The sequence below is a fragment of the Acomys minous genome, assembly GCF_964271855.1.
Source record: "Acomys minous genome assembly, chromosome: 13".
Lineage (NCBI taxonomy): Eukaryota > Metazoa > Chordata > Mammalia > Rodentia > Muridae > Acomys > Acomys minous.
The window spans coordinates 11,908,052-11,980,140 of NC_140495.1; the positions used below are offsets into that span (position 1 = coordinate 11,908,052).

The 72,089-nt window shown below is 42.8% G+C and overlaps 2 long non-coding RNA genes across 2 annotated transcripts; one reads left to right on the top strand and one right to left on the bottom strand.

The window, feature by feature from the left end:
- Positions 1 to 4,996: 4,996 nt before the first annotated feature.
- LOC311581374 lies at positions 4,997 to 42,870 on the bottom strand. The gene is made up of 3 exons (XR_014773762.1): positions 42,817 to 42,870; positions 33,316 to 33,434; positions 4,997 to 5,084 (listed from the first exon to the last, which is right to left on the bottom strand). It is a non-coding gene; the product is annotated as an uncharacterized lncRNA (long non-coding RNA).
- Positions 40,072 to 52,959, top strand: LOC311581376. Its single transcript, XR_014773765.1, has 3 exons — positions 40,072 to 40,182; positions 42,179 to 42,289; positions 52,842 to 52,959. It is a non-coding gene; the product is annotated as an uncharacterized lncRNA (long non-coding RNA).
- Positions 52,960 to 72,089: the final 19,130 nt, after the last annotated feature.

Genomic DNA, 72,089 nt, shown 5'->3' on the forward strand with positions numbered 1-72,089 from the left:
TTGTGTCAAGACCATACATCTTTGAGGCAAGGGTACAAGTAGACAGTGAACCAAGAATGGGGACTCTTTTCTGTCCCTCCTGACCTCCAGCAGGGACATCCTCAGGACTGCTACCACCTGCCTTATCTGTCCAGTATCTGCTTCCTGTTCTGATGCTGGTGCTGGGGACTCAAGCCTTCAAAGACTTTTCCACACCATTGGTGACATCTCTGGCATCCAGCAGAAGTCCAGCAGTCATTGCTGCACCCTCTTCCCACCCCCCCCCCTTGCTAGTTAAGCACGTCTAGACGCTTTCTTTGCCCTTCAGAGGTCAGTGGCTTCATTAACGAGCTAAGGATGTGATTCCATCAATTTGCCCACAGTGGATGGAGTTACACAAATGAATCTCTTGGCTGTCTCTCATTTCTTTCATGCTCTGTAGCAGGCTAAATCAGTAATTTATACTGGAAGTTATAGATTACACGTTTGTTTGTTTGTTTAGCTAACTGACTGTCTTAATAAGACTCTACAGAGAGCCAAAGGGGCTTTCCTGGTCTGTCTCCAGAATGCTGAAAATCTGTCCAAATGTAGCAGTCACGCAAGTGTCCCCGGTCACTCTGGGCAGCCAAAATAGAAAAAACGATTCGCTTTCATGACATTGAATTCGGAAAAACCCATCAATGTCCTCTACAAAGGCTTTGTGGATCATTCAGACTTTCTCTGTGGACACACAGGAGGAAACGGGCTGTAATGAATTCAGTAAGCAACACAGGCAGGAGAGATGCAGCCCCCCTCACGACCTGCTTCACCCTCGTGGCGGTGGATAAAGTCAGTGGCGCCTCCCTGCCTGTCTTGGCGGCTGCTGCTGTGAATTCACTCTGGTAATCCCTGGCAGCGTTTATTTCATACAGATAAGGAGGGAAAAGAGAGACTATGTACATGTCACCTGATCCTTCCAGGATCTAGCTCTCTCATCTAGCTCACCACCTCTTTCAACATACCAGAGGGGGAGGGGAAGACAAAGAGGATGGGGACGCTTGTCTCTGTAGAGGAGGGCGGAAATGGAGCGCTTTCGACTAGGCTGCGAGGTTTATAAAATAAGGGGAAGTTGAGCTGAGTGTATCAGTGCTTGCTGCAGAAGCACCAGGATTGAAGTGCTACTAGAGAACCCATAAGAAAAGGCCAGGAGCTGTAATCCCAGAGCCCTGGAGCCAGAGACAGGAGGCTCCTGGGGGCGGGGCCAGCCTGCCCTGGGAAGAGAGAGAGAAGGAAAAAAAAAAAAATGACAGGAGTTGCACCCTGCCTCTACATGCAGGAACACACATCTGCACCTGTGTCCGACTTTAGCATTTGAGAGCAGGTTATCAGTAGGAGAAACCGTTGTACAGGTAAAATTGTACTGTCTGCAGGTATTTATTGAGCCACAACATAAACTATTAGCATATCCAAAAGGTAGATTGAATAATAACAGGGAAGGTGTGGTTCCAGTTTGATCTGTCTCTGTGTTTATCTGTCTCGTGTCTCAGAAGCAGGAGGACTGAATGGCACAGCAGAGTCCGGCCCTGGGTGATGGAGTTATGGGCACCAATTAAGGTCTCCATTAGCGAGCATTGCAGACCAATTCTAGTTCCGTCAAGCAATGTTTGCTTAAGAAAGGCTGCAAAAATACATGAACCCGTACTGACGCTCACTAAGGAGAGAGTGAGCATCAGAGAAGATAAAACGGGAAAGAATATGAGTAAATGATGCACAAAATAGGAGAATTATGTGACAGGCAGAGGGACAGCTTTATGACAAGTTTATAGAACTGGACCCTAATGGTTCTGACGTTACAACTACAGTGGCTGGACTGGGAGAGGACCCCAGGGATGTCTGAGGAAGATCCAGGTGGCTAGCTGGGGGTTTGGAAGGAAGTTCAGAGATGCCAGAAGTAATTGTATGCCAACCAGCTAAAGCCTTTGCATATCTCCACAGCCAGTACAAACAAGAGCCAATCTGGCTTGTCTGTATATCTTCCTCATAGGCGTGCTTTCTGCCTCATATGGTCTCTATTCTATTTGTGGGTTAAAAGCATATTCAATTCTTTTTTTTTTTTTTTTTTTTTTTGGGTGTGTGGGGGGGTCTGGTCTCAAGCTTCTGAAAGCATTGACAAGCCCTCAGGACCTCAGTCACTGCATTGGCTTTAGTCTTAAAAGCACCAACCGTGGAGGTCATGGAGCAAGCCTTGCATTTCCAGCCTCCCACAGCTTTGCTGTAGATAAGACCTCTTGTGTGTGCCTCTTGGTAGCAATCCCTCCTGGCCTTTGATGCTTTTCGGGGATTTGGAGGCAACCTTTGTCAGCATTAAGCTGGTTGGAAGCACTGGGTTTCCTGGGATCTGGGCAAGTGTCTGATGGATGAACTCCTTTGCGTCAAACGCCCGCCTCAGATCATCCAGCTAGGGCCTGTCAGCCTAGTTTTGTTTGCTATGCTGTGGTGAAATACTCTGACAACGACAACAACAACAAAAAAGGTGACATAGGAAAGACAGTGTTTGTTTTAGCTCAGAATTTCCAAGCTACAATCCCTCACAGGGGGAAGTCACAGTGGCTTGTGGTGAGACAGCTGGTCACATCACACTCACAGTCAAGGACAGAGATGAGTGCCCGCAAGCCATCAGCTGACTTTCTCTACTCTGACACAGTATGACCCCAAAACCAGGGAGCGGTGCCACCCACTTTCATGCCAGGTCTCCCCACGTCAAAGGCAATCAGGAGCATCCCTCAAAGACTTGCCCACAGCTCAACCTGATCTAGCCAGTCCTTCACTAAGAGTCTCTTTCCAGATGATTCTAGATTGTATCGACTTGACAATGAAAACGAAGAATTCCACCTCGCCTGCTCTTGCGAGTGTGTGTCTACGGTTATGAAGACGGATTTAGCACTTGCAGACCACAAATCATCCCAGCATTCATCACCTCTGTCCACAAGCAGCCTAAGCCCCGTCTTCAGGGAAACAGACCAAGGCTTGCATTCCCGCCTCTACGCTTGGCTTTCCTCTTGGTAAATCTTGTCTTTTGCAAGCTTCCCAATTCAGAGACTTGCTGTACCGTCCTGGTTCAGCTATAGGCATTCATTCAGTAAGAATTCTTTGAAGCTCGCAAAAGTCACCCCAATAGGCAGATGGATGGACAGGTGGGTGAACGGATGGATTGACGGATGGACAAAGACAACAGGAAGAAAGATAGAGACACAAACATATTAGGCGTTCCTCACTTAGGACTCTCTCTACAATTGCTTTGTTTATTTTTCAAGGTGGAGTCCCCTGTGACCCAGTGGTCTCGAACTCCCTATATAGGTAAAGACAGTTCAGAAGGCCTGATGCTTCTGCCTCCACCTCCCCAGTTCTAGGGTTACAGTTATGGGGACCCCACACTCAGACATTACAATCATTTTGTCTTGGAAAGGGCTGTAGATTTATTTCTCTGTTGACTTCTAATCGGCATTTACAATTGAGGAATCTGATAGGAGTCAGATTGGCTGTTTCTTTTGTGGTTCTGCTCCTTTTTTATCGGATATAGGATCACCCTTACAAATCACAGGTATTATGTGGTACATCCTGATTTCTCATCTCTCCTCTTCAGAGTTATTTTTTCTTTACTCACTGTTCAGGTGTTGCCTCTTCTTAGTCTTTCTTCTTTTGAAATGTGCATGCTAGACCTCTGGGCCACCCAGCACTCTTTTCTTCTCTGTAACTGTCAGCCATTTTTTTTTCCTACTCTTCAGCACTATTGTTTGATTTTAACTTTCAATTAGTTAATTAACTTAGTTTGTCAGTGCCAGGGATCAGATGCAGAGCCGGATGCATGCCGGACAAATGCTGTGCCATGAACTCTTCCCTCAGCTCTCAGTCCATTCTCAATAGCCCCAACAGTGTTAAAAGCATCACTTGCTCCTCATTGAACGTGGATAACTGCGCACCTGCCTGCTACAGAGCACGGCAACCTCTCTGCTACTGAACTTAAAATCTTTGGATAATTTTTAAAGAAACTGGACACTCCTCTGCCCTGTACTTGCAGTCCCAGCTGACATGTAGATCCCCAATCCCACTCTCCAGTACATGATTAGTCATGTCCCCACATGGCTCTGGTCTAAAGAATGCCTTCTGGAATAATCTAAGGGGCAATGCAAAGCTGAAAGCCCTCTTTCCTCACAGATATGAGATGAGGAAGGAATTATTCTCTGATGATGGTGAAAGTTCTGTGAATTTCACGTCAGCGATCTCAAAATTCATTTTCAATCTGCACTATGTGAGTTTTCATAGCAGTGTTTTGGACTTCTTCATGTATTCTTGTCATTAATTTTTGTCAGATATGTGATTTGCAAATCTTTTCTTCCAGTCTATAAACTATCTTTTTCATAACAATAAGTGTTCTTTTTACAGAGGGAAACTGCTTAATCTTAATAAAATACAATATGCTGATTTTTTTAATGGATTATGATTGTGACGTCATCACTAGAAAGTCTCCCAAATTCTAGGTCCCACAGAGTTTTCTCCTATAATTTCTTCTAAAAGTTCTATGGTTTTTAAAATCTTTATTACTCCATGCTATTGTCTTATTTTAATTTTAATCAATGAATTGTTTTCTCCCCATTGCTGAGGATTGAGCCCTACAGTTTAGGCATGCTGGGCAATTGTCTGTCCCTTCTGAGTTCATTCTATGTCAGGTAGGAGACATGTGGAGTGGTCTTTGCATTTCCCACAGGTGTCCAAATCTGATTTTTCAAAAAGATACTTTCTCCATTGAATAGTTCTTAGACTGTTGTCAAAAACTAGGTTGCTATGTTTATGCAGCTCTGGGTTATGTCGAATACTTAATAACTTCAAAGAAAGCAACTTGGCCTGTGGCTTTGAATGTCCATCTAAGGCCAGCCTCCGTAAATGCGCTTCCCTCCCCTTCCCTTTCTAATTCATCTTTTCCCTAGTATCTCTCATGGAATCACCTCTTTACCATGGCATTCGTTCATTCACTCTTCCTTCCTTCCTTCCTTCCTTCCTTCATTCATTCATTCATAGCAGCTCTTTGTAAAGATTCTTCTGCATTTTTCTTTGAGAGATAAAGAAACCTAGAAGATTTTTAGTAAAAAAAAAAAATACAACTCTTCTGTTATTTCAGAAACATTGTTTTAAATGCTTCTCCTTTCAAGTTTTGTCTAGTGTGTTCTTTGGGTGCATTGCGGATGCAAATGTGCCTGCTTCTGCTCTGTGCCATACTTGTTTATTTTCTTCTGTTTAGATCCTTTCATTTTATTTTTCACATTTCTCTAACTTTTTCTCCATGACCACACAGTTTTTAGCACTTTAATGCCTATTTCCTTTCTGCCTTTGGTGCTGCTTCTTTGAAATGGCTTTATCTTTCCTCCCAGCCCCTTGCTGGGTTGCTCACTTCTCCTTTCAGCTCCTTAAACACCATGCTATATTTGGTCTCATATCTGTTTCCTTTAAATACAGTTTGAGAGTTCATACTCTCTCCTTATTTTATTTCAAAGCACGGGAAGGTAGTTTTGTATTCACTTCCCTTTCATTTCCAGAGAAACAGTCCCTCTGATGTGTCTTGGAAATCAGATTGCCTGGGTGCTAATCCCATCTACCACCCCACAGCAATAGCCCATGACTTCTGACTTGCCTGTGTCTGTGCTAGTGACTTTCTACTGTTTCCCTAGAAGTGACATATGTAACTCCTTGCTTAGTCTACATAAGCAGACAACAAAACTCTTAGTCTAGTGTGTACAAGTTAGTGTGCAAAACCAGTGTGCACAACCTTGTTTCATAGAAAACTAAGGTGTTTTGGCTGCTGTTGAGTTCATAAACGTAAATGATCATTCAGAGAGACCCCTGGTGAAGGGGGATTTGACACTTGGGTGGCGCCACCACAGGAATGTCATAAAGCTGCCTGGACCTTCCCTCAGTTAAGCTTGAAAAACAACAACAACAACAACAAAAATGCCCAGGCATAAACACACGAAGGACTAATTTAGAATCTGAAATAAACACTCAAAAGCTCCATGGGTCTTGGGTAAAGCAGAAATTTATAGGCATCAGACAATACACTCTCTGATTAAATCAATTTCCCAGCTAATCTAGCAGGTCCAAAGACCTGAAATTTATTTTGCACTGATTGGCACCTGGCTGACTTCTCATAAGCTCTTTTTATGAGGAGAATAGGGGTTTTCATAGTTTGAAGTGTCATGAAAGCATTTGGAAACCCAGTCTCCCCAACAGAAACAGAACATCTCACCTAGGTCAAGGGAGGCCATAGGTTTGTGTCACTTTCAAAGCATAGAAGGGTGAACACTGCTGCATTCTTGATTAATTTATCTGTTTGATCCATATAAAAGCAAATCACCTCGGTTAATGATTGTTCTGTGAATTATTAATACATTTAACGAGGACAGTGATATCTGTCTTTCTAGATGTAGGGCATTTAAAGTAACAAGAGAAACTCTGTCACCTAGTGGAAACTATCAATATACCAAGGGGCATTTCTGACATTTGACTGAGGACAGTGATGTGGACTTCATCTAACCTCTCAGAAATGTGGCAATATCACCCCAGAGAACAGAACCCCCATGAGTTACCCAGGATAGCCCTGCCCTCACATAAAGAGTAACAGGATAGCCCTGCCCTCGCATAAAGACTGAAGCGGATAGCACATGCTTGTGACCCCGGAGCTGGGGAAGGGGAGACCTGGAGCCTGCTGGCTGGCCAGCTAGTCTAACCAATCTGGCTTCCCCAGGTCCCAGTGAGAGACTTTGTCTCAAAAAATAAAAAATAAAAATAAATAAATAAACAAATAAATAAATAACATGGACAGCATTGAGGAATATCACTCAAGGCTGCATGATTTGCATGTCCCCAAACAGCCACCATCCAGCGAGTAAAACCTTTCTTTTCAGCTTTAAGAGTATTCTTGTGTGTTCTCTGTTAGATTTAACTGCTAAGATTATTCTAAAAGGACCAAGTCATAAGTTCCCCTCTCTCTTCCAACACCTCCTTCAATTTCAATCCTTACTTCATGATGTTTCTGCCTAATTAAAAGATTCATAAATCCCTGCATATCTGCCAACATCTAACATCCATCTCCACAAAACACGCTGCCTTAGCTCCTGTGGACCATCTGCCTACATCACTGCCCGGAGCATCTCCCACATGGACAGCCTTCCATCAGCTTTCTTCCCTGGCTGGAATGACCAGTTTCCCTTTCAAACTGGTTATCCATATTAGCTCCTGAATATGCTATTCTTTCTTCTACCTTAAAAGTTTGTCTTGACATACCTTCCTCTCAAACTCCTCCCAACGTATTCACTCCCCCTTCTTATTACAAATGTTTAGTTAATTATAATAATTATGTCCAATCCATCTCTCTTTAGTGTCATATAAATAAATTAGTCAGAGGTTTCACTGTTGTTCTGCAGCAATCTTTCCTTTGTTTTATTAAAACTTTATTGTAAACATCACACAAATAAAAAGCATCGTGCAGTGAATTTAACCAGAGCCAATGTCTATGCATCTCACAGTTAGAATAGCTATTGTGAAACTGTAGAGATTCACACTGGAATTCTGGTGATCTTAAATGCCACTACATTTGACGTTCAAATCTCTCAGTCCTTGTCTCTAGAGGCAACCTGGGCTGCTGTTTACATGGTGGCCTTTCCTCCATTCCTCCTGGCAACACATGGCAACCTGGGTCCAGTCTCCCCAGATTTGTGTTGCTTTGAAGGTTGATTCTTCTCAATCACTTTATGCTTTTTTTTCCCTTTGTCTTGTCTACAAGAAAAAGGTGTCTCAAGATTTTCCAAAGCTGCACTAAAGCTTCAGGCATTTATATTCCCACAATGATAAGCCTGTGGACTTTTCTTCAATACCACACTAAGATCTCTTTTGCCATCCAGAGACCCGCCCCTGTAAGAGGTTTGGCTCTGTAGGGGTCCTTCCTGGGTTGGTCTTTGCACACATAAAACCAAAGATGCCCCTGTAAGACATGGAGGATGGGAAGGTAACCCAAAGACAACCCCACAGTAGCTGCACAACTGCAAGGCTACAGAGAAACGTCCCCCTGTTAGATCACAGACCCTCTTGTTGCCTCTCTCTCCAAGAAATTAGGCCTGCAGCTCTCTCCAGGAATTGATAACCGGTGTGTGCTGCGACCTTGAGAGTCTTTTCCATCCCCCGGTAGCAGCCTTCTGCCCAGACCCAAGACAACCTTTAGTTATAACTTTTATCCAGTGCCTGTTTCTGTCTTAACTCGTGGGCACATAGGTTCACTCTAGAGATAAGGACTGAGAGGTTTGAACAGTAGATGCAGACTCATCGCACTGCCCATGACACCTCTCTTCAGGGTCTTCACACCTGCCCGTGGTAATGATGCCGTAACTGTCCTGACAGTCCTGACCTGTCTCCTCTCAGCTTCCCTCTGCACTAGGCTGTGTTTCTAATAAGTTACAACATTCCTTTCCCCAGATGCTGAAAGCGCGAGAGAGAAAGAAGGAAGGAAGAGGAAGGAGAGGGAGATGGAGATCCTGACAGACAGATGAGGCTTCACCTGAAAAAAACATAAGAACTAATCGGGATGCTCTTTAAAATGTTCTGAGGCTTAGGTGCCCGTTTCCTACCACTCAAGAAGAAGAACACAGCAACCTTCAGGAACGCTTCCTCCTAGTGAGAGTAAATTAGCCTCCCCCTTGGCGGCTTCCTGGTAGGGATGCCTAATAAACATTTGTTATTTTTTTCCATTTTTCATTTTTGCTTTCATTAGTTCCCTGCAGAGCTTCTTTACGCACTTTTAACTTTATTAAAGCTCATCTCCGGAAACGATATCATCGCACAAAAGAGTCCAGGCTTCTTCGGCAGGCCGTGGAAGGTGGGGGTGCACAGGCAAGGCCCCCGAGCTCATTAAACATTGATGTCACCTAGGCCCTCTCACTCATTGCTCATTTGTTTCCTGATTGCATTAACTGAACGGGTGGTACCCACCACCACCCACCATCTCGCCCCGAGTGGATCTGTGAGTCATCTTCTATGGGTGTTACAGAAGATGGAAGACAAGGTGGGCAGACGCTGAGCCTCACACCCCACAGACATGACCGACACAGCGTTCATCAGGAGGGACGGCAAAGCTTCTGTGTCATTCTTCCCCTCCCTTCTGTACTGTTTTTTAAGTGTGAGTTTTGTGAGTTTAGAGCTGACTGCTAATGGGACTTCTGTGTGAATGTGTGCTCATGCGTGTGTATGACCATACGTGTGCAGATGCGGTACACACTGGGAATGCGTAGGTGTAAGCCAGAAGTCAACTTTATGTGCTGTTCCCTCAAGAGCTGTTCACCTTCTTTCTCGAGGCAGGGTCTCTTGTTGGGACAGGAATTACCAATTAAGGTAGGACCAACTTAAAATTAGAAGTCTAACTCATAGAAGCACAGAGTAGAAGGAAGAGCTGGGTTTTGGGAGAAATGAAGTAATTTTGGTCAGAGTTCAAACTATCCATCACAATCTGAGTCCCGGAGACCAGTTATACAGCATGGTTAAGCTGGAGAGATGGCTCAGTGCTGCTCTGGTCAATGACCCAGATTCAGGTCCCAGCACCCACACAGTGGCTCACAACCATCTGCAGCTCTAGTTCAAGGGCATCTGATGCCCTCTTTACGCCTCCATAGGATCCTATACACATGCACTCACTCGTATGTGCATGTACACATATGCATAAAATTAAAAAGAATATGGGTAATGGTGTGATGTGTACTGGAAATTTGCTAAGATAATATACTTTAAGGGTTTTCAATCCACACACAGGGGCGAGGAAGAGCAGGAGAGGCAGGAGCAGGAAGGGGCAGGGCGAGGAGGGGAGGAACAGGGTGGAGCAGGGTAGGGTGCACTGAGGGCTCAGCTTTAGTTTTGCAAATCAGTCTGGCTCACACAGAGTCACCAAAAGTGCCTCTGGTCCAATCAACTGTTCCTCCAGCACCATGGCTGGGCTCTTAATCTGTACTTACTAAAAAGCACAGGTAGGCTTGACCTGACTCCATGATTAGAAATTAAGTACCCAGTGTTTGAGTGTGAGCAATCTCATGTACATAGTCTCGGCCCCTCCAACCGCTTTATTGCAACCTGTTGGTGGTAGTCAGTGTCAACTCACATCCTCTTTCTCCATAGCCTTCGACTGCGGCTACACTCACTTTCCAGGAAAAGCTGGGTTACAATAAAGGTGAAAGAATTGGGAGCAGCTGCCCAAAATGCTAGCAGAGGTGCCTTGCTTCTTCTTCTTCCCTGGGCTCCCAGCAGCCACTTCCTCCTCGGCAATGGACAATTTGATTAAGGCGAACTGTCTACACTCAGAAGAAAGCTTGACAGGTTATTGGAGGAGAGGATTCAGCTGTGGCCATCAGGGAGGTGACTGATGGTGTCATGGGAGTGCGTGCTCCACCAAGATAACCAGGGTGAGATCGTCCCGATAGAGGCTCCTTTGTTAGCTCCGGATCAAATTCCACTAAACACCTGAGGGAAAGAAATTAGTTGGCAAACCACTCGCTTATCAAGTTTTTCCCTATTTTAGGGCTGTCACCCTTCCGGAGACGATGGTGGGGAAGGGAGGCCACTTCCCCTCCACAGAAGGACGGGGCACAAGCTGTCCTTTCTGCTGACCTGATTGCTTCGTGCTGATAAAGGGGCCCTTCCTTCCCCAACCTCTCCCCTTGTGGAAATAAACAGAAGAGGAGGTCAAGGACAAGAGTCAGCAACTTTCTGCGCTTTGCTGCTGTTCAGGGCCGCTGTGTTTCCAGGGGGAGCCGTGGCAACCCTATACAAGCCATGCAAAATAAATGCTTTTGTTGAGTTAATTATCAAGCAACCACTAATTGGCTTTCCTCTGCACAGGACAATGCTATCTTAGCTACTGGTGCCACAGTAATGAACATGCAAAACCTCTGCCCTGGTAGGACTTATATTGCAGTGAGGAATAAATGAAAGAAATGGAAATGGAAGCTACCTAACAGGACGTGAGGTACGTGCTGAGCACAGCTGGAGACAGGTACAAGAATCATCTAGGGAAAACAGGCAATAGATGCTCATATTTTACACATACAGTCAGAGCAAAAGCCTCCAAGGACCAAGAACACACCTTGGAGCAGAGATGTAAATAAAGCCAGGAAGCAAGCCTTGGAGGATAGGGAGAAAAAGGAGCCAGAGGAAGAAGGGAGGGGCCTCTGGAGAGGAAAGTTTGGTTGCCTGTGGGATTCTCTGAGGAGTGGCAACTCAGCCCCAACAAGGAAGTAGTCCCTTAAATTGCTAGCCTCCCACCCCACTCACCACTTTACAGTCACTTTTCTCTGCTTTCTATGAGTTTCCTCAGCCCCGAAAGGTGAAGACCACTTGGGCACACAGGTTCTTAGTGGATTCAGAAGCCAAGGTCTTTGCTGACCCGGAAATGACTTAGTATTCATGTGCAATGCAATCCTTGACCCGCCCTGTACCCAGACTTCTCAAGTCCTTCTTTCCTTCGCCAACTTTCTATGGTCAATTTCCTCAGGCTCCAATACTTCTTTCCACGGTCACCCAGAGAGGGACGGACCTTCTGTCATAGAGCAGGCTTTTCCCGGCTCGCACACTCATCTCGGCTCTAATTCTGTATTTCATAGCCTCTTTGCACAACTCACATCTACCATTGCTTCACGCTGAAGGTGTCTGTCCTCTTTCCAGTCACAAAGGGCCCTTGTTTTCATATCTCTGATGCTTGTCACCAGACCACACAAGGTGATTATTTTTTAAGACTTAAGAAATGACTGCATAATAAATGAATGAGCTTGCAAGTGCCCGAATGAATGAAATGTTTTCTGAATGAAATTTGGGTTGTTCAGCTTGGGTCAATGGTACACAAGTCATTAAAAAAAAAAATGGACTTTCCTCCCATTCTCATTCAGTCAAAAGGACAATTTTTTGTGCGAATTCTTTTCATTGTTTTTTCTAATAAAAAGTATGAGGGAAGTGAACGTCAAGAACATTCTGTGCACAAAAAAAATGTAATAGCTGCATAATATGCCTGTCAATCAGGTGCTAAAATAAAATGCTACCAAGCCCTTATGACTGAGCTTTTGTGGGAGTCAGTATTATGAAGCAGTTTTTAACTATGCTCAGGAAATGATTACCTACAGGAAACTTTCGGGATTGCTGCGACTCTTAGCACACTCAGTGAGCCAATTCAATATGGCGGCCGTCTATTCCCTGGTTTGCATATCTCCCAGCCTGTGGTCAACTCACATGTGAGTGGGGCTCAGTGTGAACCCAATGGAAAATGTTTCAGAGTAATGCTTTTCATTAAATGTCATTTACGTAGAATATGTGGTCAAATTTAGTCTATTAACCATGCAAAAATAGTTTTTCCCTAGCTATTCATGGGAATAAAAAATGATCTCCAATGTGATTTAATGATAGATTTGTTCCTGTGTGTTCTGAGTAGACTTCTCTTTGTTTTGAAATTAGGGTGTGACAGTATATAGCCCTGAAGAGACTTCTTATAGCCCAGGTTGGCGTGGAAACATGCCTCTGCCTACTGAGTTCTGGGATTACAGGCATGAGACACCACTTCGAACTCTCCTCTGAGTGTTTTGATACTCTTTCCAAGGCATCTCTAACTGTGAGATGATTATTTTTTCAATCTTGTCACATCTAATTATATTTTTATTTTCAATGTCTAAAAGTTCAAACCAGTACTTATATATGTTAATGCTATCAAAACATTCAATCTATCTGCTTGACGATTTTGTGATTTCTTCACAATAAAGTAATTTATGTTAAAAAAAATTCAGCACAATGAGCATTTTACGCTTTTTGTTTCGGGTAGTGTATCATGGGAACAATTAAGAATGGAATATTTTAGTCATATTTTCTGAATTTTTTCTCTTAAATGTAGGCAGAAACTATTTTCTATCTACAGTGTTTTGAATATGTGTGTATACATGTGTGTGTGTGTGTAGATTAACATATATAAATGTGTGGAGGCTGGGGGGTTGACCTTGGCTGCTCTCTGCCTTGTGTACTGAGACAGGTCTCTCATTTGAACACACTGCAGCCATGCCACGATGCCACTTGACTCTCGTATGGGTGCTTGGACTTTGAGCTCTGGTCTCCATGCTTGAATGCTGAGTACTTTAACCATTGACCCACTTCCATGCCCTCTGCTTATTTTTTTTTACATTTATTTACTTGTTTGTTAGTGTGTGTGTGTGTGTGTGTGTGTGTGTGTGTGTGTATGTGTGTGCACGCATGAGTGCATGTGAGCTATGCCACGAAGATGGATGTCAAAGGATAACTTGCCAGAGTCAGTTCTACTGTTTGGGGCCAGGATTGGAACTCAGGGTGTCAAGATCAGTGGTAAACTTTCCCATGAGTGGTGTATATTAAGCTTGTCAGTGGGACAATTTCTTGTTTATTACTTGACTGAGAAGGGTATGGCCCAGGCGTGGGCCTGTGGCCCCACCCATGGGCCTGTGGCCCCACCCTTGGACCTGTAGCTCCACCCCTAGGCCTGTGGCTCCACCCCTGGACCTGTAGCTTCCCCCCTGGGCCTGTGGTCCTGGTCTGTAGAAGACCTCTGCCTGAGTGGAAGCAGGGATCAAATAAGGAAGCAGCATCCTCCCCATGGCTCCTGTTTCAAGTTCCTGCCCCGAGTTCTCTCAATGATACCCTATAACCTGAAAGATAAAATAAACTCTTTTCTCCCCAAGTTACTCTTGGTAATAGTGTATTTCACAGCAACAGACAGAAAATTGGACCAATTACTGGTTTGCCTCAATACTGAAAAATTTGATCATACTTTTATCTTGTTTTTGTCAGTAATGTCATGTTGTACACATACATGTTCATATCTTCTCTCTGATTACAGGGTTGAAACGATTTAGGCATTGGAAGACCTATAGAGTAGAAGAAGTTGTCTGAATCTAGTACTTAATTGGCCAGTTGGCCGACATATATATAGTCTTTATACATGCTCTATAATGATTTAGATGCATTTTTATTTATTTATAGGTAAGCATTGGACATTTCCACTTCTCAGTATATACAGAATAATTCTATCATAACTTTGAATATAAACATCCAAGTGATAGAGTTTCCTTCCATTTTTTAACTTAAGGTTTCACTCCCTAGTATCAAAATCTGGTGGTTATTTTTGTTTTGTATTATCAATATTTGTATGTATGTTTGCATGTACAATGGAACCTTGCTACTCACTCCTTTTATAAGCAATGAACATCAAATGAAAATTTAGTTTTTCTCATCCGTGAGAGCATCATTTCATATACTTAAGGATCATTTAAATTACTTTTCTGTGGCTTGTCTATCCATATCCACATCTTATCTACTTTTCTCCTAGTATTTCTCTTGCTAATTTTAATTTTTGTATGTATAATTGTTTAAATATCTTTTTTCATGTGCTTCTACAGAAGAGTTCCCATTTCCTTTCTATTTTTTGCCAACATTTTTAAATCTATAAATGCTATGCAATGTGATTTGAAATTACAGCTGCTTTCTTCTAAGTATTTCTGAATGTTTGAGCCATAGAGAAAATTTCATTCTTGCTTTATAAGGAAAAGCAACCACTGCCCTTGTATTACCTAGATATATTCTTTTTAAACATATGGATGAATTTGGAACACTTGGTAGATGGCAAAATGTTTGTGTGTGTATATGTGTGTGTGTGTGTGTGTGTATGTGTGTGTGTGTATGGGGGACTATATATGGGATATATGTGGATTACGTGGAAGATATATATGGGAATACACACACACATATTCACATATATGGGATAGATATCCCACATATATATGGGATATAGCTGAGATATATTCCCATTTATATTCCATATATGTGTATGTATGTATGTATGTATGTATGTATGTATATTCCCAAATGGCTGTCTAGTATCACACTTCAAAAGCTAATCCAGTCCCTTCTCATTACATCTCTGTGCTGTGTGCTGAGGGCCCATGCTCCTGTGTGCATTTTAGAATCTTGCCTTGTGTTTATTCCTGAGCCAGTAAGGCAGGGAGTTAACTATCAAGACATTATAATGCAATGGGCTCATTCTTCAAGTTCTGTTCTCAGGCTTTTCCTAAATGTTCAAATGATAGATAGATAGATAGATAGATAGATAGACAGACAGACAGACAAATGTGTGTGAGGGGTTCACAAATGCCCTTGGACGACAAAAGAGGGCCTCAGATGCCTTGGAACTTGAGTTGAGGTGCTGGTGTCATGCCTACCATGGGTGCCAGGAACCAAACTCAGGTCCTCTGCAGAACCAGTAAGTGCTGTTAGCCAGTGAGCCTTCTCTTCTGCCCTTTTTTTTTTTCCTGCATTCTTATCTTCAAAAGCAGCATTGTTTTCCCGTTCTCTCAGCATAAGAATAGAATGCACAGGGAGACTGCTCTTCTCCTCTTCCTCCATGAGCTCCTTACCCATGAGCACATGACCTTATTTGTTCAAATCCCAATATTACACAGTGATTTTTTTTTCTGGTTATAAGCATCAAGTATTCTGGCTCTTATGTCTAAGTGTGTTCTTACTTTTGACCTGGGGACATTCAGACAACTCTAGCCTCAGAAAAAATCATGCACAATAGTGACTTTCTCCTGTTCCTCTCCACTGACTAGTTCCTCTTTTAACCTCTTCTCAAGCCCTACTGAAACTCAGACCAGAATCATGCCCCCTGTGCGTCCAAGGTCTCTTTCACACTCCCTAATGATAAGCTGTGCTGTGGCTGGCTCACAACAGAGGTGAGAACACACAGGAATTTTTTCCTGGGCATACCCACTGGTTAAAATGCCAAGACGCAAAGCAATAAGCTAAAGATGTAAGGCAGGAAGCTATCCTGGGGCAGAGATTGTTTGAGAAGGTCAGCGACCCTGCTCTCCCTCCACCTTTCTGCAGCTGTCCTTTCCCACCTGACAGGCCACATCCTGCTGGGTGAACATCTGGTCCACTGGACTTCCTGGTGTCAGCAACAGGAGGATGTCACTTAGAATCTGGCAACGGGATGTGGTGGGTGAGGAGCAGTTGCAAGCCGAAGTGGGGGCGTCGGATGCTGTGAAGGGCACTTTTAGCTTATTAGTGATGTTCCTGTAAGAGCTGCTTGATAATTCACTTCAAATAAAACAGTCATCCTGTGCAGTTTGTGACACAGGCGGACAGAACATGATGCTCCTTTTGTCACAAACATCTGAACAAGTGAAGTCAGGCTTAATCAGGCGGCCTTAAAAAGAAGCGTTAAGTATTTGCGTTGAAGGGTTGAAAAGACTATTTCTGAAGATACAAAATTCTCAGGTACTGTGGAAACATCCCTTCTTCTTCACCTATACTTCCTTCTCCCTATAGCAATGAGCCTCTAGAACAGTTAAATACCTCTCTTAATAAGCCATATTCCTAATTCACAGAGTCCCCAGGAATTAGCAGGAAGGAAGGAAGAAGAGCCCCGCCCTCAGTGAACTGAAAACACTCCTCCATTTTTGCTTTAACTGACAATCAAGGAATTTATAGGGTGTTTTGTTGTTTAAGTTTTATTTTTTTTTGTCAGTAGGTATGCATGTATATGTGGGTGTGGTATATATGTACATGTGTGTGGTATACATGTGTACATATATGAGTGTGTGTGTGTGTGCATGTAGACTAGAGGAAGAGATGAGATGCCAGGCTCTATCATTCTTTGTGTTATGTCTTTGAGATTCTGTCTCTCACTTACCCTGGAATTAGGATGGTAGCCAGCAAGCCCCAGTGATCTTCCTCCCTCTGCCCACCCCTAACCACTAGGGCTACAGGCAAGCGCAGACACGCATGCTAGATTTTTATGTAGATGCTGGAGATTTGAACTTGCGTCTCTATGTGTGCACAGCAAGCGTTCTTACCCACTGAGCTATCTCTCCAAACTTACATTATCTTCATACAGATCCTATCTGGGCTCTGTTAATACAGTATGGATTTGGAAACCAGATCTCGGTTTGAATTCCAGGTTTCATCCATTGTGAACGTGACATAAAGAATCTGTTTGGCCTTCCCGGGAAGTAGGGAGGAGGATGGGCAGTTTGTCGCTATCTTCAAGACACCCTGTTTAGTCTCCTCCTCATCTAATCTGACCCCTTTTGAAAAGTGCAGGCATGTCTAATTCCATGGATACTTGAATCCACAGAGGGTGACTGGTGTGCTGTCCTGCCTAACTTATGTTAAAGGATCCCTTGAAACCATTTCTCACCAACTATTTTGCACAAAGATGAAAAACTCTGATCCTATATTTAAATCATGCTCATGGAACACGCAATCTCACCATGCTATTGGAGCACTACAAATCTCTTGGAGCAAAGCACTCCAAGGGTCTGTAGCTTCAAATCGAAAACAATGCCTCATTTTCTCTTGCAGACAGTGATCGACTCTATGAGATTCTTTTATAAACAATAAAGCTGTAAAATAAAAGGCAGCAACAGATTCTAGAATGCTTAATTTGTGCACCAAGGATATAAGAGGTAAGAAAGTAACACTCCTATTTCCCAAGCCTGTCTTCTTACAGTCCCTAGAAGGCAAAGGTGTCACTGCCAGGATAAAGTCACTGGTGCAAAGGTAAGTGCAAATGGGAACACTATTGAGGGCTCAGTGCTTAGGCCATGCCAACATCACACACTCTCTCTCCTCTCTGTCTCTGTCTCTCTCCTCTCTGTCTGCCTCTCTCAGTCCCTCTGTCTCTTTGTCTCTTTTGGTCTGTCTGTCTCTCTCGGTCTCTCAGTCTCTCTGTCTCTGTCTCCCTCTGTCTCTGCGTCTCTCTCTTTGTCTCTGTTTTTCTCTCTCTGTCTGTCTCTGTTTCTCTCTGTCACTCTGTGTCTCTCTTCTTCTCTCTTTGTCTCTGTCTCTGTCTCTCTGTCTCTCTGTCTCTCTCACACACACACATACACACACATACACACACACACACACAGAGAGAGAGAGACAGAGAGAGAGAGAGAGAGAGAGAGAGAGAGAGAGAGAGAGAGAGAGAGAGAGAGCTGAATAGCTCAATGGTAATTTGGCCAATCTGCCAACTCTGTGACGTTCCCATTGTAGACCCGAGAATAACTGAAGTGCAGACTAGGAGGGTCCCTTTCTCTTCTCTTCCCTTTTAGCATTAATTATTATTGTTTTAATCACACGCACTTTGGGGCAGAGAGTGACAATCTGGTGTATAACACAAAGGACAACAACCCAACCAGGAAGTTAGCAAGTCCATCTCCCCACGTGCTTCAGAAGACACTTTTCTGTCATGGTAACTGCACACCGGTGAGGGAGACAATAAGCCACTCTCCACGTGAAAGGGGAATATTAGAATGCCTGCTCTGACGGCCCTGATGATCTCTGAAGATTGATTTTATGAAAACACGATTGTATTTCGTGCTTTTCCTCCTCCTCTGCTTCCTCCTTGCTATTGGAAGGACTCTGACTAATGCATCATCAAGATTTAGAAAATAGTTTTAAAAGGTTTGATTATGAAAGCAGTACAAAGTTACAAAAAGACCAGTTCAGTGCTCATTCTTGTGACTTGTCACCTTTGCCCTTGCTAGGGCTCCAACTGGTTCTGTCCACTGCAGCTTTTTTTTACCTTTATACAGAATGTGGCCCTCACTTCTGGGACTTCAGGTTTGTTTTTAAATTATAGTTGCAGATGCTTGCTGGTGTGGTTAGCAGGATGAAGTATATAACTCTCGGGACGTTTGTTGCTCTGGATTTATGACTGTCTCTCAAGTTTCAACATTGTACTGGCATGTAGCTTTAAAAGGACTAGATCAGAGATGGAAGACACACAGAGAGACAGACAGACAGAGACAGAGCCACAGAGAGTGACAGAGAGGAGAGAGAGAATAATGTTGGCATGGCCTAAGCACTGAGCCCTCAGTAGTGTTCCCGTTTGCACTTATCTTTGCACTAGTGACTTTATCCTGACAGTGACATCCACGCTTTCCAGGGGCTGCAGGAAGACAGGCTTAGGAAATAGGAGTGTTACTTTCCTACCTCTTATATCCTCAGTGCACAAATTAAGCATTCTAGAATCTGTCGCTGCCTTTTATTTTATGAGTTTATAATTTATTTATAAAAGAATCTCATGGAATCTGTTTCACTGTTATACAACTGTGAAGAAACACCACAGCCAAGGCCACTCCTATAAAAGAAAGCATATTTTAGGGGCTTACAGTTTTAGAGGATTAGTCCATGGCCATCGTGACAGGCACAGAGATAAACTGAGCCTAGTGTGGGCTTTTGGAACCTCAATGCCAGGCCCCAGTGAGGCACCTGCTCCAGTAAGACCACACCTCCTAATCCTTCACAAACAGTTCCACTAACTGGGGACCAAGCGCGCAAGCCTATGGGCCTATGGAGCCCTTTCTCATTCAAACCACCATAAAGCCCAGACCAACCTAAAACTCTGTACAGCAGACAGTGACCTTAAGTATCTAATTCTCCTGCCTCCTCCTCCTGAGTTCTGGGCATCGGCTGTTATTATGCCAAGTGTTAGTGGACACTGGGGGAAAAACTCGTACCATGAGCGTCCATACTCATTAAGCACTTTGTCAGACGAGCTGCCTCCCTGTCCTGCTATTGTTCTAAAATATTCATTAGAAAGTATGGTCACGCCCCATTAGTATGAATAACTAATTGAACTTATTAAAATTACTCAAAATAATCATGACTTATTAAAATAATAATGAAGTTAAATGCCCCCATAGCTGAGTATTGTCCCTTAAAAAAAAAAAAAAAAAAAAAAGGACATCAGGAAAATGAGTTCACTAAAAAAAAAAAAACAAATCTGTTTGTTTTATTTAGGAAAGTAACAACAACCTTCCTAAAGACTCAATAAATGCTGAAGTGAGTGATGGCGTTGCATGTGGGGTCAAGCATGAGGACCCGATTTCAGATCCCAGAACCTATGTAAAGAAATTTAAAAGAGGGTGTGACAAGTGGGTTGTTCCTATAGCCCCAGAACTGAGGCAGGAGGATTGCTGAAGCCTGCTGGCTGCCATACAGCTCCATGTTCAGTGAGAGACCTTGTATGTGCATATGCACCCCTTTAACACACACACACACACACACACACACACACACACACACACACATACATATACTAATAACAACAGTAACAATTATAATAACGATAATGATGATTATAATGATGATGATGAGGATGATAAATGTTTAAAAAAAAAAACAGGACTAGAGAGATACCTCAACATTGAAAATACATGTTGCTCTTGAGTGAGACTCAAGTTCAGTTCCCAGCACCCACATCTGGCAGCTCACAAGCACTTGTAAGTCAAGTTCTAGGGAATCCAGTGCTCTCTTCCAGCTTCCCTGGGCACCCACATGTATGTATACATACATGCAAAGATGTAGACATACACTATAATAATAAAAAAAAATAAAGAACAACACAAAGAGAAATTGTGGACAGCCAACTCACAATTTTCAGCACAGGATGTTTTACTTAACTCATTCAGTATGTGAATTATTTTAAAAGGCTGAGAAGTCAACACATGGACTTCATCTGTGAGGCTGTGTAGGTTTTCTGTACGTCAGGTAACCACTAATACAGGTTGGAAGCACGTTCCCTTCTTCCCCTCTGACAGAGCAAGCAAATGTTGCTCTTACACAGGAGTCAGAACCAGGAAGTGATGACGTGTGCCCTCCCTGTGACCTCAGATCTGCCATTGTTCTGCCTGGGATGTGTTCACCTGTCACCGTGAAGAAATAAAATCTGCTGGGTGGAAGCGACATCAATGAATCATGCCGTCCCCACAAAGTTTGCTGTGTGAAGCAGGTCTCACTCTTGGCTTTATTATCTCTAGTGAAAGGACCATAATTTCACTACCCATGATTCATCCTGTTTTAGACAGTCATTAATATACGTATTTGAGAAGGAAACTGACAGGTAGAGCGTGCCAACTCATTCCTGGGGAGAATGAAAAGGTTTCACAATTCAATCTGTCTGGGTGGTGATCTCTCTGCTGCTGTTCACTCTGCTACTTCCAGCATCCAAACCTAAGTGTCCCTTTAAATCTGTTGAGTAATATCCTTGTTATTCTCAAACTTTGGGGAGATGTTCTAAAACTTGAAACTTTGCTCTTGCCTTTGAACGTAGGTGGCTTAACTAAATATAAATGCTGGCTCATAGGAAAATTGTATTTCCAAATGCTGAGTAATTTATATGAATTTCTAATAAAGATATTATAATAGTTTGCTTGCTTCTTAAGATGTACTTTATTTATTTATTTATTTATTTATTTATTTATTTTTGGTTTTTTAAGACAGGATTTCTCTGTGTAGCCCTGGCTGTCTTGGAACTCGCTCTGTAGACCAGGCTGGCCTCGAACTCACAGAGATCTGCCTGCTTCTGCCTCCCAAGTGCTGGGATTAAAGGTATGTACCACCACACCTAGCCTATTTTTAATTCTGTGTATGGGTGGGAGAGACATGCACATGAATATAGCACCTGCAGAGGCCAGACGAAGAGGATGCATCTTTAGGGACTGAAGTTGGCAGAGGGGCTGAGAACTAAACTTAGGTGTTCTATAAAACCAGGGCATGTTCCTAACCACTGAGCCATCTCTCCAGCCCTATGTTCATTTAAGATGGATCTCACCATGCTGCCCAGGCTGGCTCATACTCCTGGCCACAGGACATTCTCCTGTCCAGACTCTCAAGTAGCTTTGTCTACAGATACATGACAACGTGACTTGAACAAGCACCTACTGTAATAGTCTTGAATCATTGTGTTGATGACCCTGCGCCAGAACTAACTCTCAACTCTTTGTTGTTGCTGTTGTTGTTGTTGTTTAGATTCATTTATCATGTATAACATGTTCTGCCTGCATGCATACCTGCATGCTAGAAAAGGGCATCAGATCTAGTTCTAGATGATTTTGAACTACCATGCGGTTGGAGGGAATTGAACTCAGGACCTCTGGAAGAGCAGCCAGGGCCCTTGACCTCTGAACCATCTTTCCAGCTGCAATTCTCAGTTCTTAACTGAGGTAGGACATGAAGAACACACAACTGTGGTCTTCAACGTTCTCTGATATTTTTTTCACCGAAAGTAACTTTGAAAAACAATGTGCTTCCCAAACTTGTATGACTATTTATTGTTGATATTTGAAAAAATATTTTATTAAGACTTTAAGTAGCTAAGAGAGGTACAATATGCAGTATTCAGTAAATACTGATATTAAATTTTTTAAGAGGTGTGTGTGTGTGTAAGTGTGTGTTTGTGTGTGTGTGTGTGTGTGTGTGTGTGTGTGTGTGTGCAGGGGCCTGTGTACCACCGTGCATGTATAGGGCCTGGAGGATAACTTTTAGAAGTCACTTCTTGCCTTCTACCTTATCTTGAGGCAGTGTTTCTCTTGTTGTACAGACATACTTCCGACTAGGTGGCCCTGGAAATTTCCAGCCGATTCTCTGTCTCTGCCTTCCATCTCCCAGTAGGATTGCTAAAATAACAAAAGCCAGATTTGGGGCACCACATCTAGATTTTTATGTAGATTCCTGGCATCAGATTAAGGTTGTCCCTTGTAGCCCCTGAGCCATCTCCCTGACCCCAATACCGACATTTAAAAGAAAACTGATTTGTCTTTATAATATATCCACTTCTCCCTAAATACACAATCCGTTGAAAATCATATTAATTTTAAAAGAGTCCTATGCTTTTAATGGCCAAATATTTTACATCATTCCTTCATCTCTTTAAAGTCTCGTCTCTACTTCACACAACCACAGAAAGGTGAGTGACGTAGCGACGGTTGCACAGCATGTGGGGACTAAACCCACACTCCTCATTTCACTGCTGTTATTTCCATTAAAACCCATTATTTCCATTAAAACTTAAAACGTGCCTATGCTAGCTGTTGTTAACAGTGCCACTGCCACACTGCTTCCCTTAGCAGAGAACAGAGGTCACACGTTGTCCTTAGAAGAGCATAATCCTTGAGGGCAGGGTGGGGCTGGTGCCCAGGGGTTCCACATACGTCTCCCAAAAGAAAAGAATCATGTCCTCTAATCCTGACGTCCAACAAAAATGTTGTGTGAAGCCGTGTTATTGCTTTGCACTGTTTCTGTGGACAAAGAAGTTCTCCAGTGACCCCAAATAAGAAAGAAAGTGTGGGTCGGGCTTGGTGGCGCACGCCTTTAATCCCAGCACTCGGGAGGCAGAGGCAGGCGGATCGTTGTGAGTTTGAGGCCAGCCTTGCCTACAAAGTGAGTCCAGGACGGCCAAGGCTACACAGAGAAACCCTGTTTCGTAAAACCAAAAAAAAAAAAAAAAAAAAAAAAAAAAAAAAAAAAGAAAGAAAGAAAGTGTTGCAGATGCGATCTCTGCCTGGGCCTTTTATGTCCAAATAAGATTCGCTGACTACTGTAGAAATGAGAACCAGCATGAAGGTCATGCTGGTGGAGGTTGAACTTGGATGAGCCCCTTTGTCCCAGGTCCTTTCCACCTCAGGTACCCCCGTAGACGTTCAGATTTTGCTCATACCTTCTACAGCCTTAAAGATGGTTTCCTTTAATGAGAAAGAGCTAAAAAAAAAAAAAAAAACCAAAAAAAAAACCACCTTTTTTTTTTTAACTGAGAAAAAGAAAGGACCTTTAGAAGATTGCTCAATATTAGTCTGAGTACACAGGGCTAAAGAGATGGTTGGGAATGCTTTTCTGGACTTGGTATTGCTGAACCTCTTATACTTTGCATGGAAGACCAGCTTATTCAATGGAACCCGAAGGAAAACAATTAAGTCTTCCAAGAACTCTAATTAAACCTGCTGTGGTTTGGATTTGCATGTCCCCGAAGACTCGCCCCCACCCCCGCACCCGTGCTAGAGATCTGTTCTTCATGCAGCATGTTCAGAGGCGGCTTGAGAAGCCATCCTGAGGCTCCCGACCTTCATGCAGGAGTTGATGCACTGCTAAGTTCATATAGCTGAGTGGGCTATTCATTTGCGGGAGTTGGTTGGAGGAAGCAGGCCACTGGGGCATGCCCTTAAGTGTGTATGTCATTTAAAAAACTTTTATCTTTGAGATTTTAATACAATTAAAACATTTCTCCCTTCCTTTTCCTCTTTCCAAGCTCTCCCATATATCCTTCCCTTCCGGCCTTCAAACTCATGGGCTCTTTTTTTTTTCACTAATTGTTACTGCATACATATATGTATATGTTTATACATATATTTCTAAATATAACCTGTTCAGTTCATAGAATGCTAATCGGATGTATTTTTATCAGGGCTAATCATTTGGCACTGAACAAGCAACAGGTTTGTCAGGGGCATTTCCCCATCCACTTTGGCATGGGCATTGGTGCTGTCCTAGTTCCAATGACATTTGAGCAGTCATGTTGGTGAGGCTTTATGGGAAAAGCTTCTGGTAATTCTAGGAAAAACATTTCTTTAAAAAGAAAATTTTTTCCATTCTTTGAAAGTTTCATACAATATATGCTGAATATATTTATCAATTCGGCCCGCAACTCGTCCCCATAGCCACCCTCTCTACCACCTCACCCCCTCCCATCTTCCTTAGGGAGTTATTATTCCTTCTTTTTCCCCCTTCCCCCATAGAGACCAGTTTGGAGGCTGCCCTGCTGTGGAACCAGCCTACCATGGGACACATTACTGAAGAGAACGGACTCTCCTTCTCCCAACAAGTAATAAATGCTAATAGCTAAGCAGCTAGTGGCGGGGGTTTGTGCCTGCGTTTTCCTCTCTGTGCTACGATTTTGCCTGACTAGCGCTTGCGCAGACCTTGCACATGCTGTTGCCGCGGCTGTGAGGTCATACGTGCACCTGCCCTGTTGTGTCTGGAAAGCATTGTTTCCTTGATGCTATCTCCCACCTTGGAGCTTAGTCTAAGATCCAGGTGCCTCATGGGGGAGGACTCTTACAGTCTCTGACTCTCTTCATGTGGACCAAATAGGGTCTCTGTGTTAATTCCTATCCACTGCAAGGAGAAGCTTCTATGAAAAGGCTGAGAGGCCCTGATCTGTGGGTATAGCAATAAGTCATTAGGAGTCATTTTAAAACTATGTCCCTTTTGCAGAATAATACTATTAGAATCTCCTCTAGAGCCAATGACCTACCTAGCCAGAGGTTCTTGGCCCTTTCAAAACAGAGGGGTAAGTGTATATCCCACTACTAATCCTCGCCCTCTCCCTCTCCTTCTCCCTCTCCCCCTCCCTCCTCCCTTCTCTCCCCACCCCCTTGGCTGCCATGAGCAAAGCACCTTTCCTCTACTGCGATGACCTTCTTCCATAATATTTCTGCCTTGCCACAGACCTAAGAGCAACGTCACCATCTAACCTTTGACCAAATTGTTGATACCATGAATCAACGGCCTTCTTTCTTCCTGGGGTTGTTTCTCTTGGGTGCTCTCTCACTGTGATGGAAACGTCTTTAGTCAATGCCCACTCCTACAGCTCAGGTAGGCAAACAGATGCTGCTTAAAGGGTCATGGATCTCTGTGTGCATTCTGCTGTGTCTCAGAACTCGAGTCTCTGTTTCCGGTAAAGCACTCCCCTCTCCCCCTGCTTTGGTTCTGTGCATCTTGCTTCATCTCATCTCCTCTCCGTCTTTTTAACCACTTCCTGCACCATCTCTCACACTTTTCTCGTTTGTAGAACTACTATGGCTACTCATTGCTCCTCCACCTAAGCCTCCCAACTGGCTGATTAAGTCTTGTGATGTCTTTAGAGTGATCGGAATTAAACAGAGGGCTGAGCTTGCTCTGGAAGGAGTGCCAACACAGCTGTCATATTTCCCTGTCACCCACACAACTTATCGTCCCATGGCTAGAGGTGAGGGTGTCTAGGCAGAGGCATTGAAATTCAGAATGTACTGTGTACCTAACACCACATCATGCATTTCAGATACATCATCGTGTCAGATTTATGTTACATAATCCCCACATGAGGCTGAGGGAAAAACCAGAGGTTTCAAATGCCTGCCGAGGTCGGAGCTGAGACGGCCAAAGCCTTTCTGGCTCCATGGCTCTGCAGCACTATTTTCCACACCCTCTTCTCATTTCTGGGTTCACGGCCACTCCTAACAATCTCTTGGTTGCATTGGATAAAATGTCTCAAGTTGATTTTTCTGGAAGCAAATAGCTGTAGAAAGCTGCCCAAGCTGCGCTTTGGCAGGTCTGAGTGATGGCAGACCCCCGTTGTGAACCAAGCAGTCAGAAGGAAGCTGTGGACCAGCCGAGCCCACTTGGCTCACACCTGAGCCACCCTGCCCTGCCACGGCTCCACCTGGCCAGCTTCCTACAGATGCTTTCTTCTCTATGTATTTTACCAGCAGGTTGTATTCCCACTGACCATGCTACCATGAGACACCCAAACAGAATACAGATCCTGAGCCCTGCAGAAAGGGTATCATCAGAGCTAGAAGTTTTCATCTTAGCTGTTCTGAAAAGGTTTAACTAACTCTCTTTTCTCTCACATGTACTGATGTGTCTTTCACTGTGATGTCTAAGAACCATTAGAGTCAGATTGCATTTTCGTTTATTCTTTCTGCTCTGGCCATGAGCATCTAGAGGCAATAGAGACGTGCTAGAGTGATTGGCAAGGCACTTCCTATCTGAAACACAAATCATATTATCTCCAAAGGCATTCAAATCTCTTACACCTCAAACACAGACAATAAATTAAATGTCAGAAAGAGTCTTCAGTTTAAACATTTGTTCTGCAGATTAAAGACATGACCTGGCTTAACTCTTAGTGAGTCATGCAGATGTAGTCTATGATTTGCAGCAGGGACAGATAGGCCTATATAAAGCAGCCTGTGAGAGTTGTGTGTGTGTGTGTGTGTGTGTGTGTGTGTGTGTGTGTGTGTGTGTGTGTGCATGTCCCTGTGTGTAGGAACATGTGTGTGTGTGAGTTCATGTGCATACATGCATGCAGATCAGAGATCAACCTCAAGTGTCATTTCTCAGGCTCACACCTGAAACTTCACTAAGTTAGGCCACAGCGTAAGCCTCCCTAAGCAGCTACCCCAAGTGGAGACCAGGCACTCAAATGCCCAAGACCATGGAGGAATCTGACCCAGACCACTACAGACAGCAATATCATTTCTATGTCATATGAGGAACGGTGCCTAAGACTATACAGATTCAGGTTCTGGATCCTGGGTCTGTCTTTGCTACTTAGTTTGTAATTTGGGAATGATTCATAGCCTCAGTTTCCTTCCCTATATGACGGGGACGCTAATGGTGCCTAGCTAGCAGTATTATAGGCACTAAATGTAATGCCTCTTGTGAAATTTGTTAGCATCTTAACTGGTGCATAATCTAATACAAACTCCATAAGTAATTACCCCTGCGTGTGTTACAATTATCCCATCCCAGAGGGTCGTCCCAGGTGAGAAGATCTTTGAGTCTTTTTCAGAGTGGCCACAGTAAGAGAGGTTTGCTAATATGGAGCACTACATGTGGTAGCTAATCTTCCTGTGGATTTGGCTGCATTTAGAATCTTCTAAGGGAGATCTAACTGAGGAGAGGAGACTCATCCTGAAGGAAGGCGACACCAGCCCATGGGTGGGAGGAAGCCAGCGATGGGCAGCAGCATTCTGCACTCTGCTTCCTTACTGTGACTGTGTGTGACCAGGTGTGTGACCAGCTGCCTCACGCTGCTGCTGACAGGGCTCCTTGGTCCTCTGCTGTCTTCCCCTGCAGAGACAGGCTGCACCAGCAGAACGGCCAAATAATCCCTTCCTTTCCTCAGGCTTCTTCTTGTCGGAGAAAAGTAGCACTTTAGGCTCAAGTAGTATCCTACTTAATGATGCTCCAAAGCTATATTTAACTAAGTGTTTTTCAATGTCCTGTGCCTAACAACTCTCCCCACACCACACCCCAAAAACTTTGACATGAAGATACCACAGAAGTTGAAACAACAAAAAAATGTACTCTTTCGGTGTAGCACCTTATAGTTGAGAAATGTGTTGACTTTGTTAATGATGTTGCGCTTATGAAGAAGTTATTTACACAAAAATAAATCATGCATGTTATTGAAACTTTAGAAAATTGAGAGCTATAATAACAATAAATTACACCCAAGTGCATTTCCTCCAGGAAAACTATTGTTAACATGAAGTGGGCCATTTTTCTACTTCAAGCCAAATGATTTCTGGTTGTTGTCATTGTTGTTGTTGTTTTCTTTTGTTTTTGTTTGTTTGGTTTGTTTTTGTCTGCTTTGTTTTTACTTATCTAATTCTACACATACAATCTTGTATATAGTTTTTTGATCAGTATTTTAATCCATATTATGGAATCTTTGTAAATAGCATTTATTAATGGCTGTGATTCTTCCAGTTACACTCAGGTGCTGTGGTTGTCCTGGCCATTGGTCAATGGCACTGCTTTTATGGTTTTTTTTAAAGTTATGTTTAAAAATTAGTATTACCACTTTTAAAATTCTAAATTATGAAAATGTCTGGTTAGAAAAATGGCCTTGCAGTTAAGAGCACTTACTGCTCTTACTGAGGACCTGAGTTCTGTACCCGACACACATGTCAGGAGGCTCGCAGCCACCTGGAACTCCAGTTTCACATCATCCAACGCCCTCTTCTGGCCTCTGAGTGCACCTGCACTGCTAGGCACATACCCCTACATAGACACACATAGAGACACCTAATTTTAAAAACAAAATAAAATCTTTAAAATTATAAAGGTATCTACCATGCTTTTTTAATTATTTTAAAAGATTCTTAGAATTTGGAGTAGATGATCAAATTTTCACTCATAGGTCTATTAAATCTTCACTTAGCTGCTTTTCAATGATACGTGCATTGGGTGCGCTGCTTTGGCTGGAACCTGGGTGTGTTTCTGCCATAGCCTTGCTCTTTGGAATGCAGTGGATGACTTTGAAGAATCTGATACAGATAGGTGTTGTAAGAGCTTTTCAGAAGCACTCTAGTGACCTCTGTTACAGGCTAAGATAGCTGAGCTCCAAAAACAATAGTAGAAATATACAGATTGGTCTGGATTTTTAGAAAAATACATACACACATGGTTACAGATATATACATGTGCATGGATGTGTGTGTGTGAGTCTCTCTGTGTGTCTGTGTGTTCACATGTCTGTATGTGTCTCAAACACTGAAAGCTGCCCTGTGATGTCTCACAGTCTTATTTTACCACAAGGCCTGATTTTGTCTGTACTGTGACTTGGATGGGTATCCAACAAATATCCATGTGCTAAGGCTTGGTCTCCAAGGCAGCAGCACTACAGGGAGATGATGGAGAACCTGGCATATGGGTTCTAGTGGGACAAGTTAGGCTGTTAGAGGTTGGCCCCTACAGGGGATGGTGGGACCCCAGTATTTCTCTTCTTTTTTTTTTTTTTTTTTTTTTTTTTGTTACTTCTCTGTCATACCATGGGTAGCTCTGTTCTGCCATTCACTTCTGCACTTAACATTTGTCACCTACTAAAGTGACTCCTAATAACATTCTGCTATACTGCTAGATCAGTGCCTTGTAGTACATAATCTATGGGTTAATAATAAACATTAATAATCAACTTTTCACAGCATAACGGTGCCCAGATTAATGACAATTAAATTAGAAGCTTAAAGCCTAAAATCTCCCTGGCCAAAAGCAGACTTGTAGCTCTCTCTTTAAGAGAGACTCGTAGGCATGCCTGCAGATAGAAGGCAGCCTGCTGCAGGCAGGTAGGGGACAAACAGAGAGGGCTGTCTGGCACAGGGACAGGATGACACGGGGACAAGGGGTGATGGCAATTGCTTAGCAACTGTTTTTTCTCCAAACCTTGTATAGTTTCACAGACACTAACTTGGCACATGAGCTTCCACAGACCTCACAGACACAGCAGGTACCTGCCTGTGGGCTCTCACAAGACAGGGACCACAGCAGAGAGAACTGATAAACATAGAGCCAAGGGGAACAATCATCACTGAATTCACCCAATGGCTCCTAGGAAAACTTCCTGGAGACAACAGCCTAGTTTGGGTCCACACATCGGATGAAACTTAGAGAATTCAGACTATCGCAAGATGAATAATTAATTTATGCTCTGAACGGCCTACCTGTCTCCTTAGTGTGGAGTTTCCACAGGAACCAATAGGCACTCAGACTAACACAAAATAATTAATAATTTTAAATTTTAATTAATTAAATACATGCCTTTGATCCCAATACTTGGGGAACAAAGACAACAGATAGGTTTTTCATGAGCTCAGGGCCAGCCTAATCTACAGAACAAATCCAAGGCAGCTTGGATTACACAGAGAGACAATATCTCAATAAAAATATAATTATATTTCTGTAAAAGAGTATAATTTAGCTCCACACAATCTTGTTCTGATTTATTTATAAAGATGTTTGTATATTAAATGATAATATTATTCATCCCCTTTGAGGGAAGACAAAATATAGCAGACCTGGATAAGAACTGGACTGCTGAACTAGATCATTCTATACCTGCGATGGCTTCAAACTGGAGGACTATGTTATTTTGTGAGAGGTGTCTTATGCTTCTGTTATCAGAAAAAGAAAAGGGCTTTGATTCCATCCAAAGTAATAAGTATCAGATATGACAGAGGAAGACCCCCTGAAGGTCTTGGCCACACACAAGAAGAAAGAAATCAAGAAGACCAAACAGGACAGGTAATGTACTTTGCTGATCCTTGCTCATGGGAGCAGCTCTGAGACTGACTGGGGACATATAAATGTCTTCAGCCAGAATTTCAACTATACATAGCCAATAAATCTTGTTGGCTACAAAGTCCTCAAGGCTTATCATGCCATTCTGTTAAACAGCACAGATAAAATTAGTATTAGAGTTTGGTATACAATCCAGATTGGTTTAAAGAAACACAGATTACTGACTCCTAAAATACCAGAATGAAAACTAGAACAGTCAAGTGAAGAAAGGAAGTTAAAAAAAAAAAAAAAGAACATTCTAGAAGAGGTAAAGTAACAGTATTGAGGTAAAGACTGTGTTCTTCAAAATCAAAGAAAGGTCACTCAAGGGCACATATGGAACTATACAGCTATGTGTATGGGGGTCTATAGTTTTTTTTCAGTGTTTCCTGGAGCTCAAATCCATCCATGAGGTGCTATATTCAGTGAGTCAGTGAAGCGGGAAATCGCACTATAGTCAGTTGGATCTTTCAGCACTGAGGACTGCTAACAGGATCTTACCTCTTTGTATACCTGATCATTTCTCACAGGATGGGTGTAGGGCAGGGTAGAATATCCCCCTCCCTTGGCCGGACTGACCTTTGATGAGCATGCCTCAGCCCCCTAAGTGCTGGGTGGGCTAAGAGGCAAGAGCCACCGTGCTCAACTATCTATCTAGATTTCTATCATTAAACTGCTCATTGCAGTTTTGAGCATTCATTCTTTAAAAAGATAAACACTGCATCACTGTGGATTAGCCTCTCGGTGATTAACCATTTCATCCTTCATCTGTTTTCATGTCGTGGTGCCCTATATTTTGTTTGAATACATCAGGTATTTAATGCTTATATTTTGGGCTCAGAATGACTTAATAGCCCTATCTTCTAAATCATAGTGCTCAGTATAATTAACAGTGACTCTCACTATAGTGATCACGTGGAGTACTCTCCTTTTTCTCCATCTTTAGGTAATAGTTTTTAGACTGCCTTCGATCAATTCTTGACCTTAAAAATGGCTGAGTTGAACTCTTGCTATTGCTGCCAACTGAAAAAGACTGTTTTCCCCATGAACTGCAGATACCTGTACAATGACTGCTTTGACAGTTGAAGTATGAAAAAAAATTGTCAAACTGATTGCTCTGAGGCTACAGGTTACAAAGTATTCTAGGAGTGAAGTTGGGTGTTCCCTTTGGATCAATTTGTCACAGCCTCTACTAATCCTATGTCCAGAAGGGCTTGCCTTCCAGTAGACTGCACTAAATAGCCTTTGACTTTTCTGAGAATACTCTACAAATTTGGGACTGCAGCAAGTGAAAAGTGTTCCAGAATTCTGGACATGCCCTGAAAAATCTACTGGGAAGACCGATGTGACAGTCCTAGACTGAGGAGGAAAATTCCATTTGTAGTTCAAAACCCAGTATCACTCAGCTAACAACAGTTATGCTGAGAAAGATTTATAAGCAGGTGACAGTTGGGCACACAGTCATTATTTCTGACAATATTAAAATTTACGGGTCCTTGAGAAGTTATTTTTATTATGGTAATATTTAATGACACACAATAACCGAAAGGAAGGTTGTCCTAGTTTTCTTTCTGTTGTTACAATATGCTATAATGACTTAAGAAAAATTCCTTAAATAGTGTGGTTACGATGCATTTCCAGGACAAGTAAACAGCATCTATTACCTTCCTGAGGTCCCAAAGACAAATTAAAGGTACAATCAGAACAAAATTCACTTGGGGAACCAATTACTCTATTAAGATTCCTAAAACAGGTGCTTCCTCCAAGCAAAAGGACCCATTGTGACTCATTAATATCTTTGCTTCAACTACTTGAAGTAAGCCCACTAGGGTACGGCATCCTATTATGTTGCTGTAACTGACCTATCAATCTTTTATTTAAGAATTTTGTTTCCATGTTTGATAATGGGAATGGTCCAAAAAGGTTTTCTGCAGAGGCAATTATCGGGAAGATTATCTTATCTACAATACATTGATTTATGAAAACCAGTTCTATAATTAGTATTCTGGAAGCAACATAAGGTATTGATCAAGACTCTAAACTCCTAAATCTGTCAGATGTGGGTAAGAAATCTAATTACACTAATTATTATGTCATCTTGGTCATAAACCTTACCTCATTGCCCATTTGTAAGGGATAAGAAGAGACTCTCCCTCCTCAGAGTGCATTGTCTGTGCTAGTCGTAGGCCAGTGAGAGGGCTCAGACAATAAACAAGCCTTGTGCCAAGACTGAGGATTTGAGTTCAATTCCTGAAACCCTCCTGGTAAAAAGGAGAGAGCTGATTTCCACAGGTGGTCCCCTGATGGCTAAGTATCATGTAAAGTGATAGTCCTAAGTAAACTAAGAGTCTGTGTCAATTAATAAGCATTCAATAGCTATTTGAACACATGCTCACAGAGGCACAGACACATGCATATGCACACACTCAAAATAAAACACGAAATTTGCCGGGTAGTGGCGGCGCACACCATTAATCCCAGCACAGGCAGAGAGAGGCATGTGGATCTCTGTGAGTTTGAGGCAGTCTGGTCTACAGAGTGAGTTCCAGGACAGCCAAGGCTACATAGAAAAACCTTGTCTCGAAAAACAAACCAAAAAGTAAGAATGTTTTGTACCTTCCACTTTTAGGACTCATGGAACTCTGGTGCATCTCTAACGCATCTTGCCTCCTCAGCTTTGGCTTCCTTCTGCCATGTGTGTCCAGGCTCCAGGGCTTCCCACAGATCTCGACTTTCTACATAAATGCAATGCAATTAGTGCAGGTACTGACTATTGCAGTGAAATATTTTTAAATGTACCATTGAATTGTGCATAACTCTTTCAGAATTGCTGGATATATTTCCTTTCTGTCTCCTACTCTAGATTTTTCTATATTGTCAGGAGTTTTTTGGTTTTTTTTAATCAGTATTTCTCAAAACATAATTCTTAAAATTTAAGGTGCTTAAACATTTCTCACTTTTTCCCTTTTGGTTTGCTAGCTTATTGGTTCCATCTTGATTGATTTATTTTCCTGTTTCTGATGTTTATTTCCAGAATGCATTGCTGCTGGGTTAAGAGGGCATAGTGGCTATGGGGAAGGAGCAGGAGAAAGGACTGAGAAACACCTTGTCCTGGTGGCTTGGCTCCCTGACTAGAGGCAGCAAGGAATGAAGAAAGGACAGCACGTAGACACATGTACAAAAAAGCTGAGGTGGTCTGGGGTGCCTGCACTCTGATGGAGTGGCACCTCTAGAACCAGCCTGTTTATGTACAGCTGGGGCTAGGGGCTGGTCTGGATAGCAGGTCTCTGTAGGTGAGCAACCTCAGGCTATAAAGATTTGGGAAAGGATGAAACTGCAGCTGCTGCTTTCCGTGCACACTGATCAATCATCAAGAAAGAAGTGTTGCTAACTTGGGGCCTGGCCCATTTGGGAACAGCCTTGTCAGTGCCCCATGGCTCTAAAACCTTGGTGTTTGTCATGGCTGTGCCCATGCCCACAGTCCGCATTCACTCAGGATTCCTAGGCTCCCTTCAGACAGTCCTCATCCTTAGCTGGCCTTTGCCTGCTCCAGAGCCGTTTCATGTCTGTCATTTGCGCTGTTCTGGCTTTGAGCTTCTGTGTCAAGCATCATGGGAAAAGGAGCCAGCTGTGTCAAAGGGTGTTGCCTGTTTCTCAGCCTCCCCACAGGCTGTGCTCTGAGATGACACCTAGACTGAAATCCAGGCTTACTTTACCTAAACAATAATGACACCTTTTCTAACTCCCATCTTACACATCCATGAAGAGGCTATATGATCTTTGAGCTTGAGGGAACACTGAGGTGGGTTTTCCTTTGGGTAAGAGAGTCATTAGAAGAGGTGTTAACACTGGACAGACAGACAGACAGACAGGCCGGCAGGCAGACAGACAGATAGACAGATAGACAGCATCACAGCAGGGTCTCTAAAGAAAGTTCAGGTCCTTGAATAATTATTTCCCCTACCCTCTCTCTTCTCTCTCTCTCTCTCTCTCTCTCTCTCTCTCTCTCTCTCTCTCTCTGTGTGTGTGTGTGTGTGTGTGTGTGTGTGTGTGTAGGGGGTATAGTCAGGCTGTCTCTGGCTCCCCAGGAGGTGGCAGAGGAGTGGAAGGACTACATTGTCAGGAAGGAATGTGGGGCTCCAAAGCTATGGAGGAAGTGAGGAAAGAGATGCATCTAGTTTGTACCCATTATACGGAGGGAGGGAGGGAGGGGGAAGGGAGGGAGGGAGGGAGGGATTATCACTGGTTTGTCAGTGATGTCCCAGAGTCTTACAGCCTGAGCTCTGCAAACTTCCCTGGAGACAGGAATCTGGTTCGCAGGAGTCTTAACACAAAGGGGGTTTGTTTGCTGAGGTTAGAGAGTCAGACAGACTCTGGGTAACTGGCCTGCTATTTCTTTAACAGTAGAAAGAGGTTTCTGCTGGTGGGTGTGGTCCGAGCAGCAGTTTGGAATGGAACCTAGCCAGAGCCACAGCATCTTCCTCAGAGGACAGATGTGGATTAAATGAGACAACACTGTGCCGACTGGCTTCTCCTACTGATATACCCTGGTGTGTGTGTGTGTGTGTGTGTGTGTGCGCAGGTATGCATAAACTATTTCGTGAATTAATAATTCACAAGTATTTCCTGAATGAGCCTTGGGATTTACCTCCCAGCTCTAAAACTATGTGTAACTGGGACCCAATCTTGCAAAGAGACTGAGAAGCTCACTCAACCTCTGCAGCTATTACGTGATAAAAATGATTGAAGCCAGTTGCCAACATAAAAGTGCCTGTGTATGGTTATTAATAATACTGAGCGGGGCCCATTATAGAGAACCTGCAGCTTTTATGCTTCTATAATTTCAGCCATGCTATCATCCTCTCAAGAAAGAAGAATCGTCCCCAACACAAATTCTCCCAGCTGTCTATTTTCCAATAAAGAGAATCCTGCCAATGATGAAAACAGCGACGGGGCCTTTTCAAAGGCCCCACTCAAGAGGCCGGGAAGAACAGGATGAGGACCATTTACCTTGTCTGCTACAAATCATCACACATTTGCCCGTTCCCAAGCAGAAGGCAAGATGTTTCATTAACAGAAATGGAGAAGGAGGTGAGGCCCTGTCAATTAAGGCAGTTTCTGAACAAGGCTCTTTTTATTGTTATTTTTCAACCTTAAAAAAAAAAGCATGAGAAAATAAGCAGATGAGACATCTGAAAGGATGCTGCATATGACTTTGCACATGGCATTTATGACTGTGTTTTGTTTAGAAAGACTCCTCGGAGATGATCCACACCCCAGCAACCCTTCCTTTCCCATCAGTGTCGACCACACTTGCCATTTCTTCCACAAGAAACAGCAGGAGTTGCTTGTGAAAGTTTTACATTAGAATGTAATGTGTTGGGCTCCTTGCAATGAGTCCCTGCTGTGGCATCTGTTAATCAGAAGCCAGCCTCTAACATTGCCTGTAGTCATAGAAAAAGCTACAAGGTAAATACTGGTATATTTAGCACAGTGAGAAAAAAAAAATACTAGCATTTGGTTTGGAAGAGAGAATGGAGAAGGAAAAAATAACTTTCTTTTAAGAGCTATTTATCCCCCCCCCCCCTTTGACTGTGAAGCCACCTTAGGGGATTCGGGTCCTTCACCAAGTTTAGTTAAATGTTTAAAACAGGAGCCCAGAAAATCAAGGCATCCCCCATCTTATGAAGCCAGGGCTGGCGTTGCTTCTGCCCTTAGAGTTTTCATCCTTTGAAGTATCCGTGGTTCACAGGAGAGAATGAGAAAGGATAGATAGCGAGGCTCCAGATGTGGCGTCTTCTCCCGAGGACGCAGCCGCTGAGCCACCAAATAGAGAACTTTCGACATGTGGCTCTTCTGCCTTCTGCTATTGCTGAGAATGTTCGGGATTCAATGCTCAGGGACCAGCTGGAAGCTTCCAGAGGCCTTGGTGTAACCGTGTCCCAGCCTGCACTTGTATCCCCGCGATCACATTCTTTTGTGATCCGGAGTGACATCTCCCTCGCCTCCCCCCTCCCCCCCCCCCCCACCCACCAGACAGATGCAAGATTACAATAATTGGCAGTGTTCAGGGCTTCAGACATGATCGCACGCCCTGGGAAGAGAGCCGAGAAAAGAAGCCCCCGTAGACAAACAAAAAGATGAGTTACATCAACTCCCAGGTAAAACGTCTGTCCTCCCTATCCTAGTGTGAACTGTGCAACAAACAGTGCATCTTCGGGGGAGAGGTGAAAGCGAGAAAGGACTCATGGGATACTTTAGAACTCAGAGGCACTGAAACCTCTTGTTATAGCCCGTATCTGTGGCTGCTATGAGAAGGCAGGACGGTACTGCTCTCAAGATGTTGTGGGAACAGTCATCACCATGGAGTCTCTTGCTGGTTCATCAGCCAGACTTGAGGTACAGGTACCAGGGCCTACATGCATACTTCCCTCGGGAACTGCCTGGGGGAGCCAGAAAAAGGGGGAAAGCTTTAGCAAGCATAACAAAGACTACAGGCAACATGGGCACCTATCGCCCCCTATTGTTAAAGGCCTGTAAATCCGGGACATGCATCAGGTCCTTACTTCTCCTTTGACTTTTGAATGGTGTCATCACCGGCTCAGAACTGCCCTTGTTATTTTTGCCCACATCCTTGATGGTCTGGCCCACCCGGCATCCTTTTGTTGTTCTTTTTAGCCAAATGCCTCTTGTTGCACGAGGTATGGAGAAAAGACTGACAGCATAGCAAGCTGCTGTGGAGAGCCTTGCTAACTGCCCCAGTGGTCCAGCCTAGGCACCTTGTGTTTCCCTGACAACAGTCTATATGGAGATCCAGCCTCCATTCCAGACACACCAGATCAGAAGACCCCGCTACCTGCTCGAGGTGGAGACTCAAGCCTGCTCACACTGACTCACAAACATGATGCTCAATAAAAACAGAGCAGGGTCCCACGGGACCCCATAGCATATTCTAGAAACAGACACCTCCTCTGTCCTCTGCCTGGCTCACAACGAGAAGTTGACTAAAGCCTTTAAACTCAGTTTGCTCTCTCGCTTTCTTGGGGAAGTGGGGAGCTGTGCCGTCATTTATCAGTGTTGTCTCATATTGGCAGATTGCAGACACTGAAATGGTAGCTATAGGAACTGTTACAGGACAGTCCCACGCTCCTTCATCTCATTAGATGAAATGGCAGCCCTGTGCTTCAGCCAGGGGTAGGTAGGTGCCAAGTTCTCTTCTGCCTCGGGTACGAATGGGTTTCCAAAGCTTGCTTACAATGATGCTGGCAAACTCTTTAGATTTTACAGGACGCATCTTTTCTGTACTTACATAGCTTCAAGGGAAAATGTACTTTCTTCACCCTAGAAGGTCTTACAGGTTGTCTTCTGAAGAAACTTCTCTTCTTACCTAGGGAAGTGGATGGCTTTGCACAGCATACATCCTGTGTGCTCACTTTGCACACACGATCAGCCTCCCGCGCCCCGTGGTTCTGCAGGACTCTAATGTTAAATTACCATCTGCTAATACTCATTAATGAAAGGAAGTCACAGGAAAAAGTGGAGAGTCAGTGAGGGAAGGAGAGCTCCCAAAGCTACCTGGATGGTGGTGGTCAGCTGAGAACTTCCAGCAAGACTCCCACAAAGCTCTGACAAGCAGCCTGCATGTCGTTCAGCTGAGTACAGGAAACAAAATCTCCCATTCCAGGAGATTCCAGTAACTTCCTCTTCAAACTCAATTTGGTTGACCAGGGCTAGAGGTGGCACAGTGGGTAAAAACAAGTACTGATCTTGCAGGGGACCCAGGTTTAGTTCCTCACATTTATGTGATGTCAGCTCCAGGAGATGCAATAATGCCCTCTTCTGGCCCTCACAGGCACCTGCGCATGCATGCATGTGCCTGCACACAGAGAGAGAGAGAGAGAGAGAGAGAGAGAGAGAGAGAGAGAGAGAGAGAGAGACAGAGAGAGACAGAGAGACAGAGAGACAGAGAGACAGAGAGACAGAGACAGAGAGACAGAGACAGGCAGACAGACACACAAACAGAGAGAGAGAGAGAGAGAGAGAGAGAGAGAGAGAGAGAGGCAGAGGGAGAGGGAGTGGGAGAGAGACAGAGACAGAGACACAGAGACACAGAGACACAGAGACACAGAGACACAGAGACACAGAGACACAGAGACACAGAGACACAGAAAGACAGAGAGAGAATTATCCAGGGTATAGTACTGCCATTGTGGCTAATTACGCTCATTTGAAGACAGTCTGTTCTTTGAGGCTTTGCTCCTCCTGGGATCATATCTTTATGCCTTCAGCATTGAAGGGAGAGGAGACAGACAGGCAGACAGACACACCGTATGTGCCTGTGCAGAGTCACGCCAGAGACCGAGAAAGTAATGGAGGCAGACACATAATGAGGGCAGAGGCCAGGCTTTCGCCTATTTGTTACTCTGCTGGATGATTTTATGTCAACTTGACACAAGCTAAAGCCATCTGAGAAGAGGGAAACTCAATTAAGAAAATGCCTTCATAAGAGCAGGCTGCAGGCAAGCTCATAAGGCATTTCTTATTTAGGGGTGGGCTTAGCCCATTGTGGGCGGTGCCATCACTGGGCTGGTAGTCCTGGGTTCTAGAAGAAAGCAGGCTGAGCAAGCCATGAGGAGCAAGCCAGTAAGAAGCACCCCTCCATGACCGCTCCATCAGCTCCTGCCGCCAGGTTCCTGCCCTGTGTGAGCTCCTGTCCTACCTTCCTTTGTTGATTAACAGTGATAGGGAAGTGCGAGACAAATAGAGTCTTTCTTCCCCACCTTGGTTTTGGTCATTGTGTTCCGTCACAGCAATAGAATCCCTAACTAAGACAGTTACTTTGGAAGAATCTGGTGTGTATTCTCCTAACTTTTATTGTCTCCGACTTCAGCCAAGCATCAGTGGCTTCTCACTATTTATCTGTCTCCATAGAGGATGGCCACAGCCAGGGACCCTTTAGATGAGGACAGAGTTTAGCGACAGCAAGGTAGGCCAAGCTCTCATTTTCAAATTTCTGCAAATTCCGCTCTCTTAATATAGGCTGTAGACCGTTTCTCTTGAATGAACGGAACACATCTTACTTCAACAAGCATTACTATGATTCTTCTTAATGCTGTGCAGTATAATCGGACATTAACATGATTTCAACTCTGCTTTTCATAATAATCATAGCTAATTATTCTTTTAAAAGGCGGTCGTTTTATTCCTGGGCCTGTCTCCATCATAAAAGTTCTACATGCTGGATGAGAAAGACGTGTAGGAATTATACTGACGAAGCAAGAATCCCAAGAGATTCTTTCTGAGCATTGTTCTAAGGTCCTAGAGATGGTATCCAGGGTTCCAAGGATGCTAGGCGAGCATTCTGGCACTGAACTCTATCTCCAGGTCTATTTTCACTTTTTATCTGAGACAAGTTCTCACCAAGATGCCCAGGCTGGCCTTGAATTTGCAATCCTTCCTCTTCAACCTCCTGAATAATTAGAGGTGAGCTCCATGGGGTCCCTAGAGAGTCTTTCTGGTCCTTTCCAAAGAGATTAGGGGTAAACTGATGGAATCACCAAGGACTGAGAAGTATACAAAGCTGTTAGAGGGAAATAGACTGAAATTCTGTTAAAGGGGGCTTGTAATTAAATTAGGTCAATTTAGTTTCAGCTTATAACAGCAACTCACTATTCACTTGCTCAGTGCATCAAGGTTGTTACCTTAAGAGCTCTGGGGAATAAAAGATGCTTTGACTTTGCTCTTAAGGAACTGCTTGAGGGAGGAGGCAGGCTGTAGACTTCTAGGAGCAAGACAGTACCAGCTCAAGCTCTTTGGAGGTGCCGAGTGCTCTCAGAAGAGGTAAGGCTGGTCTTCCCCTCACTGAGTACTGAAATTCAACTGGCCCTTAAGAAGAACGGCCATTCCCATGAGGCTGGAGTAGAAAACATACTATGAGATGGAATTTTTTTGTATATTTTCTACCAAGATCCACGCTCAAACTACTCCAATATTCAGGAACCAACAATAACTAAAAAAACCAATGGGCTGCATATTCATATATTCTATATTATCTGATCTGCATAAGAATTAAGAAGCAAACACTCCAATAACATCTACATCAGTAAATGGACACCAGGAATATCTTTATCAAGAAACAACCCAACAGTAAGGAAAAGATTTTATCCCCATTTTCATCTCCAGTAGGAGACTCTATTCTGAAGAATTTGGGCTAGGATAGGGGAAAAGATGGAAACAGTGTGTGTCCACTGTACCAAAAGAAGACTCGGACTTGGCATTGTGACATGCATCCTCAGGAGGCTGAACCACATACATCCAGCAGGCGGACTACAGTGATGGCCCAGTGAATAAAGTCCATGATACATAAACATGATGACCTGAGTTCTATTCCCAGAGCTGACATATAAAGCCAAATGTGGCACCATGTGCTTGGAGCTCAGCATCAGGGAGGCAGAGATGAAGAAACTCTGGGACTTGGAGCTTACTGACCAGCCCGAAGAGCTTATCTGGGGAGTTTCAGGTCCTGGTGAGGGACCACGTTTCAAAATCAAAATGGGCAGCATCTGAGGACTTAAACTAGGGGATGACCTCCCACCTTATGCATATGAACATCCACAGGAACATGAACACATGCACACACACACACACACTCACACACTCACATTCACACACACTCACATACACATACGTACACACTCACACACTCACATAAACACACACACACACACACACACACACACTTTGTTCCTTTGAGCTCCTTGTGGATAGAAAGGGCTACCATTGGCTGTGAGGAATCAACCAAGAAGAGTGGTCTCTAGCTCCCAAAGCACTGGCACTTTTTTCACTTTTTTCCAAAACTTCTTTTCTACCATTTGTAGGACTTTCCACCAGTTGAATGCAAGCACACACGGACGTGGCATCAGCTGTCTCTCTTTTTGTCTCTGCGCCTCCCTGTCTTTTCCTCTCATTTTCGTTGGTTCACTACTGAATGGTGCACACAGCCCATGTCTAGGCCAGGCACAGAAGTTTCAATGGTCGCCTATGGCTTCTGTCTGTGCACCTGTTGAGATCTGGGGACTGCATTTCAGAGCCCATCAGACCCAGTGTCTGGTTTTCTGAGACAGGTCCCTACCTCTCTCCACTGTCAGAACATTTTCCCTCTGTGACTGTGTAGAGCCAGAGCCCATGGACGGACCTCCTGCCCGACTCTCACTTTCATCTCTTGAAACACATGTCTACCTTCAAAGTTTTCTTGTTCTATTTTCTGCTCCTATGCACTGGCAGACAAAATATAGATTTTTTTTTAATTACTTAGTGAAGAAATGGGGATGTTGATAAGCAGTGTCAATTATGCATGCAAGAATCATTATTTTTTTTTTATTATGCTTCCCTTCCCAACCTGGGGAGGTTTTTCTTCCTGATGACAAGTCACTGACTCTTCTGGCCTCTCCATTCAGCTCAGCTCCCTCCCTCTTGCCAGGCATGGGAACCTATGCTGCACAATCCTAAGGAATCTTCAGATATCAATGCACAGTAGGCACCAATGCTGGCAGCAGTCTACTGCTTAGCAAAACATTTGCAAAATACAATGGTTAGTATTTTTCCTGTCCTTTTAATAATGTATTGTATTGTTATTGTTTTTATTTCAAAACATGCTTCCTCATAAGTTAAACATAGATAACATTGGTTATTCCAGGTCTACGCATTTTTTTTTTAAATTTCCTCACTGCTACTGTAGAATATTGGGCAGAAGCATGAGGCAAACATTTGTGAGAATAGGGCATCATTCTGGGAAGAATATGGTACCTCAAATATCTGACAAAGGTCAGGTATTCTAGAAAAGGAAGGCTGAAAGGAATAGACACAGACCCAGCTCATGGACAAAGCTTTCTCTGACCACCCCTGACCATGTTCACCATGTACCTGATGCTGCCTCATCCTTGTCCTGCAGGTAAAGCCACATTGTGACCTCAGAGAATATGAGGGTCAGATGGTAGAGCTATTTCTCAAAGGGGACCAGATAAGACATGGGATTTTTTTTTTTTTTGGCTATATGCAAAATTGTGTTTCTTGCCATGTCCCCAGTGTAGTGACCCATGACTTGGCATGAATAATCACCATTATGCGCTCTTAAAGTTCTGGCTCTCTCTGGTGTCCAAGTATCCAGAAGAGCTATAGAGCATGGCACAGGCATGGAGACAGTCATGAATTATCAGGAGTCCTAGGAAAGCTTAAGAGGAGATAGTGTGAGAAGTACAACATACGGCCAAGTCAGACCACAAAAGTCATCACTAATGCTGCACAGGATGTCATCAAATGACCACAAAAGTCATCCCTAATGCTGTATGGAATGCCATCAAATGACCATGTTTTGAGAACACAACCGCTCAAGGGCACGTTCTGTTCTTGAGACACCTGCGTCTGGCCACGCCCTGGGAACATTCTCCACACTTTCCCTCTCTGCTGATGGTGCCGTCAGTGGTGGCATTGTGAGGAACCCTGACTGCTTGCAAAGCCCCCATTTTTGTTACTATGCAATGGTTTTTTAAATTCCTTCTGCCCACCATGTTATCATGTCTAAGGAGATGGAGCAAGTGGGAGAGGGAAAGAAATGACCACTCTCTTGTGGGCAGACTTATGCAACAGAAGACAGTTATGCAGGTTCGAGGCTTTATAGCCAAAGCCTCTTCCCAAAGCCGCGTATTTGAGCTTTAATTAGATATCGGCATTATTGCCTGTGTATATGCACAGTCTCAAGGGAGGAACAGGGATCAGTTATCCTGCAGATGAGAGATACAGACCTTCAGTGGAGGGCAGGGAGTAGAGATTGGTCCTCATGTTTAAAACTTAAACAAGAAAGGAAACCATTCCTGTCCCATCTCGGAATTTAACATGACTCCCTGAGAGGATGGCACTATCTACAGGAGAGCCAGGGGTTTGGAATGTCCCAAAATAATGTTTACACATTGCTGATCAGAATCACCTCCTCCACCTGGCCCTGGTTTTCTCACTGGTACCCTCTCAGCATGATTTTCTTACCACAAGCACTACAACTGGCATCTCAGGATCCTGGAAGGCACGTACTGTCCTGCCTGTACCCTGGCTCCTGAAGCAGGAATCAGCAGCTCGTTAAAGCTCATCAGAAATACACTTAGCCATCCTCTAATTAGGGTCATTGTTGGTGGCTTAAATAATAAATGGCATCGTTAGTAGAGTGGCTATAAAATCTCAGAGATTTCTGACAAAAATCACAGCTGCAAAACGGAAACTCATCTCTCAAGTAACTGTAACTGGAAAAAGATAGTGTAACCTCCCCCACAAACACAAGAAAGGATGTTGCACTTTGATGCAATAGTTTTAATAATCATTTGAGAACTTGATACAGATAAACCATCTATTTTTATCGTATTCAGACCCTATTCCTCCTCCTAATTTTCCCCAGATCCATCTCCCATCTTCCAACCTACCCCAAACTTCATGCCACACCCCTTGAGGGCATATTTCTTTTCTTTTCTTTTCTTTTTTTCTTTTTTTTCTTTTTTTTTTTTTTTTTGGAGGGCATTCCTTTATAACTCACTTAGTCCAATTAGTGTTGCCATCAGAGCATGGGGCCAAGCACTAGAACATGGTTTACCTACCAGATACCACACACTTAAAGAAAACTGACTCACCCTCCTGTATCAGCCGTCAACTGTTAAGAGCACGTCAGCTAAGGGTGAGGGCTCAGGAGCCTCTTCACTCTCCATCTGGGACACTGACTCTCTGGGTCTTGTGCAGGCAATCATGGCTCACCACAGTGAGTTCGTGAGCATGGCACTCCTGCTACATCCAGAAGACACTGTTTCACACCAATCTTCTCTGATCTCTAGATTCCATTAGTCTTTCTGCCCTCTCTTCTGAGATGCTCCCAGGGCCTTGAGGATAGAGGGGATATGATGTAGATGCCCACACACACCTGATCATCCTACAGACACTTACTCTTTACACTTTAACCAGATGCCAGTTTCTGCTTTTTAACTTGTGTTTCACTTTTAAAAATTGTTCCAAATGGCTGAGAGACAACAAAGACACCAAACTAATTATTCTATCGTTCTACACCAGAGGGTCATTGATAAGAAAAAAAAAAAAAAGAATTCAGTTCTGTTAGCTATGTATTTATGTCTCTATATTGACATTTATAAATAATTTTTACTTATGGAATTACCCAATTAAATACTATCTGTAGGTTAGGATTTAGCCAAAATCAAATGATACAAGTTACAATTGTACATCTCTATTATAAGTTTGTTTTTGTTGTTATTGCTGTTGTTAGGTTAACCATGCTTTGTCTGGAATGCACCATGTAGATCAGCCTAGCCCTGAAGTTAAAGCGCTCTGCCTGCCTTTGATTAGTGGCCTCAAGCAGTTATTTTTTTTAGGAGTTATTTTTTGATGATTTATTTATTTTTATTTTATGTGCATTGGTGTTTTAACTGCCTGCCTGTCCGTGTACGGATGTCAGATCCCCTGGAACTGGAGTTACAGATAGTTGTAAGCTGCCATGTTGGTGCTCGGAATTGAACTCAGGTCCTCTGGAAGAGCAGACAGAGCTCTTAACCACTGAGCCATCTCTCCAGCCTGCAAGCAGTTCTTTTTTTATACACACTGGTGAAATCATTAGCCACAGTTAGTGACTGCCAGTGAGAGACCCCATTGGAAGTGTCTATTCCAACCAGTGAAATGTGATTACATTTTACATATTAGAAAACAACTTCCCTTAGCATGAATTTATCACAGATTATTCCAGAGTATCCCCACCATTGTCTTCAATTAATCATTAACAGATGCATTCCCCACTGTTATTTCCCATTTCCCATGGACTCTGCCTCGGCTTCCTCTCAGATCCTGACTGGTCTTATCCTCAGCAGCGGAGCACATGCTGTAGCACAGTGTTCTACATGATTTGGTATTGATTGCCGGCTTCCTGGACCCTGTTTCCTTGTTTGCTTTATTGCTACATCTAAGCAGAACATATCCTCCAAAGTTCCCTGAGAAGGAAGACACTTACATGGTAAATTTCACCTTGCTGTCGGACATTGTGCTTGCTCGAGTCTGAAATTTGACAGTGGTTTAACTGGATGTAGAATTCTAGGGTGAAAATTAGTTTCCTTCAGAAATGTGGATGTATTTTTCTCTTTTGCTTCCCTGTGTTACTGCCACGAGGCACAAAATTCTCATTTCTGATATCTTGTAATTTACTGATTTTTTTTTTTTGAGTCTGTGAAATCTTTAAAGTTTTCGGCTAATTCCTGATGTTCTGAAACATTGCACCCATGGGCCTCGAGAGGTTCTGTTTTGTTGTCCTTGTTCTTCGTGCTAAACAAGCACTTTCAATCAAGTGTGAAAGATTTGGTGGCTTGTTGCCATCCTCCCCATCCTTTCCTGTTATGAGTTTCTGGTGTTTTCTTGTGTCGTGTGCTGCATTACTTATAACTGTGCATTATTTACTTGAGGGGATCAAGTAAGATGGATGGCCGTAGACAACAGAGCTTATTTTCCATTTTGCGTCTTTCCTTCTGTTGTTGATATTGCCTCAATTGAGGGTTGGCGATATGCATCAGTTTTTATGTTCAAAATTCAGCAATCCAGCAGCGCACCAGTCTCTCCCACACACTTTTGAGAATCATATTGTGTGACCAGTGAAAAGTTTAGCAGGTTAAAGTGCCCGCTGCCAAGCCCAGAGACCCAAGTTCAATGTCTGAGACCCACCCAGTGGAAGGAGAGAGCCAACTCGAGCAAGTTGTCCTCTGCCCTCTAAGATCAGAAGAATACTCACAAACTTATGTGTGTACATGTTTATATACACACACACATATACAGACATGTATACACATGCATACGCACATATATACTCATGTATACACACATATATACATTAAATACACATACATAAACACATATGCACACATAAACACACATATACACACAGAGAAAATAAATTGTATTAACTTTTTAAAATTTGTTAACAAATTGCAGTTTCAAAGCCACTATCCTCTCATTTCCTGAGGACACAGGGAAGATTTTGTCTGTGTTGCCAACACTGTTTCATCTCCTCTGCTTCTTTCATGAACTCTACTTCCTCTGAGTTATCTAAATTCTCTTTTTGAGGGGGGGGAGGGAGGGTGCTTATTTGCTGTGGTTCTGCTTACCTAGTTGGAATCTATGCTCACCTACAAAGCATTGTCCTTGTTTGTTCATATCTCTTTAAGCACAAAATATTTGTTAGCTAGTCTTGAAACTCTAAATGCCCCAAACAAAACTGGGCTCAGTGGTAGCATACCCACAATCCCAGTGTTCAGGAGGCTGAGCCAGAGACCATAGTGAGTTCCAAGCCAATCTGGATATGAAATAAAATCCTATATCTCAGAAAAACCAAACTAGTACTGAGGACAATGGTGATGATTTTGATGATGATGATGATGATGATGATGATGATGGTGATGATGATGATGATGATGGTGATGATGATGATGATGATGGTGATGATGATGATGGTGATGATGATGAAACTCTGCAAACCTGTAAAGGGTGTGTTTACTGATTGAATTAATTTTAGAACAAGCACACTTTGAAGGACAATCTCAGATCCAGCTGATCTTGGTCTTACACCTAGCACCTCTAACGCACTACCTAAGGCTTATGTCTGGCAGCCAGCAGGTGAGGTCATAACCTCATCGGATACCAGTCCAGATGCTCTCTTTCTCCATTCTCTAAGGTTTTTACTGCTCCTCACTCAGTGGGTTTTCTCCATTAACCTTCTTGGTCTCTAGCCTTGAGCAACGATGGGGAAGGTGGAAATCCATGGACTACGGTCAACCATCAATAATTTGTAGAAGGAATACCTTGTGCGTAATATGGATGTAGAACTTGCCGATAATAAATAGGATGGCCTATAGCTTAGGCAGAAAATAGGAGGTGGGACATCCAGTAGGCAGAGAGGATTCTGTAATAGAGACAAGGATGGGCGATGTAGCTGGCATGATATGAGGAGGACTGATGCATGGTACCTGAGCCCAGGTAACCAGGCACATGGCAGAACATAAATTAACATAAAGAAGTTATCTTAAGTTATGAGCTAGTCAAAGAAGAGTCTATCTATATGGCCTAGGTATTTGTATAATATCTAATGCATCTTATGAGTTGTTATTCTAGGAGCTTATGGGGTAGGAAGGAAAAACCTCCTACTACAATAATTCTTGAAGATATAAGAAGCAGTCCATACATAAAAATATGCATCCACGTTTCTGTTCTCAGCCCCAAGAATCGTGTCTAACCTTAATGATACCAGTTGCCTTTGCCCATGAGACTCTGAGGGGCTTCTACAGTGGAATTCTTAGATTTTTTTTACTCCAACTAAATAGGTACTCTAACTCCCCAAGAGCTGGTGTAAACTCCAGTCTACGGTCATCACTCAGTCCTTGATGTTCACCCACCTTTACTCTGTCTGTAATGTTTATATAGGATTTTTGAAAAGCTATAATATAAATACACAATTGAAATTTCAAAAATTCTATGTAGATCAAGACAGGAACCAAGGTAGAATCAGGAAGTGTATCTTCTAGTAATCAATGGGAAATAAGATAAGTAATATATACCCATATCCTTAATTTTTTTTAAACTGTGAGATAGAACAAAACATAGCTGAACAATTATTTTTGCCCCAAATTTCTACCATAAAGTTCCCTGAAAAATTAAAATATTGATCAAAATGCTACATAAAGAAAGAAACCCTGAATCCTACCTTTAAAAATGCCTATGAAGCAGTCCCTGAAGTGAAGAAGACCCAAACATATCTGACTCAAGGCCGTAGGCATCACAGGGCCCCTGACTTCCAACCTCACATCCATCGCACTTGGCCCAACTAGAGAGCTGGTAAGTAAGTACGGAATCAGTGTAACAGTGCCAGCTATGCCGTTGAGATGCTTAACTGTAACTGTCAACTTAGCTGGATAGAGAAAAGCCCAGGAGACTGATAAAGGTGTGTCTGTGGTTTGGTCTTCAGAGATAAATGGCACTTGAATCAGTCAGCTGAGTTGGATGGACTGGTCCTGAATGTGGGCCGTACCTTGTAATAGACTGAGACCAAAAGGAAGCTGGGAGGGTAGCCTACAGTACTGTATCCTCAGACTCAACCCTCTGGAGCTTATTCTGGGGCTTTTTCTACATTCTTGGGCTGAACAACCAGTCTGAAGGTAGCCACTGTGGCACTGCTCGGTCTATGACCTTACAAACCATTCTAATATCTCATTATGATTAGAAATCTTGGTTGCACTCGTTCTGTTCCGCTGTAGAGCACCGGATGATACAGTGGCATTGGCTTAGCGTGGAAAGTAGGAGAAACTGATATTAAGGCCTGGAAATGCAAGCTCATGTCTTAATGAAAACTACTTCATAAATAATAACCCATGCTATTAATATACTGTTAGGCATACACCGCTTGGGCAATGATCTAAAAGCAATTAGGTACATTTGGCAAGGAATTAAATGAAAAATGCAAGCTAGCTATAATGCTTGGATAATTTGAAAGCGAAATGAAAGGGACTAAATAGAGTTCAGAAATTTGGGACAATGACGAGTTAGGAAGGCTGATCACTTTTAGGTCTAAAATGTAAAAAGTAAAATTAAAGAAGCCTTAGAATCTATTAAAATTTAATCTATTGGAGTAAAGAAAATTAGAGATGTGGCTCTTAGTGTCAGTATTAAAATATCTAATTGAATTAGGATGCTTCAAAGCAAATATGAGAATAAGGACCTAGCATTTTCAGACTAGCTAGAGAGAAATGAAGTTTTTTTTTAAAGCAAAGAAGCAAAACGCAGATGAAACTTTAGTTCCCAAAGATATAGGCAACCCATGAAACTTGAAAGAACAGTCTCATTTTCAGAGACTTATATTTCTAAGAAATCATGGTACTGCATTTAAAAGTCTTAAGCACTCATCTTTCATGAGCAGAATGCAGACTGAGGGAAGTATGTGTCTGAAGAAAGGTGTGTCATTGACATTTTCCTCTTGGGTAGCCAAGGGGAAAAAATGGTACAGGAAGGGCCAGCACTGAGCAGAGTGGGTGCTACTTAAACTAAGGGGTGCTTCCCAAGAGCAGACCGTGAGCCCAACAAATGACCATCTGGGCTAAAGGAGCCACTGAGTCCTCCAGAGAAACAGAGCCAATGGAATAGAGATTTCTCATTACAGGAAGAGAAGATTGGGATGGATTCTGAGATCCTGCAATAGCTGTCTTCAGGCTGGTAAGCTAAGAAACCAGGAGCTGCTCAGCCTAAGAGAGTGAAGCCTCAGAACAAGAAGGAACAAGTGCTTAGTGTCAGAGCATGTGCATGGCCCAAGGTACGATCCTAGCATCACACACACACACACACACACACACACACACACACACACACGGGGGGGGGGGAGAGAAAGACAGACAGACAGACAAACAGACAGACAGAGACAGACAGAGACACCGAGAGACAGAGAGACAGAGACAGAGACACCGAGAGACAGAAAGACAGAGAGAATCAATTTTATATTAACAAAATGGTATGGTTTAGGGGAGATTTTAGCAAAACAAACAGCTTTACACATACTGGAGAAAATGAAAACTTACACATACCTATACGCATCTAGTTTCATGCCATTTTCCTATCACTTTCTGGATGGTGCTATTCACTCACACTCAGTTAAAATAATATTAACATACTTGAATATCACTATACAGTCATGCTTCAAACATCTTAAAGTTTCTGCTTTGTGCACTGTAAATAGCCCCTCCCTCCTCCTCTTCTCCTTTCTTTCCTTCTTCCTTCTTAATCTCTCTCTTCTCGTATTTCTTCCATAGTGACTTTTCCAGAGCAGGCATAATTTTAGGGAGTCAAACATAAAATTAGATTTTTCACACCATTTAAAACGTTTCACACAATATATTCTGACCGTTTTCTTTCCATTCCCCCAACCCCTCCCAGATTCTGCACACCTCCCTACCCACACAACGTCATGTTCTCTTCTTCTCTCAAAACACCAAAATATCAAAACAAAAAAATGAAAAGAATGTTCAGACAAAAATCAAAACAAAACAAATACTGCACGCACGCACACAGCACACACACACACACACACACAATCATAGAGTCTGTTTTTGTTGGCCAACTACTCCTAGGCATTTCTTTTTTAAATTTCTCTGTCTCTCTCTCTCTCTGTGTATACATAAGTGTGTGTGTGTGTGTGTGTGTGTGTGTGTGTGTGTGTGTGTGTGTTGTGACTGAGGATACCACAAGAGGGTGTCAGATACCCTGCAGTTGAAGTGACAACTAGGTATTGGGAACCAAACTTGGATCCTGGGCAAAACCAGCAAGTGCTCTTAATTTCCCAGCCATTTCTCTAGCCCCAAATGTATAATCTTAAAATGTCCTATTAATATAAATTGCTTCCTATCAGCAAACATCACTGCAAACTGAAGGGAGATAGGAAGTTTGAAACATTTGTCAATAGTGAACCCTGAAGTCAAGGGATGGTCCAGGGGCTGGGGGCAGATGACTCCATACTGGCATGAAAACCCCCCAGAACTGGTTCTCACTAGTTTAGACTTTTCTTTCTTCCTTTCTTTCTTTCTTTCTTTCTTCCTTCCTTTCTTTCTTTCTTTCTTTTTTCTTTTTTCCTTTCTTTCTTTCTTCTTTCTTTCTTTCTTTCTTTCTTTCTTTCTTTCTTTCCCTTCCTTCCTTTTACATTTAACTCATACTGTAGGATTCTATTTCCTTTAACAGAACTAACGTCACTGACTGGAACTCCATGGAAACCCATCTTCCACTCTGATGCTTCTTTTCTTCTTCTTCTTCTTCTTCTTCTTCTTCTTCTTCTTCTTCTTCTTCTTCTTCTTCTTCCTCTTCTTTTTAAAACTTATTTACTTTACACCTGGTTGTAGCCCCAACCCACTTTACCTCCGAACCCCACCCACCATTCCTCTCCCGCTCCCCACCCCCTATTCCTCAGAAAAGGGGGAGCCCCTCCCATCCATACCAGCTCATCAAATCATATCAGGACTGAGCATGTCTTCTTCCCCTGTGGCCTGGCAAGGCAGTCCTACCAGGTGGAAGTAATTGAAAAGCTGCCAAGAAAGTCCATGTCAGAGAGAGACCCTATACCCCTTACTAGGGGACACACATGAAACCTGAGTTGCCCATCAGCTACATCTTTGTAGGGGCCTAGATCTGGTCCATGCAAGGTTCTTGGTTGGTGCTTCAGTCTCAGCAGACCACTCTGGGCCCTCATTAGTTGGCTCTATTGATCTTTTGAAGCTCTTGTCACTTCCAGGTCCTTTTCTCCTTCCCCCTACTTTTCCACAAGGCTCCCGACTACATATTGCCCAATGTTTGGCTGTGAGCACTGCTCAGTGGAGCCTCTCAGAAGAGGCTAGGCTCCTGTCTGAAAGCATAGCAGAATATTGTTAATAGTGTCAGGGGTTGGTTCTCTCCAATGGGGTGGATTTTGGATTGGGCCAGGTAGTGATTGGACTTTCCCTCAATCTCTGCTCTATCTGCTCTATCTGCTCTGTCTTTATCCCTGTACATCTTGTAGGCAGGGTGAGTTTTGGGTTGAAGTTTTTGTGGGTGTGTTGGTGTTCCCCTTTCTCTACTAGGAGACTTGTCTAGTTAGAGGGTATCCCTTTCAGTCTCTATGGTCCCTGCTACTAGGAGTTTCTGCTAGAACCCTTCTCATATTCTCCAGGAACCTATCCTGATAGGTCTCCAGACCCAAAAAGATGCACATGGTATGTACTTACCTATAAATAGATTTCAGTCATATAGTACAGGATAAACATAGTACAATGCACAGACCCAAAGAAGATAAGTAACAAGGAAGATCCAAGGGAGGATGCTTAAATCTCACTCAGAAGATGAAATAGAATAGACAGAGGTAGTGGTTGAGAAAGGGAACATATTAGGAGAGGAAACACGGAGAGATAGGAAGGTGAAGATCAGATCTGATGCCTGTTTCTATGCCACTTTCTATGCCTGTGCAGAAGCTCCTCAGACAGTGTTCCTCGGCTTTATTCTTCTACCAGATCTTGGCGCCATGATCTCACAGAGTGAAAGCTTGCTTTGGTTTTTTTCAGATGGTAATGATGGTGACCATAGCTACGGCAGTGGCTCAACAAATGTCTAAGCACACCGCACACGACAACTTTGTGGATAGAAAGGGCAGGAAAAACAGACCTCCACTGCAGACTTCCCCTTCAAGGTGACCAACTCTTAAATTTGTGACAAAGCAGTTCGAGGCCAGGAGTGTCTATTTTTATCCTATAAGTCATAAATCACCACTAAAGGAAGTCAGCCCAGGAGCTTGATGCAGAAGCCACAGAGAAAGGCTGCTTGGTGTCTCTCTCACAAGCTCATCTTAAGAAAAAGTTCTTATACAGTCCAGGACCACCTGCTTGGTGAAAGGTGTCACCAACAGTGCTCTGCCCTCTCTTCCACCAATCAGCAGTCAAGACAAACCCCTCACAGACATGCCCACAGGCCAATCTGATCTGAGAAGCCCCTTGGGACTCCCTTCTCAGATGACTCCAGGCTACATCAAGTTGACAGTTAAAAGTTTTTCACCACAGTTTGCATGGAACCAAAGCACCTTTGCAAATGGGTGCCAGTTTATTGTCAAGATCAACAAAAGTTATTTTTTGTAACTGGTCCTCTAGCCCTAATGGGGCTACATTAGAAAAAGTATCAGACATCAATTTTAAAAGTTAGTATCTTATAAAGAGGGGGTCCAGGGCATCTTGAACTATGAGACACCCTAACCTCAAACTTAGTCTTCAATGGAAGGCACAAAACAGCTCCAAAAGATGGTTCAAGCCTTTCGGAGCACTGGCTGCTCTTCCAGAGAGTGCCTGTTTGCTTTCCAGCACCTATCTATTGATACACAGCTAGGTGTAACTTCAGTTTCAGGATATCCAAATCCCTCTGGACCTACATCAGGCAGCACGCAACATTCAGTGCACATACACACATACAGGTAAAACATTCTTACATATAAAACAAAATAAATCTTAAAAATAAAAGTAAACATCTCCAAGCAGAAAAGAGTGGGGGGAAAAACTGAAGTAAAACTCATGAATACATTCCAGGCCATCAGTAAATATTTTATGTACTTTGTTTTACTTTGATATAATTTATGATTTTTTTATTTGCCTCGGGTTTAAGTAATGGGATTCCCTAAAGAAACTTAAGAAACCATGGGAAAGAATGAAAAGTAGGTTTCCCCTTTTTGTTTTTCCCCAAGAGAATATTCTAGAAGGTACACTAAAAAACAAAATTGCTACTTACTCTGTACTTAGATGGCCTACATATTTCTAAGTATTATTTTTTCTTTTCATATAGTTAGTTCAACAATTGGCAAGTTATCAGACCGCTTTTAAAAACTGACCTTTCCAAAGAAAAGATGTTCTAGCTGGTTTGGGAAATAGAAAATAGATTTTGTTTTTGTTTAAAATGTCAGACTTCGAACTTGCTTTCAGCTTCATATAGTGGACCGAAGTCTCTTGGTAGTTGGGAACTTAATAAGAAAAAGTTAGACTTAGCTGAGTAGTTTCGTTTATTTTTAGAAACTAAAGCAAGCCCAGTTACCTTTATAAGGCATAGCCAATTAAACCAGAATTTGAGGTGCCACAGAACACGGGGGGTGGGGGGGGGGGTGGGGAGGGATTATTTGCAAGATGTTCTAACTGTAGTGACTTCAGGAGATAGAGAGCATGGTATTTCTAGAGAATGAGCTATGCAAAGCAATGCAAATGGTCCTGATGTGGGCATTTGGACAAATGAGCAAAGCAAAAGTAAAGGTGAAATTTTCTATCCAAAGCGTTCTATGATGGGTTTGTGCTGGGAGGACTTATAGTCACTTTGGGGAGGAAGCAGAAAGGTAGGTTGGGATGAGCTGAAGAAGGATAGATATATCATTTGATTGAGCTTGAGGCTTTTGGGGCAGTGGAAAGGGGCAGGTGAAGGCAAGGAGGAGGCACAGCAGGAAGTAAGACAATGAGGGGCAAATGCAACTGAGGGTCTAACATTTTTACAGCCCCTGCACACACTGCCTGGTGCTCAGAAGCAGAAAAGGGCACATCTTCAAGTGATTCCCATCACTCGTGATTCAATAGTGGGCACGAAAAGGTCCCAACAGGAGAAGAAGAATAAAAAGGAAAGAAGCAGTCACGGGTACATTTTGGTGCATCGCTAAGCATTTCTGATGCTTTTTCTGATGCTACTTTACTACCATTTTCCTTTAAATTTACATGACCTGATCCCTAAAGAAAAGTAAGGAATACAGAAAAGAATGAATGGTAGCTACTCTAGCATTGCCTTAAGTTACTGTGAACCATGAGGACTTTACAGAAACCATTGCCCCACAACACAGAGCCTTAAATACTGGCTGAGTTTGGGATTTTTGTCTTTGTTTCTGTTTTTGTTTTTAACTCAACATGACCATTGTTACATCACTAACTATTCTTGGAAATGCTAATATTCAGTTAGTTCTCTTTGGAAATTTTTCATATAAGTTTTTTGGAAAATAATACCAGAATTGCTCCCAACCTTAAAGACATATATATATATATATATATATATATGTGTGTGTGTGTGTGTGTGTGTGTGTGTGTGTGTATGTATATGTATATATGTATATGTATATGTATATATATATATTTTTAATTATCTGTGGGGATAGTGAGGTTGCTCAGAGGCACTGACAAGCCTGTCAACCTTTAGTTAATCACCAGGGTCCACGTGGTGGCAGGGAGAACCGACTGCCATAAGCCCCACAGGCAACCAGTAAGTACATGTGAAAAAGGCTTTGAAAAACTTTTTCTTTAAAATGTACCACACGAATCGAAAATAGCAAAGTCATACACATTAGCTTTCCTAAACAGATGTCTGTATTGCAGTATGAGGGCCAACATAAGACAGCCTTAACTGATTACAGGATAAGTAATTTGATCCTGACACGGATACAAAGCTCTGTCTCTGTGGCTTATGGTGATAATTTTCGAGAGCGGTAATTCAACTCAGGGTGCCAGCATGGTTGTGAAACGAAACTATCTTCTCTGTTGGATATTTCACACGAATCATGCTTTGAACTTGAACTCTCTATTCACACACCCAATCTGTAATTATCTCAGGATACCCAACAGGATTCAATGAAGTCATCTCAAGGAATCATGTTAATAGGGTAGTTTTTCTGGTGCTTCAGCCATTTGGGAACTATGAAGCCAAAATCATATTTATAAAGCATTATTTTCTGGGGCTAGTATTATGTCACCTACTTTCTATGGGCCCAACAAGTTAAGCTGGATATTTAAACAGACCAATCAAAAGAATAAAGTTCCATGGACTTTCATTGTAAGACATTTTCTATGAGGCCAGCAACATGACTCAGTGGGCAAAGGCGCTTGCCACCAAGCCTAATGACCTGAGTTCAAACTCCGGGATGCACACTGGTGGTGTTCCTGAATCTATGAGGGTATACCCGGCCTGAGGCCGCTGCTGCCGTTCCTGTAAAGGCCCTGAAACTAAACCCAGTAGTTCAGATTGCCAGTGCACTGCATTTTGACACATATTACACGATGCCTTGTGTAATTACAGCTACAAAGGTAGTGTGTGAGTAAAGGCTCTGAGAACGCCGGGGATCACAAGCCAATAAAATACCCTCCACTCCACTGTTGTCAAGGATGCTGTTATTACAATCAAATGAATTAAGGAGATGATGCGTGGGAGCTGGGGGCCCCATTTCCGCCTTTAGTGGGTCTTCTTACTCTACTTCTCTTTCTTTTCCCCTCTGTCGGCCTCTCTTTGCAAACATAAGTGGAGTGGGATGTGCAGGTGAGGGTAATGGAGCTGAAATGATCCCAGGAGAATTTTAGAATCAGACAAGACTGAATGGGTTCCCCGCATGAGCCCCCGGGAAGACGCTGTCTGCTAATTTGAAAGTGTTCAATAGCGAGGCTTTTCCAACCCGTTTATCTTATACATCCGGGAGAATGGCTTTTAGATGTTTTCCCTGAGATGCAGAATTGAATTCTGTAACTGAACGTGTAAAAATTGCCTTGAAAAACAAACCACCACCACCACAACAACAATAACAAAATGCTGGACAGTTCTTCTTTTCCTCTTCTTTACCATGGGTTGAACAAGCCAAAACTTTATTGCATTTGAGGTTTTCCTCTAGATTATCGACACCCTCCACAATGCAAATGCATTCATATTTGGGCACAGTGGGCCAACAGAATCAAGACTATCTTGGGAAAAGTTGTGGAGGCACAGGTTTCTGCTGGTGACAGGTGGCTGGGGCTCTGGGAACACACAGCACCATACGCGACAGCAGGTGGCGCTCTCCACCAGCTCGAGCTCAGGCGTTTCCGACTATAGCTCAGCATCCTTTACCTGATTGGGCAGAAAACGGGCCTGATTTATCTATGGGTTGCTAGTAGTAGGAAGTTCCAACCAGGGTGAAGGGCCGTCCTTACAGACTTGTATCGTGAGTTTGAAAAGATAAAAAGTTGGAACGGAAGCTCTTGAGTTCCTGAACTGCAGATTCCAGGATGAACTTAGGCAATTCACTAAGAAGCAAGCACAGGGCAGGATGCCAGCCCTCAGCTTTCAGGCGTGAGCATGCCTGAGAATGAAGGCACACCTATGGACAGGAAAAGTGCTGGCTTTTCCTGCTAACTACAGGTAACTGCCTCACGTGAAGTTGCTTGCTGCCCGTGCAGCTTCTATCCAAGCCCTTCTACCCGCCTGCAGGCATGCACAGGCACCGGGATACCCACCCACTCTTTCTTGTTCCCGTCCTCTCTTCTTCCGGTATAAGCAATACCGCCATTTCCTTCCTCCATCTTGTTCTAGGTGAGTGCCCTTCCCTTTTCTCTTTTTATTCTGTTCGACCAATAGAAAACTGTTTTAAGTTAATTTAACTATATTTATTTTTTATGATACTGGGCTTTCACTCCAGGGAGCCTCGTGCATAATTGTACTCTCCCACACCCCAACAGAAAATATTTCATTGGTTAACTACCGCACAACTCTATAGAGGGGAAACAAGCTTTAGGCATTACTCTTTCTGTCAAAATATTAAGAAATATATCACATACACCTGTTGAGCTTTTTTTTTTTCTGAAAATAAAATTGGGGGTTGGGATCTCATTGTAGAACAATCTAGCATTGAACGCATTATGTGGTAAGACTGGCTTTGAACTCCTAACCATCCCAAGTCTGCCTCCTGAAGGCCAGGAGCACCACTCTTTGCTCTCTGGCTTTTCCACCTGGATTTGACTTGTTTGTTTGTTTGTTTGTTTGTTTTGTTTTGTTCATATTTCTTCCATACAGATAGGATTACTCTCTCAAGACACCTGACTTCAAGCATATTTGAGCACTCCCTGTAGACAACAGGAGTCTCAGTAATGACCCTCCTTAGCTCATCTCATGTTCCAGTCTCGGATTTCTCCAAGATTCTAAAACATTTCCGTGTGGACAGGTGCCTTTGGGAGCATGTGCCTGCTTGCCTTTGAGTTCCTTAAATATGAAGCTGTCATCTACTTAGCTTCAGAGACCAAACATGAATACCTCTTCTCTTTGCAGCTCTAGAGGGCAGTGCTCTCCCTTTATTTCTTCTGAGTTAGGGCAGCCTGAAGCAGTTGCTTAGGATCTCCCCGTGGTGCATGGCCAATGGTGTGTCTACAGTGGCCAAAAGATGCTTATCTATTAATACCGTGTCGTAGTTTCACTTGATTCACTGGATTGTCCTGAGAACTCTGCAATTCAAGACCCTGAGTCAAAGCCTCCTACAAACATAGAAGACTGGTCCAGATCTGAAGTATGTGTGTGATGTGAGATGTGCTGGGGAGAGGGATTCCACTGTCCTGGCTCTGCGCTGGTCAGATACCCCATGCGAGAAGAAGGAGTGCAGCCTGGATTCTGAAGGATGCATAGGAGAGGCTTGGGCTGACAAGAGTAGAGAAATCCACAAGTGGATGGAGGAGGGGGCCATGCCACCCACCAGAGGGAAGCCTGGAGCCTGAGAGGAGGAAAATAGCGGTCAGCAGTTTGGCCTTGCAGGGTCTGCAGGGTCTGCAGGGCCACATGACGGACACACTGGAGAGTGTGTCAGAGATTGGCTTTTGCTAACTGATACACACCACCACCACCACCACCACCACCACATCCCAGCCCCCGTGGAAGCAACGGCATGCTGCCTGCCTTACTTTCTCCCCGATTTCTGTGTAGAGAGGAAATTGTACACTTCTGCTCCCCTAAAGTTGTCCCAGACTCTTGGAGTGCTGAGATTAACATTTTGACTGGAGTATGAAAGGGGAATTTGAGCTCACTGCAGCTTGTATACATCAGCCCCACAACCCCACCCCACGCTCCAGGGGGTAAAAAGTGTTTCATGGGTCAGGAGAAATGGTTCAGTGGTTAAGAGCACTTGCTGCTCTTGCAGGGACCAGAGCTGATCCCAGCACACACATCAGGCAATTCCCAGATGCCTCTAATTCCAGTTTCCGGCCGTTCTACTTCCTCTTCTGGCCTCCCCAGGCACCTACACACATGTACCTGTAGACACACATGTGTGCGCATGCACACGCACGCATGCACGCACACACACACACACATACACACACACACACACACACACAACACACACACACACACACACGTAAAAGGGAAATAAACCCTTAAAGTTTAAAAAATTATAGGCCTTCACAGTGATGGTCAAAACTTTCCACTGATGGCAGCTTTTAGCAGATCACAGTGTAACCAGGATTATCTTTGGTCACAATTAATTTATGTGTAAAACACCAATGAAAGTGGTGAGTTTTTGGAAGGACTCTGTGGGAAACATGTCACCATTGTACTTTAGAGTCTATGGGAATATGTGCTAGTTCCTGGTTGATCTCTGAGAATCATGTGTGGTTTATTTCCAACTTAATAGAAACATTAGGGTTTTTGTTTCGGAGATACAAAAAAAAAAGGTCCTTTTTATGTAACAAGGTGATCTATAAGTCATTTACGTTTCTTCAGTTACATAAAAGCAATTATACAGGCCACAGTGTCTGTACTATCCTTAGTTGTATTGTTGTTTCCTGTATATTTCATTTCAGTTTTAGCAACATCACTGTAAAAGGGTTTCTGTCAAAAGTCGGTTTAAGATACCATCCCATGTTGGGTGTGGTGGCGCACGCCTTTAATCCCAGCATTCAGGAGGCAGAGGTAGGCGGATCGCTGTGAGTTCGAGGCCAGCCTGGTCTACAAAGTGACTCCAGGACAGCCAAGGCTAACACAGAGAGACCCTGTCTCGAAAAACCAAAAAAAAAAAAAAAAAGATACCATTCCACCAACTTCCCTCTTTTAAAGGGACGGCAGTGCTGGGTGCCCCCATTGAAAGAAAGAGAGGCTTAAAGTTAAGGTAAAGCGTGTTATTCTTGTGGCCATGAAGAGCCACCCCAGTAGCTGATGCTACTATCATCACTGAAAGCTGTGTGTGTGTGTGTGTGTGTGTGTGTGTGTGTGTGTGTGTGTGTTGAACCTCCAGTGTTGGTCCACATCCTCTGCCTTGTTTGAGATAGCCTTCTGTACTTTATCACCATGTACTCCAGGCTAGCTGCCCTGTGAGCATCCAGGGAATCTCCTCCTCCCATCTCCTCAGGGCACCTGCACCTCTGACATCACAGACCCACACGCGCCGCATTGCCTGGTCTGTCTGTGGGTTCTGTGGACCCTGAGTCAGATACTCATGCTCGCACAGGAAACATTTTACCCACTGAGTCATTTTGCCAGCCCTGAAGGACAGCTGGGAGAAGAGCAATAAAAAAAGATGTTAAAACAAACAACAACAAATAACCTTTCTGTTTCTGTCATGACTTCCGTTATGGAAAAACATCTGGTCCACAAGTGAAAAGCAGGTGTTCTGAAGTCCTTCTGAATGAGAAACTATAAACATAATTAGCTTATTATAGATGTGTAATAAGAATAGTGACTTTCATTTAAAAAATCGGAAGGGAAACTTAACAAGTTCAATCCGCATTCTGCATTTGTTTTTAATTCATGGGAGAAGTTGGATTTATTACTGCCTGTCAACTCCTCATTTTCCGCTGTCACCTTGGCTGCTGACAGCATCTTCTTTCTACTGTGTTCCTTCCCAGAATTCAGGCACAAACTTGGCTGTACTTTGGTTAGAGACCTAAGGTATCTGAATGTTCATTTTGAAAACATTCGATATGGCTGCAGGAAGCCATTGTCCACATCAAAACAAGCAAAGTAAATAGGAATGGAGAAATGGCTCAGCAGGTAAGGCAGGCACTCAATGGGATGCCCAGTTTGACCCCATGAGCTCACTCTTTCTGCTGACACTATTTAGAAGGCAAAGTAAAAAAAAAAAAAAGTACCTGCCCTCTTCCCTGAGGACTGGCAAACTGAATCAGTCTTGATCAGGATCTGTAATCATTCATGCTAATGTATGAATAACTGATTGTGGGATTTGCATAACACCAAATGAATGCATTTCTGAGCCAAGAAGGTAGGAAACAACAAGTAAGTTAATTCATGAATGTATGGATAAGTTTGGGGCACAGAACAACGGCTCCTTCACAAAAGAGTAATAGCGAATCTGCTAAGAGGGAAGGTAAGTGTGCAATTGAGGCACACCTGGCCAGAACCCAGGCAGACAGCCTTCCTCTTCACCCAGACTCCTGATGCATGGCCTCCCCTTAAAGGAGCATGCTACCTTTTTGGATGATACACAAACCCACGAGGTGTATCCAACTCACAGCTCACAGTCGCTGGGCCACACGTGCTCCAGGATAGCTATTGACTATGACCCAACAAAAGCCATAAACATACTTAAAACAGCAAGAGATATTTTTGTAAATAATTTTTGGAACTTGACTATGCAGTTCTATAACGTAAACTCTATAGATGACAGCACGGTGTCCCAATATCAAAAGGTGGGACGTGACTGCAAGTGACTGTCTGTTTGAGTGGCCTTGCCCCATCTCTCTCTCCTCTGCAGTTTTGGGAATGAGTTGTGTTCCGCTGACTGTAGCGCCGTCCGCTGTGGCCTTGGACCTAATTCCAAATAACTTGGAAACCCAGGAACTCAAAAAGAAGTCTTGGCCCACTAATTATTATTTAAAGCAAAATCAAGATGTGTTATAATGGAAACTAATGTGAGCCATTATAATAATTCTCTGCTTCATTATGAAAATTCTGTATTATTCAAACTTTGTCAAATGTGAGCACAAAATACTCACACGGAGAGGCAACATGGATGCAGGGAGGGTAAATGTGAGCGTTCAGTAACTGGCAGCCGCATTTAAGCCAGTGCTGCCTCAGCTCATTTGACCTCCAGTTGTGTGTCTTGAATTATAAGTATCCCAACCTAGGACCGGTATTTATCACTTACTGCTTTTCGTTTTAACCCTGGGAAATAGAGACAGGAGTTGAGGGATGACTGGGCCACCCACACAGCAAGTTCCAGGACAGCCTAGGCTATAAGAAACCGTGCCTCTCTCCAGACAAAGCAGACTTTAAAACGCATGAAATAAAATACTTATTTGTCCATTGTAATATTTTGCCTAATAAGAAGTGTTCTTGACTATTTCTCCCATAGAAACATGTTCAAAAACATTAATTTATGTTAGTATCTTTGAATGAGATACGTTTCAAGTAGCGCTGATATCTCACCCTTCCTGGTTGGTTTTCCTAGCGTTGCAGGCAAAGCCAGTGAGTGACCTTGGCTTCCAGTGGCTATAAAGAAGGGTCTTGAGCAGCCATGAACGTTTTATGTGGGGTGGCAATCCTGACATTGTGACTTAGGAAAGGAAGAACAAGGCACCGGTCCTTATTTGAAGAGAGTTCAAGCATGCCTGGGCTCTAGTTTTGTCATCTAGGTGATGACTAGATAAGAAAATAGCTTATGTAAATTAAGCTGTTGGAGCCACTGTGGCTCTACAGATGCATGAAATCTAGTTAAAATACACTGAACTAGCCCCTAAGTCCTACAATGGAATAGGCAGATCCAGTGCTTTTCAAGCTCCCAGGGTATATCCAGGAGACCTTTGAGATGGATGTGTTTCTCGGTGTGTTTTAGGCTGTAATCTTTCACAAAGAAAATGACTGTTTCATTATACATTATTGTACCCAGAAGTCAAGTGAAGTAAGCTTCTAAATTTATCTCAGGTCACATGCAAATATAACTAAGTTATTCACTGAATGATGAACCCTCCTCTTCAGTTACTAAAATATTTAATCATTTTCTTCCATTTTCCTCTTTCAAAATAAGTTATCTTCCTAAATGTATTAATCAGTGTCCTGGTACTATATGAAAATGTGGGAGAGAGGTGGCTTCTTTTGGTTCATTGGTCTAATCTAAGGTCAAACAGACCCATTGTTTTCGGCGTCTACTGGTGCACAGGGTGGTAGTGGTAGAGATACAGAGCAGAGAAAAGCTCTTTTCTTTGTATATAGGAAGAAAAACAAATGACTTGGACAGTGTGGATGCCACTATCCCCTTTCCAGTTTCCTACAGACTGCCTGCAAGTCTCTGCCTTCTAAAGGGTCTACCAGTTCACCTACGCAAAGTATGTACAACCTGGGGTACTTGTGTGAAGGTCACAGTATAGAGACATAGACACAGTAAAAGTCTAAAAGGTAACCCCAAAATCATAGGGTGATCCCTTGTGTTCCCAGGGGCTGGGGCTGGTGCCAGTGAAGAGCATGGAAGAATGCAAATTCTATCCAAGGAGTCCTTAGGAAAGAAACAAAAAGACAACACAGGACCAAAAGGCAGGACCACACAGAAGTCCATAGGACCTTGTGGCAACTGCTACAGCAAACCTTCAACCCAGCCAACCATCTGCCTGGCAAACTCAACATTACTCAAGGCATCTGGAGCTTTCATAGAGTCTCCCAAACCTAAGTGGTCAGACATAAACATGTACACATACAGGCAACACTAATCGCACTCTGTGGATTGTAGGTAGGCTTATAAATAGATTCAGATATAATGATACTTATTATAGAAGGGGTCATAAATTTCAGAGGCAATGGGGTCACATGGGAAGAGTTGAAAGGGGAAAGGGAGAGGTGGAAATGACGTAAATACAATATACTTATGTATGAAATTCTCAAAATCAAATTTTAATGAAAAAAACAAAAATACTTCAAAATTCAAGAAACCCTGAAATTTAAAGAGAAAAACAAGCATTATTATCAGATTTAGACTTTTCACATAATTTGAAATTACTGTATAGAAATTACTATATAGGAATGCAAGAATTGGATAGCATAAAAGAACACACAGGTGTGTCACAGAGATATGGAAACTCATAGTCAGATAATGGTGAAATGCAAGAATTCATGAGCAAATTAAAGAGTTTGGCATGGTGGCGCACTCCTGTCATCCCCGCACCCAGAAGGCTAAGGCAGGGGGATCACAGTTTTGAGATCAACTTGACCTCCATAGTGAGGCCCTGTGCCCAGACAAAACAAATAACAAAACAAACCATGAGTGCAGAAATCTTGGGCATCTTTAATGAGCTTGTCACCAGACTAGCAATCAGAGCAAGATTTCAGGAATTCAATGTCGCGTCAGTAGAAAAACCTTCCACAGTGAAAAGTAAAGAGGAGGCCAAGTGAGATGGCTCAGTGGGTAATGGCACTTGCTGCCATGCGTGACAACCAGAGTTCAGTTCCTGAAACCTAGCTGGTAGAAGTGAGAACGGACTCCTATGCATGCTGTAGCTCTTGTGCTAAGCCACGGTCCTGACTTTGTGCTGTTGTAGTCATTTACGCCGGCATGACAGCACGCCATAACTACGGCTGAGCCATCTAGAAGAATTCTCAACTCCCCTCCTAGTCTCCTTCCCTCGTTCTTTGCTATTGATGCTAGTGGCTTTTCCTCTCATAGAAGAAGTTCTCCTCAGCCATTCCCACCATATTCCTATAGTATTCTGGTAGTTTCTATATAGGTGCATCTTTAATCTTCTCTTGCCAACATAACACTTTTTTATTTGTATATAATTAAGGAAGTTACCTGAGGCAAATGTGAGTAGAATGCACGGGAAAAGTTAGCAAGTATCAGTGATGTAAACATTATCCTCTAGTGATTGTTAAACAAAGCAGGTAGGACATAAATTAACATGAACAGCACCCACGAGATAGCTGACACAAAAGGAATACTTCAGTTATTAATAGCACAATGCATGTCCCCTTCAAACTCAGGAAGACTCACCAAGTGAAATTTAAAGTATGACATATGCATAATACTAACATAAAAGGATATGTAATAAAAATAAAAAATATAGATACGATCTTTGGGGAAAACTATAAAACTTTGATAAATAAAGGAAAAATCTATATAAACATGTACCAGGATTGGGGATCGGAAGTCTCGGCAAAGATGTCAGATCTTGCCAACTAAATGTGTAGATTCAAAGCAATCCCAATAAAGTTCCTTTTCACTGGTTCATAAAGGTGAACAAATAAGTTTGGTAGTGTGTACACCACGGTCATGCTTTGGTCCGGACCACTAAGCCCACTGCAGACAGAATTACTTCATTCTCTCTAACCTGACTCAGAGATGGATTTAGGAAGTGACACCTGGTAGCAAACAGCCCACTTGCACTCACATCCTGATTTCTGTATCTGATTCTCCAGCCTTAGGTGGGCGAGCACCATAAAAACATGCCTGATCCTACAACTGGAGTGGGTAATACATCTCCTGAGTCGAGAGGAACTCAGAGTCAACAGGCATTTGCTCTTGTTTCCCCCCACACAATGTGAACACCTGGGTTTAAATTCTAATAACAGCACACAAATTCTGTGAGCTAGCACAGGTGACCCTGTGCCAGCTCCTCATGTTTCTTATTTTTTAAATGAATTAATGGCACTAGTGCCGAGTTGCTGTGGGTCTCGTGTCAGCACTTGAGGCAAAAGGTGATATTCAGAATTCTGCCAAGCTGTTTAATTCCAGTATTTGGTGACTTAAGCTGGACAGATCTTGATGTACAGTTCTACTCAGCCCTAAACTTCAAATGACCTTGAGTATAGAAGGTTTTGCTGTGGCCTCGCTCAGCTATCTGCCACCTGCACCCTTATGTTCCTCAATTATGATTCGGAAGACAGGGCTTCAGTGTGCTCATCTTTAATTCCAGAAGATGTCTATGTGCAGTCGGTGAAATTTAAAGAAAATAATACAGCCCAGGTGAAAGCCCGACTGGTTTCTGAAAGTGTCCTTGTAAGTGGAAGCTTCTGGAAAGTATTACGGCTTCTCTCTCCACGTGGATAAAATTCAATTTTGAAGGGTCATACTCTCTGATGAAAATTCTCCGCAGTTCTTTCACAGTCAGATAGAAAACATGAAGGCATTTTCTAAGAAGAAACCCACTTTGCATAAACAAGTAGCTTGATCTCTTCTCTCAAAGGCATAAGAGTTAGTCGAAGTGTGAGTAAATGAACGCCCTTTGCTTTCTGCTCATGACTCCATACAGGGTTCTTCCGTTTAGATTTGTTTTGTGCCAAGGCTTGAGACTATGTTGGTCAGGCCAGAGACTATGTTTCTCAGGCTTGACACTACTGCTCCTGAAATCCAGAGGGGTCCTTTCTGTGAGGTGTAGCCCTGTGTGGAGTAGGGGTTGGGCAGTATCCCGGCATTCCACCCACTATATCAGCAGCACCCTCCCACTCACCTTCCTGAAGTACCCAAATAAAGTCAGCGGACCCTGGGTATACACCAGGAGGACAAGCAAGTCTCCTCCAGGTAGATGCACTCATTGAGGATGGCGAAAGATGCTGCCTGGTCTGATGTGGCCATCAACCTCCTGAAGAGGCAGAGAGCTCAGAAAGCTTCATCCTGGTTCTGTATGGGGTCAAGTTAGAGTCTGGATCCTGTTAGGAAAAACCCTAGCCGAGGCTGATGCATGGGTCTCTCCTAGCTCTTAATACCAAAGGAGGACCAAGAAAAGAACAAAAGCCCAGCTAACAGAAAAGCAAACAAGAAAATTAGGCATTAGCGAACCACTCTCAGTAAAAAACCTTCAATGTGATGACCCCAGCCCATCAGTAAAGAGAGGTGGAGTAGCAAGACCCATCTCTGGGAAACACCTCCAACTAGAAAAGACATTTACATGGTACATCCAAAAGGATGTGTATCAAAAGTCAGTATATCAAACAAAAGCTGAAATCAAGTTGGTATAGCTCTGCAGTATCTGATAGGCCAAGTATTAAACCCCACTTGGCCAGAAGAGAGAAAGAAGTCCACTGTGTACAAATAAAGACAACAATTGATGTGCCAAGAAGGTATAGAGATTATTTTGTGTATGCATATTCACTTATATCTATTTTCTTAATCATATACTCTGTATCAGTGTTTGATCCTTATAGCTATATTATTTAGTGTTTATTTTCAGTTTTTTATAGACCTCTCCTCCTGTTAATATTTACTTTCTAAAGATTTTGAAAGAAACTGTATCTATCCATATGTTAAGCATGATTAAATGTGTAAGAGTTATTCATTGTTCTAATAGTCTTTTAATTTTAAAAAAATCACACATAGAAAATTTCATCTTCATTCACAGATGAAGTCCCTCTTCTGGACCCTGGGAGCCTGCATATGCATGGCATACATGCTCACACACACACACACACACACACACATACAACTAAAAATATTATATTTTCACCAGTTATCTGAAGCTGGAACTTTTTAAGGAAATTAGAATTATCTGTTTTATGTGTGTCTGAGTGTTTTGCCTGCATGTTTGTGTATAAACAGCGTGCATACAGTACCATCGAGGTCAGAAGAAAACATCGGATCCTCTGTAAGTGGAGTTACAGATATGATTATTGGCATTGAACCTGGGTCCTCTGAAAGAGCAACACGTGCCATTAACCACTGACCCATCTCTCAAGCATCCATCTGGAGCTGAATCTTTTTAAACTGCTTTGACATTTGCTAACAATCCTCTTTTTGTCATGGCTTTCCTAATCTGGTGTTTAATATCTCCATTATGTTGAAAAGTCGGCTATTTCAGCCAGGTTTGGTGACTTGTCAGTGTCTCCTGTCGCCCTAACACCTGAAAGATCATTTGACTGGATTTAAGATCAACAAACTCCAACATCCTCAAGAACTGTATTGTTTGCACACATCCTCAAAATTAGCATTGCCACCAACCAAGGACCATGCATGGCGAGGACCTAGATACGCTGCTCAGTGGCAGCACACAGGCAACACAGTCTCCTAGTGGGCCCCACAATATGGGGAGTAGGGACTACTTCTGACACGGCCTCTGGCTGGGCGGCCAGGCCAGGCACAGAGGAAGAGGATACAGGTAGTACAGATGAGACTTGATGAGATTGAGATCAGGTATTAGGGGAAGAGGCCCCGCCCCTTTTCTGAGGGTTAAGGGAGGGAGGAAGAGGTCATGAGGGAGGGAACTACAATTGGGATGTAAAGCATTAAAACTACAGAACAGGCAGATAACTTATATTGTTAATGCCACTACATGGGAATAGCTCTGAGACTGGCTGAGACATGAATACTTATGCATAGACAACACTTCTTGTTGGCCACAGAATCCCTGTGGTTTAGGATTAGATGCCATTCTTCCTATGGCGTGAATAAAGATTTACAGATGTCTTTCTTCTGCTCATGCCAAGAGCAGAGAACCAGCCTTAATTGTTTTGTGCACCCTGCACATGTCATACACTTACCATGTTTAGGACTGTATAATGCGTGTGAGAAATTATATGTTTTCAGAACAAAAGATCTGGACTTTGAAGTGTATCAGACCTGACAGGATTCACTCCTCTCAGCATGCTGGATGCTGACATCCTGCATCCTTCATGTTCCAGCACCAAGTGCTTCAGTTGCTATTCTCCATCAGAACAGGACAGCTCCCAGGACAGCTTCAAAGAAAGCTTCCAATCTCAATTGGTCCAGTGTTTCAGACTGTCACACACAGGACTTCTATTAAGCCTGGAATTTCTCAACATTTAGAAACTGGACCATAAATGCTATTCCTAGCTTGTTTAACTATTTTCCCCAATTTTATTTGGACCCTTACAAAGGTATTATTTTTCCCAAATCAGCTGGAAGAAACCTTACGAGAACAACGACACCCCCAATTCCCTTAGGGGTGTTTGGTAGGTATTTGCTTGCTTTCTTGGGCTATGGATGTTTCTTTTCTTTGGGAGTTGGTTATACGTTACTATTGGTCTTATCCAGAGAGAAAACGAGGTTGGACTCAGGGATGTCTCTCTTTTGCTTTATCTGTCTTTCTTAGGTTTGGAGATAGAGGTGGGAAAGAAAGAAGGGGGATATAAAAAGATACAGAAATAATAGGACAAAAATAGATAATTGAGTCGGTTCCTCAACTTAAGGCCTTAACTGTGTTCACAAGGTTATTTTTATTCATTGCTATAGAAATTTATATATTGACAAAATAAGGTTATTTTGATACATTGGTGTAGAATTCAAATTTAAGATTATTCTTCACACACAATATATATATTTCTACTCTAATATGAGGTATTGTACCCATACCGCTCAGGTAGAATACAAGGTTTCCCTCCAATGCCTTGAAAGTGCTATTATTGGCTATTTCGGATAAGCCAGTTAGACAAGTTAATTGTCAATTGATCAAATCATGGTCATGTCAATTGCTAGTCTATTTATATCACAAGAATATACATCCTAGGGGTAACAGATAATGTATGATTCTGTAGACAGATAAAGTAAAATAGATAAGGTCTTCAAAAACATCAGAGTTTAACAGAATATGGCATTATGGATGGGGAGGCCTGGTGGCACTCAGAGGAAGGATAGCAGGCTACCAAGAAGAGACTTGCTACCCTATGAGCATATACAGGGGGAGGAGGTCCCCCTTAGTCACAGTCATAGGAGAGGGGAGTAAGGGGAAAATGGGAGGGAGAGAGGAATGGGAGGATACAAGGGATGGGATAACCATTGAGATGTAATATGAATGAATTAATCAAATATATTTTTTAAAGATGCTTTTATTGTTTTAAGGATTCTTTGACAATAAGACAGGCTAACTCCTGGCAACACTCAGCCTACCTCAAAGAAGATAATGAACATCAAAGAACCTCCTTATGGAGATGGCTTCAAATGTGTCAAAACAACCACTGGGCAAAATGTCTCATTTCGATCACTGACAGAACTCTGCCTAAAGATAGGCAAGCTTGGATGCAGGCAGAGTCAACAGCCAAACTCTGCTAAGTCAGGGTAAGCAAGCCTCAATAGTTCCTGCCTCACAGATATGTCTGTCAGATATACTAGGCCAGAAGGCTGAAGATGATGCCCCATGTTATAGAGAGTTTTGGGTGACTGTTCAGGCAGCAAACTGTCTCTGATGTTTTTTTTTCCAATTTGGAAGCTGTTAATCTGTACTTCTTGCTTACTCGGGTAATAATTTTATTACTTCTCTGATGGGGTTGAAGAACAAATAGATTAGTTTCGCAATTAAGCTTAGTTGTTTAGGGGTAAAGATGATTTTAGGCCTAGATAGATGTTTTCAGTTGATAGAGATGAGATAAGATAGATATTGATTTATATTCAGAATTTTAGACTCACTAAGATAAGAAAATATTTCCTTCAAGGTTGCCAAATACAAATAGCCAAAACACTATAAATGAAACATAAATATGATGCCTGATTGTTTTGTGGTTCTTCTTGCTCTATGTAGTTTATTTTCTATATATATAATAATATAAATATATATGTAAAAAATTTAAATATCAATAAAAATAAAAATAAATAAAATAATTTAAAAATTCACATTGCCTAGCAGAAGTCTTGATGCCTTTTTAATGCTTTTTGGATGTTAGAATGAAAATGAATTTATTTCATTTTTAATTATAATCTGAGCATTTGACACAACTAATTCTAGATGTGAGTGTTCTTGCCAGTAGCTTCCGGAGTAGTTAGTACATCCTCTAGGCTCAAACATCTTTCTTCCACTGAGAAACTTTTTCAAGTCAACGTTTGAATCCTTCCATTCAAGTGCCTTGCTCAACAGCTTGAACTACCTATAGATTAGATGTCTACTTTTCTATCTGCCGCTTTTATCTCCTGCCACTGAGCCGCTCAGGCCTTTAGTTTATATATTTTCCAACAGTCCCTCACACTTTAACCTGAATATCTTTTATACATTTTTTAGTCAAGGTTAATTTGACTTTTCCATCACATTGAAATCAAGTTTAGAAATGAGCAGTTTCATCTGGGATTCTAAATATTTTCCTTTGCAATATTTAGTTCCCGTTTGTATCTCAGACTGGTCTTCCTTCATGGAAAGTTCCATGTTTGCTACCTATTGAGAATTATGGTGACCTTTTGTTGGAATTGTATTGACATATAAAATTGACAGCACAATGTAAAATGCAGGTATGCGATTATCCACAGATTTCCATAAGGAATCTGAGAAACACTGTGTAAGGGGACTTTTTCAGGGCAACTCAGTTTGTAGAAGGGAAGTCAAGAAAGTTGATCAAATATCTCGTCTAAAGTTAGAGGCTGACCTCATCCTAATAATACTGCTCTTCCCAAATCTAAACTTTATCCAGGCTCTAAGATTAACCCTTGAGGAGAGCTGTCACTATGTAGCCCAGGTTATCTCCAAACTCTTAATTCCCCTGCCTCAGCCCCAGACTGCTCTGGTTACTTGTCAGCTCTACCACACCCACCTATATCGATGTTAATAATTTCAAGTAGCAGGTCCATGAGTTGTACCACTGTTCCACAGGATCTAGTAGATACACGTGGGGTGTCTTAAGTCAGTGTTTATTTAAGCATAGACGGGTTTTATCGAAAGCGCTCTTTGCAACATAGAGAAGCCATGGTAGGGCCGGAGAGGCATTTCTGTGATTAAGAGTACTTGTTGCTCCTTGCAGAAGACCCAGGATCAGTCTTCAGTATCCATATTAAGCAGATCAAAACTGCCTGTAACTCCAGTTTTGGGGAATCCAACACCCTTTCCTGGCCTGCTCAGACTCCTGCATAAACACAATGTACAGAAGCTCATGCAGGCGCGCGCGCGCGCGCGCACACACACACACACACACACACACACACACACACACACACACACAAACGATTGGGGATGGCTTGCTTCACAAGTATGAGAACCCGAGTTCTAGTCCAGGCATGGCCGCCTACTTACAATCCCAGTTTCAGAAGGAAACAAAGGCCCTGGGGCAAGCAGGCTAGCCAGACCAGCGGAGTCAAGGAGCCCTGAGTTAAGCAAGAGACCCTGTCTCAGTAAATAAAGTGGAGCACGATCAAGAAAGACAGCTGACATCAACCTCTG